This window comes from Oryctolagus cuniculus, chromosome 16, assembly GCF_051225735.1.
Source record: "Oryctolagus cuniculus isolate XC-2025 breed Fujian yellow rabbit chromosome 16, ASM5122573v1, whole genome shotgun sequence".
NCBI classification, from domain to species: domain Eukaryota; kingdom Metazoa; phylum Chordata; class Mammalia; order Lagomorpha; family Leporidae; genus Oryctolagus; species Oryctolagus cuniculus.
Window position 1 is genome coordinate 8646775 of NC_142882.1, and position 64357 is coordinate 8711131.

The window sequence follows — 64357 nt, forward strand, 5'->3', positions numbered from 1 at the left end:
GCCACAGCACTGGCCCCTTCTGTAAACTTTTAAAAAGTACCCCGGTGTGTGTGTGTGTGCGTGTACCCACACAGATAGTTCTATTCTTGAGTGCAGTTGTGTGGGTGTTATTGGGTATACTTGTAAGTGCCTGAGCATGTATTGGTGAGTATTTATTTAGTATTTGTCCTACTATGCCTGTTTCTTTAATCCACTTTATTTTGTACAGCAGCATTGTTCACAGCAAGCCGGAGCATCAGGGAGGGGCTGGCGTTGGGGCGCAGTGGGTTGAGCCGCCACTTGCATGGCCAACCTCCCGCATCAGAGCACAGGTTCAAGTCCTCATTTTTCCACTTCCGATCCAGCCCCTTGCTCATGTGCACCCTGGGAGGCAGCCGTGATGGCTCAAGAGCTGGGCCCCTGCCACCCACATAGGAGACCCGGATGGAGCTCCTGGCTCCTGGCTTTGGTCTGGAGCTGTTGTGGGCATTTGACGGGTGAATGAACAATTGGGTTCTCTCTCTCTTTGTGTCACTCTGCCTTCCAAATAAATAAATAAATTGCCAAGTTTCTCAGGGTGTTTTCATGACCTGGCGGCTCCTCTCTGGGTAGCCCTGGATTGCTGTTCCACCATCTGCCTGCAGCTCAGGTTATTAATCCCACACCCTACAGAAGGGCGCCTTGGTGGTCCCTGAGCCCCCAGTGCTTCCGCATCTGAGCAAGGACACGAGGCCCCGCCAGCCCTTTGGGGGTCCCAGACAGTGGTGGAGGCAGGAAGGGAGCCTGGGGCAGGCAGGGGATCGTGAGGTCTCCTCGCTGGCCCTCGGGGACTTGAAACCGCCCCTGCCCCAGGTAAAACTCAACCGTCTCTCCCAGCCTCATCTCACGCGCCCATCTCAGCACATGGCGCTCCCACCTGCCCCGTTGCGAAAGGCAGCGATCGTCCAGGCCTCCTCCCTGCCTCTCCTCCCCTGATGGCGCAGGCTTTGGCCAACGCCGTCAGTTCGATCTGAAAAACACATTCCGAATCCTCGAGCTCTCTGGGGCCCCAGGGCCACACCCTGGGATGGGCCGCCTTGGTGGTGGCTTCTCTGTGTTTTTTGGGGCCTGCAGGATTCCCCTGGAGACCCTGGATGGCTCAAGGCCACCCTAAAGCTCGTAGGTACCAGGAGACTTCAAGAAGTTCATGGAAAACTGAATTCAAAGGTAAGTTTATTTTGGTGCAAAAGTGGTTTTTTGTTGCTGTTGTTTGTTTGTTTGTGAGATCCAGGCATAGTTTTTTCATAGAACACGTTTCCCACGACCTTTCTGAAGATCCTCTCATGCATAGACTTCAAGGTTTGTTTTTGCACTAAATAAACATATTTTATTAAATTCATTTAAGAGGGAGAAAGACACACACACACACACACACAGAGATCATCCATCCTCTGCTTCACTCCTCAAATACCTACAGTGCCTGGGACTGGGCCAAGGCCAAAGCCAGGAGCCAGGACCTCCATCTGGGTCTCCCACCTGGGTGGCAGGGGCCCAGGCACTTGAGCCATCACCTGCTACCTCCCAGGGTGCACATCGGCAGGAAAGTGGGGTCAGGAGCCACAGCTGGGAATTGAACCCAGGGACTCTAATGTAGGATGCTGGCGTCTTAATGGCCAGGCTGAATAACTACCCCAAAGGAACTCTGTCACGTTTACAGAAGACTTGAGCAGATAGCACAGAGGCCAGCACACTCGCTTCCCCACAGCACACGTACAGGGAACAGGTGCAGCTGCCACTGCTGCTGTCACCTCACACTTGGAGGCTGTATCGGTTACAATGAATGAACCTGCAGGTGTGCATCCTCGTGAGCTATCCCCTGCTTCATTCAGATTGCTTTTTTCCATTTTCTCCGTTTGCTCCAGCCTGTCCCAGGTTCCTGTGTGACGTGTAGTATCACCTCTTAGAGTCCTCGCGACTTGGGACCACTTTTTCTTTTTTTTTTTTTTAAGATTTATTTATTTATTTGAAAGTCAGAGTTACGCACACACATACACACACTCAGAGAGAGAGAGAGAGAGAGAGAGAGAGAGAGAGAGAGAGAGAGGTCTTCCATTTGCTGGTTCGCTCCCCAATTGTCCATAACGGCTGGAACTACACTGATCCGAAGCCAGGAGCCAGGAGCTTCCTCCAGGTTTCCCATGCAGGTGCAGAGGCCCAAGGACTTGGGCCATCTTCTACTGCTTTCCCAGGCCACAACAGAGAGCTGGATCGGAAGTGGAGCAGCTGGGACTCAAACCAACGCCCATATGGGATACTGGCACTGCAGGCAGTGGCTTTACCTGCTACACATCAGCGCTGGCCCCTTCTTGGACTCCATTAATTTTCAGTGACTTCTGGAGTTTGGAGGACTGGTCAGGTCCTTGCATCCTGAGTGCAAATGTCCTGATGTCTGTCTCAGGAGTCCACTGGCAGCAAGAACACAGATGTTAAGTGGCATTTTCCATTTTAAAAATTTTTTTAAAATTTCTTTTCATTTTATTTGAATAGGAGAGAGAGAGATCTTCCATCTGTTGGTTCACTCCCCAAATGCCTGTAATGGCCGTGGGTCAAGCCAGAAGCCAGGAACACAATCCTGGTCTCCCACGTGGGTAGCAGGGACTCAACGACTTGGGTCCACATTAGCAGGGAGCTGGAGTCAGGAGCCAGAGCCGGGGCTCCAAGTAGGCACCCAGGCAGCCAGGTGGTGTCTTCACTGCTGAGCCAAGCTCCCCCCCAACCCCTGGCTTCCTCTCACCTCTCTTTCATGGATGCCTGCTAAAGGCAAGGGTCACAAGCACATGTGTGTGCACGAGGTTGTCCTTAGAAATCATGGTGAATGTGGGCGCCCATTCAAGACTCAGCTGCTCCACTTCCCTCCAGCTCTCTGCTGTGGCCCGGGAAAGCAGTAGAAGATGGCCCAAGTGCTTGGGCCCCTGCACCCACGTGGGAGACCTGGAAGAAACTCCTGGCTCCTGGCTTGGATCAGCTCAGCTCTGGCTGTTGCGGCCATCTGGAGAGTGAACCAGCGTATGGAAGACCCCCCCCCCCCCCCGCCGCCTCTCCTCTCTCTGTGTAACTCTGCCTTTCAAATAAAAAATAAATAAATCTTAAGAAAAAAAGACATCTTGGTGAACTATTTTGGGCACATCTGTCTGAGATCCTGACAAGAAACTCCTTCTGGGAAGGCCGACTCTGATACAGGGCCGGCCAGCTGGGACGCTGGGCAGGCGGGCGCCCTGCCTGCCTCCTACTGCTTTAGCTCACTGTGGACTGGAGGTGCAGAGAGGGGACCCCCAACCTTCCTGTGCTCTAAGAACCCCACAACCACAGGCCTCGCCCATGTCCCATCCCAGGGGCCTCGATGTTTATAGAAAGTGGAGCTGGCCGGCGGCGCAGCTCACTAGGCTAATCCTCCGCCTAGCGGCGCCGGCACACCGGGTTCTAGTCCCAGTCGGGGCGCCAGATTCTGTCCCGGTTGCCCCTCTTCCAGGCCAGCTCTCTGCTGTGGCCAGGGAGTGCAGTGGAGGATGGCCCAAGTGCTTGGGCCCTGCACCCCATGGGAGACCAGGAGAAGCACCCGGCTCCTGCCTTTGGATCAGCGCGGTGCTGCTGGCCGCAGCACGCTGGCTGCGGTGGCCATTGGAGGGTAAACCAACAGAAAAGGAAGACCTTTCTCTCTGTCTCTCTCTCACTGTCCACTCTGCCTGTCAAAAAAAAAAAAAAAAAAAAAAAAAAGTGGAGCTGACCTGAGAAAGGAAAAGGGAAGCGCCCGGGTTCCATCCTTGGTTTTTCCATCTGTGAAATGGGTCTCACACTCTTGGTGTTGTCAGGATCCCTGGAGAGGGTGCTGGGGCGTATTGCAGATCGTGACCTGTTAGGGTGATCCAGGAAGTGCACGGCCAGGCAGGTGATTTTATGGGGATTCAGCTGCCCCCCCAAACCCACCAAACCCTCTGCTTCATACCAGGGCCTGTCTCAGGACTGAAGGAAGGTAGCTCCAGGTAGGGAGGAGGCGGGATCCCGGCAGGCACCTGGAGCTGCTGGAGTGGGGCGCGGGTGAGGGGGCGCGGCACACAGGGGAGTCAGTGTGTCTGAGGCTGGCTGGGCCTCAGGATCCGCCCTGGGGGCCAGGAGGGACCTCGATCCAGCCGGCCTGGGCTGGGCGTGGGCGGGACGTCTAGCTCAGCCAGGCCTTCCAGTTGGCCCGGTGTGGGGGCTGGGCCCCAGGAGGCCTCTGGCGCCCTAGCGAGCGGGCGGGTCCCAGCTCCAGCTCCCCCGCCTCGCACCTGCGGACGCCCCCTCGCCCCTCCCCCCTCCCAGGCCAGGCCAGGTGAGGGACCTGCGCGCCGCTTCGGGGCTGTGCGTTCTCCACGCACCGCCGGAGCATTTGCTGTTGATGGCAGGTGCTGCCTACACCTGGGTTTGTCCTTGGGGTCTGCAGAGGTCACGGAGCTCTCCCAAAGAGAGCAAACACCACATTGGGAGCCAGCAGGACGCGCGCCACACCCTCCCCTGCTGAGGCCGTGGAGAGCCCCGGATCCCTGGCAGGGCCACTCATGGGAAGCCAGGACATTGTCTGGGTCCCTCCAAGGGGGATGAGAAGGGTGCCAGGCACGAGACTCGAACGTCATCCACCTCTGCACGAGGCTACATACGCACACACACACACCCTCTCCTGCACGGGCACATCCAGGCAGGAGGGCACGCCTGGCTCCCCTCCCTCCGGCACACCCACCCCCTCCCATTCACACGCTCTGGTCCAGGAGACCCACACCCAGAGGGTGTCCCCCGCACTCTGGCGTCTTAACACAGGGCCGGCAAGAGGCCACCATCTGGGACAGCCCTAGTGTTTTTCCATCTCGCAGCGTGTCTTAATATTTGTTTTCAGTTATTTGAAAAGCTGAGTTAGAGTGAGAGAGAGAAAGAGAGAGAGAGAGAGAGAGAAGAGAGAGAGAGAGAGAAGAGAGAGGCCAGGGTGAGCCAGACAGAAGCCAGGAGCCTGGAACTCCATCCGGGTCTCACACATGGGTGGCCTCTTGTACTTGGGCCATCTTCCACTGCTTCCCAGGCGCATTAGCAGGGAGCTGGACTGGAAAGTGGAGCAGGTGGGACTCAAACCAGCACCTATATGGGAGGCTGGCCCTGCAGTCGGCAGCTTAAGCCTCTTACAGAATTTTATATGGTAAAGATGTTGGCCAGCGCCGCGGCTCAACAGGCTAATCCTCTGCCTGTGGCGCTGGCACTCCAGGTTCTAGTCCCGGTCGGGGCGCCAGATTCTGTCCTGGTTGCCCCTCTTCCAGGCCAGCTCTCCGCTGTGGCCCGGGAGTGCAGTGGAGGATGGCCCAAGTGCTTGGGACCTGCACCCGCATGGGAGACCAGGAGAAGCACCTGGCTCCTGGCTTCGGATCGGTGCAGCGCGCCAGCCACAGTAGCCATTTGGGGGTGAACCAACAGAAGGAAGACTTGTCTCTCTCTCTCTCACTGTCCACTCTGCCTGTCAAAAAAAAAAAAAAAAAAGATGTAACTACACAAACACGCACTTACACAGCCTCTCACATGTGACACACACATGCATCTCCATGCACTTGCACACATATCTCCCACCTTCCGTGGACAAACACACACACCTTGGCATCTGGTGAGTCTGAGTAATTGCTCCTACAGACTCTGCATTTGTCCACAAAATTACACCGGTGTAGACGTGAGCTTCACAGACACACAGGCCTGGGAAGCCCTCGCTGTCACCCAGATGTCTGTGCATTCTTAACAATGCTGTGACACAGAACACACAAATGGCCACACGCCGGGGCTTCCACCTTGACAAGTGTACCCAGTCCCACCTGCACGATTGCACACATGTCCCTGCCTGGCTGTGCGTATCACATACTCACGTGCCTTGCTGCTGACACACCGACAGATTCACAGCACTCATGTACGTGCCATCGCTAGACGGCTGCGCACACACGCACTTCCATGAACGTGTTCGGACACGAGCATTCGCGCATGCGTGTGCCCTGTTTCTCAGGGTTGCACAACCTCAGCCTCAATATCACGTACCCGGACTCACAAATCCCTGGCACACTGTTCACGGGGGATGCGTGTGCTGGAAAGCCCATGCGTGGATTTCAAAACTTTGCGCACCCAAGTCAACTTCTCTTTGCAGTGCGTCTTCCCCCCTCGAGTGTTTCGAAGCCCCTCCCCCGTGCCTCTGTAGGCACAGGAACCAATCGGGAAGGGGGACTGGCTCCAGGACCTCAGAAGATGCCCTGACAGAGAACAGCGTGCTATTTGCATGGCCCCTGCCCACACACACCCTGTAGCCCTCGAATCACCTCTGGAAGATCGCGTGCAGTCATTCGTGCAATGCCAGTGCTATACAAACAGCTGAAAGAGGTGGGATTTGTTCAGGACAGACACCGTTCCTCCCCCCAACTCCCATCCCGAATATTCTCCATCCTGAGGGTGGCTGATTCCTGCAGGAGCAGAATTGATGGCCACAGAGAGTGGACCGTACTCGGACATGCACAGAGATGCACATACACACGCCCACACAAAGCCCCGTGCCTGCACACATCCACACACAGACACACCTATGCACAATCAGAGCCCTCCCTCAACAAATATGGCAGACACCGCACATACACACGCGGGCATTTGTAAACATAACCCAGGCACAGCCACAAACCACACCCCCCATAAATACACAGCTGGATGTCAGCCGCACCCCCTGGGGCGTCCAGGTACCTTCAGAGGCACAGATATGAGCATTCCTCTCACCCACGAAACTGAGAGGCCCTCACGTGCACCCTCGGGATAGAGACACCTACACCCACACACAACACGCACTGAACACGCACGCACACACCCTCAGATACATGTTGCCACATTCATACCCAGAGAGATGAGGATGCTTCCAAAAGTTGACACAAAAGGGAATTAAGAGATGTCCTTGGGGCAGGTGTTTGGTGCAATGCTTAAGATACCACCTGGGACACCGGCATCCCACATCACAGTGCCTGGGTTCGAGTCCCGGCTCTGCTCCCTAGTCCAGCTTCCTGTCATTGCACACCCTGGAAAGCAGCAGATGATGGCTCAAGTACTTGAGTCCCTGCCACTCCGGTGGGAGACCTGGATTGAATTCCCAGCTCCTGACTTTGGCCTTGCCGAGCCCTGGCTGTTTGAAGTCATTTGGGGAATGAGCCAGCAGATGCAAGATCTCTTGGTTTTCTGCCTTTCAAATACATGAAGATAATTTAAAAAAAAAAAAAAAAAAAACAAAAAAACCTATGTGCGTGCACACACACACACACACATTCATTTGAAGATACAGCAAGGCTTTCTGGAAGTTCGTGGACAACAGAATGACAAGATAAATTTATTTAGGTGGCCCCGAAATTTTGAAAGCCCACAGATACCCTCGTGTACTTGAGGGCGCCACCCAAATAATTCAGACACAGAGGCAGGGAGGCATGCGACCATGTGCCCTCACGAACACCCAGAAACAGGTGCACCACGTGCTTGCCGCGTGCAGGCCAGGCCAGCACGTGACAAACCTGGTGCAGGTGGGGTCCCGCACTCCTGGCCACAAACCCGAGGGTCCCCAAATCTCCCCTGGGCCCCCTGTGCGCGCGCACACACCCGCACACACTCGCGCGCGCGCGCGCTTCCGCAGCGCCCCCACCCCTCGCCAGCACCGCAGCCCTAGACCGCACTGCCCGGGGCACCCCCGTGGCTCCGGGGCCAGGCCAGGACGGGGCGCCTGCCCGAGGTCCGGGTCCGGGTCGTAGGGGCGGGGTGCACCTGGGCTCCGCCCCCGGGGCGGGGCCGACGCAGCGGCGCCGGCGCAAGCGGCCGCACCTGGCTCACCAGCCCCAGCGGCGGCGGTGGCGGCGGCATCGGCGGCGGGCCCGGCAGGGGCGCGAGCGCGGCGCGGCGCAGCCCAGCCCAGTCCGAGCGCGGAGCCGGCGCCCGCAGCCCCGGCGCCGCCATGGTGGAGGCGGCGCCCCCCGGGCCCGGGCCGCTGCGGAGGACCTTCCTGGTGCCCGAGATCAAGTCGCTGGACCAGTACGATTTCTCGCGGGCCAAGGCGGCGGCGAGCCTGGCGTGGGTGCTGCGGGCCGCGTTCGGGGGCGCAGGTACCGGGTCCGGGGGTGGGGGTGGGGGGCGCGGCGGGCCAGGCGCGGCAGGTGCGGGGGGCGGGGCGCCGGGCCTGGGAGGCCAGGGCCGTGGGAACAATGGCCCGGGCCGCCGGGGGTCTCCGGGCCCGGGCTCCTCCGCGCCGGGCCTCCGGGCTTCCTGCTCGGCCCCGGAGGTGGACTTTGCCCGCCCGGCTTCGGGAGCGCCGTTGGGGGTGGGGCCGGCGGCCCAGTTCCGTGCGGGGACTCGGGGGTCTGGATCCCCAGGTGAGCGGGGCGGGGTCTGCGGCCCGGGTGGGGTCTCCGGGCAAGGGCCTCGGTTGCTGCCTCCCACCCCCACCCCTAGTCACCCCCAGGGCCTTCCCCTGCACGCCCCCTCCCCCTTTGCACGCTCCCATCACGCGCCCGCGAGGACCCTTCCTCCTGGCCTCCGGTGCCTGGCCCCAGTCTCTTCCACGGCGCCGCACGCCCCCCGCCCCGACACACACACACACACACACACACACACGCACACGCGTCGTTCTGCCGCGCTGCGGGCGGCGGCCCGGGAGTCCCCATCTTTCGCCCCCGCGAGCCCGGCCGGCACTATGAGTATTTTGCTCCAATGGACCGAGGAGCAGGCGAGCCCAGGAGAAGGGACACGAATGCCCGGGGTGGGGGCCCCCATCCTCCGCCCTCTCCCCTAGCGCCGCAATTCTTGGGGGGGGGGGGGAAGGGATGCGTGGTGGGTCCCCAGCACGAGAGGCCGTGCCCTGCTGGGTCCCTGCTTCCACCGCCCCAGGCCAGAGCCTGGAAGCTGGGGCCTGGCCTTGGGGAAGACGGGTTAATTAAGGTCTGGGCCTTCCTGGGAGCCTGGGGGACGCCTTGCTCTCCCTCTGGTCCTGCCCCCTTGGCAGCAGCTGGGCACGGCCCATCCCCCTCTTGGTGGCCGCCCGATCAACCTGTTCTGGGTGTGGGTCTCGGAGACAGCTGTCCGTTTGGTGGTTCCGCCCTGGCCTGCCTTTTTCCTCTTGCTTTCTCCCGATGTCTCTGGTCCCTTCCACACTCTGCCATCGGCTTTGAGGAAGAAACTGGGTGGTGGTGGGGGTGCCCAGGACTGCCTGTGGCCCTGACATTGGATGTTAGGAGGCCACAGAAAGCTCCACTTTGGGTCAGAATTTCGAGTTCCAGTCCCAGGTTCCACGGGCACATGGCCGAACTATTACCCTCATTCTCTGAGCTTCTGTAATTGATCCATCTCACAAATATTTGTGGGTCTCCCCCCCACCAGGTCAGGAGACCCCAGCACCTTCCTTGCATGGTTGCTGGGAGGGGCTGCAGCAGGTACTGACCCCCAGTGTCTTCAAACTGCCAGCTGGCACAGGGTGCATGTTGGACAGACACTGGGGCAATTGATGGTGGCATCCGATTACTGTTCCATTCTACAGAAAGGAAAGTGAAGTCTCCCCAGGGGGTGTGGATGAGATCCTGATGCCCTGATTGACCAGTTCTGGTCTCACTGGCCCGGCATCCAACACTTACGACCCTGAGAGTTGAGTTCAGTCCGGCCCCCACCTGCCTGCCTTAAGCAGGGAGATGGCTCAAAGGAGCAGAACCCCTGCTAGATTGGCCAACTCCTGGACTCTCCATCTGTGACTATCAGGTGCCAGGTGCCGAGGATGTTGGGGGGCGGGGGCAGCTGCGGCCAGGGCTGGAGGGGGATGGGCATGAAACCGGATCATCCCTGCTTAGAGTGATAAGGTCTGTGATATGGAGGCGGCAGCAGCCGGGCCTGGGCCAGGAGGTCCCTGCATTTTGGGCAGGATGGAAGAGAAGGTTTGCGCTGTGGGGTAGGCGTTGGCAGGGGGAGGAGACCCTGTGTGCCGAGGCAAGGGGGCGTGGGCCCTCCGGGGAGCCTTCAGGAGGACATGCACGTGGAGGGAACAGGCTGGTGACGCTGGTGACATTCCAGGAGGCCGAGGGTGGGCGGGGATCTGAGGGCACTAGGCAGCCACAGATGATTCCTGGGGACTGACAAGATCAGACCTGTGCGGCCACCCAGCTGGGAGAAGGGGTGGATCCCGGGAGAAGGGGTGGATCCCGTGGCCCCCAGGCGCAGGTGTGAAGGGGCGGAGCAGGAATGCAGGCTGGTGGCTCAGAGATAAGGTGGGCTTATCAGAAGATAAGGTTTGTTTTTGAGAAAATGTGTTTCTTGGTATGCAAGTTTGGGAGAGACTTGCACATCAGTGTGAAGTGTGAGGGAACACCAGGTTTATTAGCTGTGGAATTGTGGGCAAGTGAGCTCTCTGGGTCTTGTTTTTCTCATCCGTGCAATGGGTATATGTGTTGCAAGGAGTCGATGAGCCAATGCATGGATCGTGGTATAAATAAGTGGGTACAGCTGTGCCGACCACGAGAGCAGCCCCTGGCCACGGGTGACCGCCGAGCACTTGAGACGTGGTGGGTCTTGATTGAGATGCACTGGGAACACAGAGTACGAGGGTACTTCAAAAAGTTCATGGAAAATGGCATTAAAAGATAAAAATTTGCTTTGGCGCAAAAACATTTCAAATCCGTGCATGGAAGGATCTTGCAAACTTTCATGGAAAGTTAAGACAAAACTCTGCACGATTTCAACTTTTTTATTTTGCACCCAAGTAAATTTATCTTTTTCAAGATTTATTTTTACTTATTTGAAAGGCTGGGTGACAGAGAGAGAACTTTTATCTGCTGGTTCACTCCCCAGATGGCTGCAATGGCAGGGGCTTAGCCGGGCCAAAGTCAGGAGCCAGGAGCTCCATCCGGGTCTCCCACAGGGGTGGCAAGGCCCCAGGCACTTGGGGCATCTTCCGCTGCTTTCTCAGGTGCATAGCAGGGAGCTGGATCGGAAACAGCAGCCAGGACTCGGGTGTGGCACAGTGTCACAAGCAGCCCCACAGCGACGGCCTGTGTCACGCCTCTCTGGGACAGCATTGCCACGTGGAAGGTGCTTGCGGCACATTCACGGTGCAGGCCCTGGCTTCCCAGCTGGCCACGATTTTGCTCCTTAGCAGAACATTGGCAGCGTCTGCAGACATTCTTGGCTGTCACTCCTGGAAGGAGTCTGCTACAGATCCCACGCCACACAGGACAAAGAACCATTCAGCCCACTGCCGGTGCCGCCATGGCGGGCAGCACAGGTGTAGAATGAGTGCTCCAGGGGCTGCCGCTGTGGCGCAGCGGGTGGGCCCGTGTCCCATATGGGCACTGTTACGAGTCCCAGTGCTTCACTTCCCATCTGGCTCCCTGCTGAGGCACCTGGGAAAGCATCAGAAAATGGCCCAAGTCCTTGGGCCCCTGCACCCAAGTGGGAAGCCTGGATGAAGCGCCTGGCTCCTGGTTTCATCCTGGCCCAGTCCTGGCCATTGTGGCCTTTTGGGGAGTGAACCAGCAGATGGAAGATAGTTCTCTCTCTCTCTCCTTCTTCGGAACTCTTTCAAATAAATAAATACAATTTTTTTAAAAAAATATTTTATTTGTTTACTTGAAAGTCAGAGTTACAGAGAGGCAGAGAGAGAGAGAGAGAGAGAGAGAGAGAGAGAGAGAGAGGGAGATCTTCCATCTGCTGGTTCTCTCCCCAGTTGGCCACAACAGCCGGAGCTGCACCTGATCCGGAGTCAGGAGCTTCTTCTAGGTCTCCCATGCAGGTGCAGGGGCCCAAGCACTTGGGCCACCTTCTACTGCTTTCCCAGGTCATAGCAGAGAGCTGGATCGGAAGTGGAACAGCAGAGACTTGTCCATATGGGATGCTGGCGCTGCAGTCAGTGGTTTTACCCGCTACACCACAGCGCCGGCCCCAATACAATCTTTAAAAAGAATTAGTGTTTGAGAAGCATCTGGGATCAATGGCTCCGGCTCAAGGCTCTGACAAGTCCTGTAGGGGAGACACTTGCTCGAGTTTGATGATGGGAGCAGGGAGTGCCCAGGATTGAGGAAAGATGGGGAAGGGGCTGGATTTGGGAGGCTGCAGCCTGAGACCACCTGATTGGCTGATTGGATTCAGGTTGAGGCCGTCAAGGAGGGATGGGATTAGGGTGGGGAACAGGTTTGGAGCAGCATGCTGAGGCTGGTGGGTGAGGAGGGCCTGGGCTGCAGCGAGAGGCCATCCTCAGATGGCCATGGGAGCCATGGTGGGGCGGGCATGTCTATTAATGCGGAGACCCCTGGGGGGAAAGGGTTCTGGAAGGAGGAGGTGCTGGACAGAGAGCCTGAGTGAGCTACCGGCCCACAGGTGAGCCTCATGGGGGCTGCCTGCCTTGGTGAGGCCTGGAACAATGAGGGCAGAGGCCAGGGCAGGCAGGAGGCCCGAGTAAGCTGGCTGGAAATCCCTTTGCCTGCTGGCTTTTTAAAAGATTTATTTGTATTTGAAAGGCAGCATTGGGGGTGGGGGGAGTGAGACAGAAACCGGAATCTGCTGGTTCACCCCCCCAAATGGCCTGGGAGGGGTGGCGCTGGGCCAGGCTGAGGCCCGGAGCTTCATCTCCCATGTGGGTGCCCAGACCCAAGAACTTGGGCCATCTTCAGCCACTTTCTCAGCCACATTAACAGGGAACTGGATCAGAAGTAGAGCAGCTGGCACATGAACTGTGCCCATCTGGGATGCCGGCGTTGCAAGCGGCAGCTCTACCCACTATGCCAGCCTCCTCCTTGCTTTTTTTTTTTTTTTTTTTTTTTTTAAGATTTACTTATTTGGGGGTTGGCACTGTGGCGTAGTAGGTTAAGCCTCTCCCTGAGGCACTGGAACCCCGAATAGGTGGCAGTTTGAGCCCCGGCTGCTCCACTTCTAATCCAGCTCCCTACTAATGCACCTGGGAAAGCAGTGGAGGATGATCCATGTGCTTGGGCCCCTGCACCCATCTGGGAGACCTGGAAGAAGCTCCTGGCTGTAGCTTTGGCCGAGCTCTGGCCATAGCAGCCATTTGGGGAGTGAACCAGCGGGTGGGAGACCTCTCTCTCTGTCTTTCCCTCTTTCTGTCTGTAACTGCCTCTCAAATAAAGAGCCCTAAAAAAATAAAAAGTCAAAAAATTATTTATTCATTTGAAAGGCACAGTGACAGAGAGAGAGAGACAGTCTCCCATCCTCTGGTTCTGTCCCCAAATGGCTGCAATGCGCAGGGCTGGGCCAGGCTGAAGCCAGGAGCCAGGAACTTCATCCCAGTCTCCCACATGGGTGCAGGGACCCAAGTACTCCAGCCATCTTCAGCTCCTTTCCAAGCTGCGTTAGCAGGGAGCTGGATCAGAAGCAGAGCAGCTGAGACTCGAACCCACACTCGCGTGGGATGCTGGCATCGCAGGCAGCTGCCTCACTGCTACACCACACCTATCCTTTCCAGGGGCTTCAGGGAGAGAGAAGGGCACCCAACACAGAGTGGGGCAGTAGGTGGGAAGGTCAAGTGTGGTTGTACGGGGTGGGGAAGGGGTCAGCACAGGAAGGAATGGAAAGCAAGGAGCTTGCATCCTCCCTGGCCAGGCGTCTCTGGAAAGCTGGCTTTGGGGAGGGATGACTGGGAGGGGTCTGGTCTGTGCCTCCCATTCTCATCACATCAGAAAGCTCGTGCACAAATGGAATTAAAGAACAAGTTTATTTGTGTACCCCAGATTTTAAATGCAGGCATAGTGTCTGTCTTTCTTTAAGATTTATTTATTTATTTGAAAGAGTTACACCAAGAAGGAGAGGCAGAGAGAGAGAGAGAGAGCACAAGCTGTCTTCCATCTGCTGGTTCACTCCCCAATTGGCCATAACAACCAGAGCTGTGCCAATCAGGAGCCAGGAGCTTCCTCCAGGTCTCCCACGTGGGTACAGGGGCCCAAGGCCTTGGGCCATCTTCTGCTGCTTTCCCAGGCCATAGCGGAGAGCTGAATCGGAAGTGGAGCAGCCGGGTCTTGAATGGGCGCCCACATGGGATGCCGGCACTGCAGGCAACAGCATTACCCACAAAGCCACAGTGCCAGCCCCATAGTGTTTTCCATATGCATTTTCTGTGAACTTTTTGAAGATCCCATACATGTGTATGGATTTCAACTTTTTTTTTTTTTAATTATTTACTTGAGAGAGACAGAGATCCTCCATCCACTGGTTCACACCCCAAATGGCCACAATGGCCAGGGCTTAGCCAGGCTGGAGCCAGGAGCTTCCTCCAGGTTTCTCAAAGGAGTGGCAGGGGCCCAAGCACGTGGGCCATCTTCCACTGCCTTCCCAGGCACGTTAGTGGGAAGCTGGATCGGAAGTGGAACAAGACTCAAACCAACGCTCCCGCATGGGATGCTGGTGCTGCAGGAGTCAGCTGAGCCGCAGTGCCGGTCCTGATGCTTTTTTGCACCCCAAATAAACTTACCTTCTCATTCCGTTTGTTCATGAGCTCTGTGAGGTGCATTCCTGTATGGTGAAGCCCAGGACCCGCTCCCCAGTCTTTCGCACACACAGAACTTGAATACATAGGGCCGGCGCTGCAACGCAGCTCAGTAGGCTAATCCTCCGCCTAGCGGCGCCGGCACACCGGGTTCTAGTCCCGGTCGGGGCGCCGGATTCTGTCCCGGTTGCCCCTCTTCCAGGCCAGCCCTCTGCTGTGGCCAGGGAGTACAGTGGAGGATGGCCCAAGTGCTTGGGCCCTGCACCCCATGGGAGACCAGGAAAAGCACCTGGCTCCTGTCATCGGATCAGCGCGGTGCAACGGCCGCAGCGCACCAGCCGCGGCGGCCATTGGAGGGTGAACCAATGGCAAAGGAAGACCTTTCTCTCTGTCTCTCTCTCTCACTGTACACTCTGCCTGTCAAAAAAAAAAAAAAAAAAAAAAGAACTTGAATACACAAAACTGGGCTGATCGGAATGAGAGGGAGAAGGGGGCACATCCTCCTTGGTGGCCTCCATCCCTTCCAGCTGTGGCTGTGCCCCACCCCTCCCCCACGGGGAACTGCAGGCCCTTTCCCACCCTCCTCCTCCTCCTCTTTTTTTTTTTTTTTTTTTTTTTTTAATTCTTATTTATTTGAAAGGCAGAGAGAGGGAGAATGAGAGACAGGGAGTCCCCCATCTGCTGGTTCATCCTACAAAATGACCGCAACAGCTGGAGCTGGGCCAGGCTGAAGCCAGGAGCCTGGAACTCCATCCCGGTCTCCCACGGGGGTGCGTGCAGGGACCTAAGCACTTGGGCCATCGCTGCTGCCTCCCAGGCTGTGCAGCGGCGGAGTCAGACTCAAACCCAAGCCCTCTGATGTGGGAGACCGGGCAGCATCCCGAATACCTGCTCTCCTGGTCTTATGGGAGTTCTCAGGGCTGCCTCTGGGACCGGCTTCCACCTCCCCACCTGCTGTCTCCCTGTGAGACCCTGCCAGGCCCCAAGCACCTCAGAACACACAGGGTCTGCATTCTGCTGGTCCCTCGCCCACCACCCCTGCGCTCCTCCGCCGCAGCCTCCAAGCAGAGCGAGAATTTGTTTAGGGTCTGGCTTTGCGTGCCAGGCCCAGCCTCCGAGAGCTGTGTGGTCTTGTGCTGGTCCCATTCCTTCTCTGTAAGAGGGCGTTGCCAGGGGTGTGCCCTGCCCGAAGTCTCCAAGCTCAGGAGGGCCCTGGTCACTGCTGCTCCCCGGGGCCTGCCAGGAGGCGCTGTGCTGCCCCCCAACTTCCGGTCCTGGTACCTGCAGGCTCCTCCCTGCCTGGCCACACCTCGCCTGCCCTGTGCTCCCTCCCGGCGCCTTCATGGGATGGGGTGTGTGTGTGTGTGTGTGTGGGTGGCGGCCCTGACCCCCGTGTCCCCCCACGCCCCTGCAGAGCACGTGCCCCCGGAGCTGTGGGAGCCCTTCTACACTGACCAGTACGCGCAGGAGCACGTGAAGCCCCCCGTGACGCGGCTGCTGCTCTCGGCCGAGCTCTACTGCCGGGCCTGGCGACAGGCGCTGCCGCAGCTCGAGACGCCCCCCAGCCCCTCGGCGCTGCTGGCCCTGCTGGCACGAAGGGGCACGGTGCCCGCGCTGCCGGAGCGCCCCGTGCGGGAGGCGGACCTGAGGCACCAGCCCATTCTCATGGTAGCTCCCACCCCTGCCCATCAGGCCCTGCCCAGCGGGCTTGGCCTCTGCCTGCAAGCCCCACCTACCAGACCTGGCCACTCCCCACCAAGCTCCTCCCAGCAGCAGCCTCTTCCCCTCAAGCCCACCCACCCGGCCTGGCTCCTCCCCACAGGTCCCTCCCACACCAGCCTTGGCCTTCCTCTCAAGCCCTGCCCAGCAGCCCTGACTCCTCCCTGCAAGCCCCACCCCCCAGCCCTCACTCCTCCCACCAATCCTGGCTCCTCCCTCAAGGTTCTCCTGCCTTGACTGGTCCTTTGTTCTGATGGGGGTCCTTTGGCCCTCATGACCCAGCACAACCTCTGGGCCATTACAGCCCATCTAAGACCCCCCTGTTCGGGTCCCTTACCCTACGACCCCACCCACTAACCCTGGCCCCACCCCCTCAGCCCCTCCCACCACGAGGGCTTTTACACCCCGCCCCTGGGTCTCACGCTATAGCCATTTTCCCACAGGGCGCCCACTTGGCCGTCATCGATGCCCTCATGGTGGCCTTTGCCTTTGAGTGGACAAAGACGCTGCCAGGGCCCTTGGCAGTGACCAGCTTGGAGCACAAGCTGCTTTTCTGGGTGGACACGGTAGGTAGGGCATGAGGCTGGGGTGCGGGGCCCGGAATGGCCCTGGGACCAGTGCGCTGACCTCTTCCCCTACCCGTCCCCCAAGACCGTGCGGCGGCTACAGGAGAAGACAGAGCAGGAGGCGGCACAGCGGGCATCGCCCGCACCCCCCGCGGACGGTGCGGCCCCGGCGCAGCCCTCGGTGAGGCCCGGGCGTGCGGAGGGACCACAGGGTGGGCGCGGGGCCTGCCGGGCGGTGGGAGCTGGCTGGGCCTTGCGGCGTTCCTGACGTGGTGGGGGGCTGGAGGTGACTCGCCCCTCTCTCTCTCTCTGTCTCTCTCTGGCTCTGCCCTCTGCCCCGCGCCGGCCCCTGCTCCTCTCCTCTCTGCCTGTCTGGCATCAGTGCCCCACGCGCTGGTACTGGAAGCTGGTTCCTGTAAGTGGGGCTCCCTGTCTGCCCCGTCTGCCTGTCCTGCTCGTGACTCTGTCTGTCCCTGTGTGTCTGTGTTCTGCCTGCCTGTCTGCTCCCTCTCCTGCCTCCCCCCAGCTGTGAGCAAAGGAGGTGGGACCCCCCCACCCCAGGAGACCCCCACTGTGAGGCCCAGAGGGTCCATGGAGTAGATAACCCTCCCCAACACACACTCTGTTAACTAAGATACTGGGGTTCCCCAAGCCTATCTCCTTCAGCCAAAGTGGGGAGCCCCCCAGCATGGCTGAAGGTGCCAGCTCCCGCCCATCTGTGAGACACAAAGATGGCACCCCCCCAGCGGGACACCCCAACAGCCAAGGGGATTCCCCCTTGGGAAGCTGTAACCTCATCCCCACAACGAGCTGTGTGGCCATGCATAGAGTCTAAACCTCTCTGTGCTCCCCGTCAACCGCAGAGGAAAGTGGGGGAGATAGGGGGCTGGATGAGACCCCACCTTTGCTCACCTCTTCCCATCCCCCCCACCCCACCCTGGGGCCTGGGTTGGGGGGCTCCTCTCCTGCCTACCTGCTTCCTCCAGCCAAGCTGGGGGGCCTGGGTCTTCTGTGGGCGGAGAACCCCCTGCATGGGAGGCTGCTCTGTTGGGTCCCTCACAGCCAGGAGGAGCTGGGGTGCCCCTAGCACCGGCCAGAGCATGGTCAGGGGGCTGCACGGCCAGGGCTCAGGACTCCCCGCTTCCCCAGCGCGGGCGTGGGTGCCCAGCAGGTCAGCGTGCCTCCCGCCCTGCTGACGGCCGCTCCTCTTCCCCCAGCACGCAATTGCCTTCTGTTTGAAGGAGTCGGGGAACAAACCCCCCATGGTAACGTATCCCCTGCCCCCGCTGCTGGCCTGGCTGCTCGCAGACACCTCTGCCTCTGCCTCTCGCTGCTGTCCCCTCCTTGCTCCAGGCTGGCCCCCCCCACTCTGGCTCTGGGACCCCTGGCTTCCCACCCCCTCATGGTGGAAACCCCAGGCCTCCCCGCCCCCGCCCCCAGCCTGCATGACTGCTGACCTGCACGGCCGGCCTGACTGCTCACTTGACCTGGCTCCTGCCCTGCAGATCCGGTACCGCAAGGACCGTGCCATGGCCCGCCGTGCCCCCTGCTTCCCCACCGTCACCAGCCTCCAGGACCTGGCCAGTGGGGCTGCGCTGGCTGCCACAATCCACTGCTACTGTCCCCAGCTGTTACGACTTGAGGGTGAGTGGGACATCGTCCTCCTGGGAAGCTGGGACTCCTCAGTGTCCGTCCCTAGGCACCTGTTCCCAGGTCCCCAGGTCAGCGTGACTCCTAGGATGCAAGTGGCTATGAGTGTAGCTACTGGAGTCAGCAGGATGTCCCCTGATGAGCTGTGTGACCTTGCATGAGGGTCTAAACCTCTCTGTGCTCCGTACTGAGGGCAGGCTGTGTGCCGGTCCCCGTTGTAGCTGGGAAGGATCCTGGGAAAAGCAAGAAATGGGGTTTTTTTTTTGAGGGGAGAGGGTGTTAGGCCTTCCAGAGGGTGATGGGGGATCAGGAGAAGCTTTTTGAGTTTGGGGGGTGGCGAGCTGGTGTTCCAGGGTTAAGGAACCATTGTAGGCTGCACCTCTTGGAAGGGCTCCGGGCACTGCCCGGCCCACAAGGGGCATCTCCCCTGGGTGGCGTCCCTCGGGGTCCCTGTAGCGTCAGGAGCCCCAGGCATCCTGTCCCCGCAGAGGTGTGCCTCAAGGACCCCATGTCGGTGGCCGACAGCCTGTACAACCTCCAGCTGGTGCAGGACTTCTGTGCCTCCCGCCTCCCTCGGGGCTGCCCCCTGGCCCTCGAGGACCTGCTGTACGTACCTCCGCCTCTCAAGGTAAGGCCGGCTCCGGCCTCGTGGGCCCCAGGGGCGCCCAGGGTGTGTCCTGCCGGCTGACGCCCCCACCCCCGCCCCCACCCAGGTCAACCTGGTGGTGCTGCTGGCTGAGATGTTCATGTGCTTTGAGGTGCTCAAGCCTGACTTCGTGCAGGCCAAGGACCTGCCCGATGGCCACGGTGAGCCCCGGGGTCTGGGGTGGGGGTGGGGGTGGGGGTGGGGAGCCACAGCCTGCCTGACTTGCTCCCCCCCACTATGCTGCAGCTGCCTCCCCCCGGGGCACCGAGGCCTCCCCCCCTCAGAACACCAGTGGTGGCAGGTACAGTCTCCCTGTGGGCACTGGGGTGGGGGCTTGGGGGCACCCTCGTCTCCATCCCCCTGCGGGGGGGCGAGGGAGGAAATAGGGGGGTCCCTTCCTCCCAAGGCTGAAGTAAGTTTCTGGCAGTTCTCCCGTCTTCAACTTCCGCCACCCGCTCCTGTCACCCGGTGGCCCCCAGTCTCCACTCCGAGGATCCACAGGTGAGGGGGGGTGGCGGCTTCCGTCCCTGGGGACCCCCGCCCAAAAGAATGCCCCAGCTGACTTCACATTGTCTCCTTGGGATGCCCAGGGTGACTCTCCCCAGTGACTTCTTGGGGACACTGTATAGCGTAGCACCCATTTCTGGCATCTTCCTGCCAATTGGGCCCCCATAATCAGCCCATCAGTGACTTGCCTAGTGACTTGGGAGAGGTCAGCCCTATGGTAACCACTCCCTCTCTCCCCCTGCCCCCACCGCAGGCTCCCTGAAGTCCTCCCCGTCCATGTCCCACATGGAGGCCCTCGGCAAAGCCTGGAACCGCCAGCTCAGGTGAGCCCATCCTAAGCCCCCACCCCTACCCCATCCCCAGACAGTGGAGCCAGCCGGGGCCGGGAGGGCTGAGGCCGCCCTAGGGGCTGACCCCCCTCCCTCCGGCTGCCCAGCCGTCCCCTCTCCCAGGCCGTGTCATTCAGCACCCCCTTTGGCCTGGACAGCGACGTGGATGTCGTCATGGGAGACCCCGTGCTACTGCGCTCCGTCAGCTCAGACAGTCTGGGGCCCCCTCGTCCTGCGCCGGCCCGGACCCCTGGCCAGTCGACCCCAGAGCCCGGCGACCTGCCCACCATCGAGGAAGCCCTGCAGATCATCCACAGTGCCGAGCCCCGGCTGCTCCCGGATGGGGCTGCTGACGGCAGCTTCTACCTGCACTCCCCCGAGGGTCCAGCCAAGCCCCCGCTGTCCTCCTCGTACCCGCCCGACGGGCCCACCAAACCTCCCATCTACGTGCCCCACCCCGAGACGCCCTCGAAACCATCCCCTTGCCTGGCAGGGGAGGTCTCGAAACCGCCAGCCCCATCTGAGGGGTCGCCGAAGGCAGCAGCCTCGTCCCCGGCGGCCACCAACTCCGAAGTGAAGATGACCAGCTTTGCCGAACGCAAGAAACAGCTGGTGAAGGCCGAGGCGGAGGCTGGAGCGGGGTCCCCCACGCCCGCTCCCGCCGCGCCCGAGGCCCTGAGCTCTGAGATGAGTGAGCTCGGAGCCCGGCTGGAGGAGAAGCGCCGGGCCATTGAGGCCCAGAAGCGCCGGATCGAGGCCATCTTCGCCAAGCACCGCCAGCGACTCGGAAAAAGCGCCTTCTTGCAGGTGCAGCCTCGGGAGGCTGCAGGGGAGGCGGAGGCGGAGGCGGAGGCGGAGGCAGAGGCAGAGCCGAGCTCAGCCCCTGGTGGCGAGCGGCCAGCAGGCGAGGGCCAGGGTGAGCCGTCCTCGCGGCCCAAGTCAGTGACCTTCTCGCCGGAGCTGGGCCCGGTGCCCCCCGAGGGGCTGGGGGACTACAACCGAGCGGTGAGCAAGCTGAGCGCCGCACTGAGCTCGCTGCAGCGGGACATGCAGAGGCTCACAGACCAGCAACAGCGGCTCCTGGCCCCGCCCGAGGCCCCCGTGCCTGCCCCGGCACCTGCTGCCTGGGTCATCCCTGGCCCCACCACGGGGCCCAAAGCTGCATCCCCCAGCCCTGCCCGGCGAGCCCCGGCTGCCCGGCGCAGCCCCGGGCCAGGCCCCAGCCCAGCGCCCCGCAGCCCGAAGCACACCCGGCCGGCTGAGCTGCGGCTCGCGCCCCTGACCAGGGTGCTCACACCGCCGCACGACGTCGACAGCCTCCCCCACCTGCGCAAGTTCTCGCCGAGCCAGGTGCCCGTGCAGACGCGCTCCTCCATCCTCCTGGCCGAGGGGTCGCCTCCCGAGGGGCCTGCGGCCCGGCCTGGCCTCATCGAGATCCCCCTGGGCAGCCTGGGAGAGCCCGCCGCCGAGGAGGAGGGAGACGGGAGTCCCCCTGGAGCTGAGGACTCCTTAGAAGAAGAGGCGTCCTCCGAGGGCGAGCCCCGGGCAGGGCTCGGATTTTTCTATAAGGTGAGCGTCACCTAAGCCAGAGTGGGAGGGGACAGGTGGGCAGATGGAAGGACAGGAGGCAGCTCAGTGGTGGATGGGTGAACAAACGGTGGATGGGTGGGTGGATGGGTAGCCAGCTGTGGGGACCGACAGTGGTAGGTGGCCAGATAGATGGGATGGATGGTGGACAGACAGAAACATAGTAGATAGGTAGACAGACAGGAGGTGGGGGCAGGCAAACACGGCATCTTCTCCCCCACTCTCCTTCCCCCAGCAAGGCCAGTTCCCCATCCTGACCCTGACCCACTGGGGTCTGGCTGTACTCCCTCCTCTTGGCACCCTCAGCTTGGGCCACCATCATCTCTCAGCCCCAGCTGGCGCCTGTTGCCTTCTCTCCACTCCCTGGCCACTGTGCACCATTCCCCCTAGCCCTGTCGCGGCCACCCCAGCTCAGGGCTGTGCAGAGAGCAGGTGCCCACTCGGTGCCTTCAGGGCAGTGAGGACGACGAAAGGACAGGTGGAAGTGCCGGCAGCCTGGGGCGGGCGGGAGGTCGGGGAGGGGTGGCCAGCTGCACTGGGTGTGTGCCCCAGGATGAAGACAAGCCCGAGGACGAGATGGCCCAGAAGCGGGCCAGCCTGCTGGAGCGGCAGCAGCGGCGGGCCGAGGAGGCCAAGCGGCGCAAGCAGTGGCAGGAGGCGGAGAAGGAGCAGCGGAGGGAGGAGGCTGCCAGGTGAGGTGGCCCCGAGGCCGGCCCTTGTCCCGCCACCCCACGCCTTCCTCTGACTGCCCCCTCCCCTCTGTCTGCAGGCTGGCCCAGGAGGAGGCTCCTAGCCCAGCCCCTGCTGCCCCTGCACCTGCTGCGGCCCCAGCAGTAGCAGCAACCCCGGCCCCCGCCGCCCGGGCTCCTGCCGAAGAGGAGGTGGGTCCCCGGCGGGGGGACTTCACACGGCTCGAGTACGAACGCCGGGCCCAGCTGAAGCTGATGGACGACCTGGACAAGGTGCTGCGGCCCCGGGCTGCGGGGAGCGGGGGCCCGGGCCGGGGCGGGCGGAGGGCCCCCCGGCCACGCTCCGGTTGCTGTGATGACTCGGCTCTGGCGAGAAGCCCGGCCCGCGGCCTGCTGGGTGAGGAGCCTGTGGGGGTGGGGCCTGCTGGGGAGGGGATGCCATAGGGATGTGGGGGCCTACCGTGAGTGGGGTAGAGGGGTCACACCCCTGTGGCCAGATGGCTGAGGCAGGCTTGGGGGTGTCAGGGGGTGAGATGCTGCCTGTGGGGGCTGGCCCAGTGCTGCTGGCTGAAGCCCCCTCCTCCAGGGCTGGGGGCAGAGCAATCGCTAGTTAGGGTGCCTGTATGCCACATCAGGGGGCTGGGCTTGGTTCCTGGCTCCAGCTCCCGACTCTGGCTTCCTGCTAGTGCACACAGGCCGTGGTGATGGCTCAAATACTGGGGTTCCCGCCACCCATGTGGGGGACCAGGGCTGAGTTCCCAGCCTGGCCCCAGCTGTTGTGGGCAGCTGGGAACACTCTCCCCCTTCCCCATAGCAGCTATGTAGGTCAGGCTCTCATGGGCTGTGGAGGAGGGAGGGGACCTGGGCAGGTTCCAGCTACAGCCTGCTTGCTAGGCCAGGGCCCCTCGGGGTACTTGTGGCAGTGAGAGGGCTTCAGGGGTCTGATTCCTCCTGTTCTCAGGTTCGCGGCTCAGCAAAGTCTACTCCCAGTCCACCCTGTCCCTGTCCACCGTGGCCAACGAGGCCTCCAACAACCTTGGTGTGAAGAGGCCATCTCGGTGAGTTCCAGGGCCTGTGAGGGGGTGTGCATCTGTAGGAACCTCGGGTAGGGTACAGCTCCTGTGAGCAGCCAGGCCACTGTGCAAGCTTGTGTTTAGCCTGGTGGTCAGGACCCCCAGCCCCACGTTGGGAGTGTCTGGCGCCTGACTCCAGCTTCCTGCTAATGCGCTGTGGGCACTTGAGGAATGAGCCAGCAAAAAGGGGCTCTGTCTCTCAAAAGAAAAGCTTATTTTGGTACAAAAAAAACCCATGTAGTTTCTTTCATAATACATTTTCCATGAATTTCTTGAAGTACTCATGCATGGGCCCCTGACAGGGAGGGGCGTGTGTGCACGAGTGGACCTGAGTGTCCAGGTTAGGGGATGAGAGGATGCGGCGACTCTGGGGAGCGCCTGTGCCGCAGTGAGCCGGGCGGGTCCCTCTGCCTGCTGGCGGCTTCCCCACGCCGACCCCAGCTCCATCCCACGCCTTCCACACGCAGGGCCCCGTCGCCGTCCGGCCTCATGTCCCCGAGCCGTCTGCCCGGCAGCCGGGATCGGGACTGGGAGAACGGCAGCAACGCATCCTCGCCCGCCTCGGTGCCCGAGTACACAGGTAAGCGGGGCCGGGGGACGCACGCACGCACGCACGCACAGCGCCCTCGCCTGGCGCCGCCCACCCTCGCTGACCGCCCCGACCCCTAGGTCCTCGGCTGTACAAGGAGCCTAGCGCCAAGTCCAACAAGTTTATCATCCACAACGCCCTGTCGCATTGCTGCCTGGCGGGGAAGGTGAACGAACCGCAGAAAAACCGCATTCTCGAGGTGAGCCCGCGGTGGTGGGGGTGGAGGGGGAGGGCAGGCCCCGCCCCCGCCCCGCTGACCCCGGCTCCGCATCGCCCAGGAAATTGAAAAGAGCAAAGCCAACCACTTCCTCATCCTCTTCCGCGACTCGAGCTGCCAGTTCCGAGCCCTGTACACGCTGTCGGGGGAGACGGAGGAGCTGTCGCGGCTGGCGGGCTACGGCCCCCGCACCGTCACGCCCGCCATGGTCGAGGGCATCTACAAGTACAACTCGGACCGCAAGCGCTTCACCCAGATCCCCGCCAAGACCATGTCCATGAGCGTGGATGCCTTCACCATCCAGGGCCACCTCTGGCAGAGCAAGAAGCCCACCACGCCCAAGAAGGGCGGTGGCACCCCCAAGTAGCCCCGCCCTCCCGGAGGACAGTCCGGCTGTTCCTGGGTCCTGTCTGTCCCCGGCCTTGTCCGGGTGGGGCTGGAGCCCCCACCCCCTAACTCTGAGTCTGGTCCTGCTGTGGGGGCTGAGCTGGGAGGTTCAGGGACTCAGGGCTCAGCTCGGTCCCCTTGTCTGTCCCCCCCTTCTTGAATAAAATAATTTAAAGAGAAGCAGAGTATCCACCCCTTCCTGGGGCTCCCATCTCCCTCACCCCAGCCCTGTCTCTTCTGCCCCCTCCAGGGCCCCAGCGTGGCCTCTGCCAAGGTCTGCGGCCCTCCTGCCGGCCACCCCCACCCCCAGTTTAATCTTCCTCCTACTGTGGCTGCTGTCGGAGGCCCTGCCTGCCATTTGGGCCCCGGCCAACTTCTAACTTGGCCCGTCTCCCCCGCCAGCCAGTCCTGATTTCCAGGTTCAATTACTGCCCCTGAGCCAGGGCTGTTTCTCTCCCGAGTCCTGCAGCTGAGAACCCACCAGGGCGTCTCGTGTGCGGGGCCCGCACGGCGACCCTGAGCCAGGCTGGCCAGGTCCTGCTGGCTCACCCTGACCGCCCACGCCCCCAGCTGCCTCTGCCCACACGGCAGGCAGCCTGTGGGACCTGCCTGAAGCACAAATCTGATTATGTCTCTTGATGCCTAAAACCCCTTAATCGCTCAGAGCCCGCTAATGGCTTCCCAAGGCTTAAGGGCAGGACCACGCCCTGGCCACAGCCGAGGTTTGGCTCCTGGGCCGCTGACAGGTCACAGGGCAGGTTGGGGCCTGTGGCTCCAAGGCCCTTGGGGGTTGCTGCCCTGGCCCTGGGGGACAGCCAGGAGTCAGATCCCCACCCCCGCAGGCTTTGGGCTCAAGGACTCTTCGGCAGGCCTGACTCAAGGCCTCAGGCAGAACTGGCTCTGCAGGGTAAGAAGGGGTGGCTCCCTGGCCCAGGGCCCACTGCCCCACCTACCGTACTAGCCAATCGGGGCCTGGGGCCAGGGCACTCCTGAGCCGGCTGGCAGTCCAGGGCACCTGGGCGGCAGGAAGGAGGCTGAGCCTTGGTTGTACAAATGAAGCTGTATTTGGGGGTGGGGGTAGGGGTGAGGGTAGGGAGGGGGAGGACAGTCAGTCCTCTTTCAGGCTCCCAAACACTGCAGCCGGCACACTCTGCTGCTCCAGCCGCACCTCTGTGGGAGAAGGGGAGGAGACAGGAGTGACTCGGAGATGCCACCCCGGCCTGGTCCCGCCCCTCCCCTGCGGGGCCAGCCCTGACCGTTGGGCTCCAGGTCCATCTCGTCCTCGTCTTCGTCCTCGCCCAGCTGGATCTCCTCTGGGTTGGCTTGCTGGGCCAGCTCGGCCAGCTCCTCGCGAGAGGCATTGCTCCTGGGGGTGGGGCCGCAGCACAGCCTCAGCGGGGCTCCCTCCCCAGAACAAGCTGGCTCGGGGCCCGCAGGGTCGTCCCCCTCCCGGCTCCTGGCCACTCTCACCTCACAAAAAGGATCTTGCTCTGTGCCCGCGGGGGCTGGTCCCGCTCCGCCTCGGCCGCCAGCTGCTCTGCCCGCTGCTCCAGCAGCTTCATGTCGTCCATGCCGCTCTGCCCCGGAGCCAGGTCGGACACTGCAGGCAGAACGGGCTAAGCCGCGGGCAGGCCCACTCCGGGCTCACCAGCACCCCCAGACCCCAGGGAGTCCCCAACACGAGGTCAGGAGGCCCAGCTGGGCGCCATACAAGCAGGCGTGGGCGGTGCAGGCCGGGCAGTGACCTAGGCCAGTGAGCCCGTGTGGGCCCGGGGGAGGCGGCTGCTCACCGGTGCCCGTGGCGCTGCCCGACACCTTGAGCATCTGGGAGGCCATGAAGTTGACCTGCGTGTTGTACGTGGCCTGCACGCTGCGGCGGATGCGCAGCATCTCCCGGATGGTGTCCTCATTGCCGTGCCGCACCTCGAAATCCTTCCAGGTCTGCCAGAAGGCGCCGGTCGTCTGCGGAGGGACCGCGGGAGCAAGGGCGTGAGCTGGCCGGCCAAGGCCGCCTCCGGGCCCCCAGCTGCCCGCCCCAGGGCCCCGCCCTACCCGCGGGTCGCAGATCTGGGAGCAGAAGCTGTAGATGGCGCGTGCACGGTCAATCTCCCCCAGCTTGCACTCCATGTCCGCGAACCGCAGGCACATCTCCCGCGCGTGCTCGTCCGACAGCACCTGCGGCAGGGAGGGCGCGCGTGAGGCGAGGGGCGTCCCCCGGGTGCTCCCCCCTGCCTGGCCCCCGCGCGGGCACCTCGATGGCCTTCTGGTAGATGCTGCGGGTGTGGGTGACGCCGTAGATCTCGGCCGCCCGCTTGATGTAGATGTTGAACATGTCGTACTGCTGCGCGGGCTCCACCGCGCGGGTGGCGCGCTCGTACACGGCCATGGCATGCCGGGCCAGGCCCCACTCCTCCTCCAGCTGCGCGTACAGCAGGTACAGGGCTGCGGCGGGGCGGGGAGAACGGCGCAGGTCAGAGGCCGGTGGCCCGGCCTGGGACGCCCCGCCCCCGTGCCCGCCCGCCCCGCCCGCCTCACTTTTGGCGTATTTGGGAGGGCAGCCGTCCAGCGCCTGCTCGAAGAGGTCCCGCGCCCGCTCCAGCTTGCGGCCGCCGTAGCGGGCGATGAACTTGGTCAGGTAGGTGCTCCAGATGTCTGACACGTTGGGCCACTTGAACAGCGAGATGCCGCGCTCGTACGCCTGTCCGGAGGGGCCGATGCGTGAGTCCCCCAGGGGACCACCCGACGCTCAGGAAGCCAGGGGACGGCCCTCCCAGCCCTGCGAGGCAGACCGGGGCGTGGGGGTCTGCCTGCTGTCACTTCCCCCCAAGCTGCAAGGACCCCACGGGCATGGCTCACTGAGCACTGGCTCTGGGCACAGGCAGGCACCGGGACCAGGCTCACAGCCCGGACAGGGGGCAGTGACCACCCCACACAGGCACAACCACCATGCCTGGACAGCAGAGCGGGGACACCGTCCTGCCACCCCTACACACACGACAGGGCGCAGGGCTCACCCAGGGCTGGAGCCGCCCAGAGCCTCCTAGGACATCTGGGTGTCATCTGGGTTCATCAGAATCACTGCGGTGGGTCTTACCCAACATACACACACCACACACCACACCCCACACATCACACACACTGTGCACACATACATCACACACACCACACACCACACATGCACACACATACCAGACACCACACATCACACACACATCACACATGCACACAAACACCAGACACCACACATCACACATGCACACAAACACCAGACACTACACATCACACACACACACTGCACACACACACCACACATGCACACACATACCAGACACCACACATCACATACACACTGTGCATACACACACCACACATGGCACACACATACCAACCACCACACATCACACACACACTGTGCACACATCACACACACACACCACACATGCACACACATAGCAGACACCACACATCACATACCAGACACCACACACATACCAGACACTACACATCACACACACACTGTGCACATACACACCACACATGCACACACATAGCAGACACCACACATCACATACCAGACACCACACACATACCAGACACTACACATCACACACACACTGTGCACACACACACACCACACAGGCACACACATACCAGACACCACACATCACACACACTCACCTCACACACACACACCACACACACATGGGAGCAGACGGCATCCACGTGCCAAGAGGCGCCCCAGGAGCCAACCCTGCTGATGCCGTGGCCGCGGGCTCTGCCAGGGCGGCCCAGCAGCGGCACACCGCGGCCCAGGGAGGGGAGCGCCCTTCTGGGACCCCCGATCGGCACGGCTCACCTTGAAGCTCTCCTCGAAGTACTTGTGCTCCTCCAGGAACATGGCGTAGTTGATGACGATCTGCGGCGTGGCGATGCGCAGGTCCAGGATGCGGTCATACACCGCCTTGGTGGACTGCGGGGACAGGCACGGGCACAGGTCGCAGCAGGGGCTACGGCGAGTCCCCGGCCCGGCCGCCCCCAGCCCCGAGCAGCTCACCTGGAAGGTGCCGAGGCTCTCCTCCAGGTCGGCAAGCATCGACCACACCTTCAGGGACTTGTACACGCGGTTCTGCACCGGCTCGGAGCCGTCGAAGTACTCGGCCCGGCGGGCGGGCAGCGCCGTCGCCTTCTGCGGGGGCAGGGGTGGTGTCAGGCTGGCGCTCGGCCGGGCCGGCCCCTGCCGCACAGCCCGCAGCCCGGCGCGCTCACCCGCAGCAGCCGCAGCGCCTCGTCGTAGTTCTCGTGCCGCAGCTCCAGCTCCCCGCACTGGCACCACACGCTCGCCAGGTCGTCCACCTGCTTGAAGTTCACCTTGGTGGCCTTCTCCAGGATGACGCGGGCCTGGGGGCGTGGACGGAGCCCGGCTGAGACCCTGCGCGCCGGGTGACCCCTCCACAGGGAAAACGCACATGCAAACGTGACCGAGTTTCTCTCTCTCTCTCTCTCACACACACACACACACACACACACACACACACGGAGCGTGTCACTCACATCATCCAGCTGCCCGTTGTCCTCATAAAACTTGGCAAATGCGACCCACAGGGTGTGGGGCTTGCCTGTGGCCTTGAAGGGGTCCACCGTCTGCACGGCCTCCGTGTACGTGTTGATGATCTAGGGGCAGGAAGGCCAGGGTCAGCGCCCTGCAGCAGTAGGGTGGTGGGCCCGGGGGGGTGGGGGTGGGTGCTCACCTCCCGGGGGCGGCCCTGGTGCAGGGCCACGCGTTTGTGCCACTCGTGCACGTGGTGCGGGTTCTGGCGCAGCAGGACGCTATTCAGCAACAGGGGCCGCCGGCTGATGAGCTGCTCGAAGCGGGCCAGGCGCAGCTCCAGGTCCACGTCATCTGGGAGCCGAGGCCGGGTCGTGAGGGCCAGGGGTCTGGGTGTGAAGGCCTCAGCCCCAGGCCACCCACCCAGCCAAGTGCTCCAGGCCTTGGAGACCCCGCTGGGCTGGGCAGACCAGCCCCAGCCCTTCTGGAAAGCCCTCCTACCCTGCCAGGCTCTGGCTCAAGCCTGAGAAGTGTCCCCTCTCCAGCCCCACTGCTGGCCTCCGGCCAAGCCTCCCAGGGCTCACCCCATCTGCGACAGGCCCCAAGCTCCCCCAGTCCTTCCCCGCCGGCCAGGGCAGCCCCGGGGCGCACCCTCCTCCTCGCGCCCCAGCTCAGAGGCCGTCTCCATCTTAGCAGCGATCATGCTCTCCTCGAACTGGGCGTAGCTGTCGAACACCTGCGTGAAGTCGCGCACGGTCATCACGGTCCGGATGGCTTCCTCGTACACGTCCCGAGCCTGCAGGGACAGACGCAGGGATGAGAGCAAAGTGCTGGCAGGTGAAGGCCCACCTGGTGCCCACTGGGGAGCACAGCAAACACCCGGAATTCCCACTGAGCCCACCCGGCCCTGCCCTGTGCTGCTGGAGCCGCCTTGGGAGTTCCCATGCCTCCCAGACCCAGGGCCCAGACCATGAGTACTTTGGCACCCAGAAGTGACCAGCAGCTTCCCGGACCCCACAGGTCCACCCTGTAGCAACCTTGACCTCAGCTGCCCACAGAGACCTCCGTCTGTGCTCAAAGGCCCCCTCATGCCTGCCTGCCTCCTCTGGCTCACCTTCTCCCAGCCACCCCCACCCCACCCCTCACCCACTGGATCTCAGCCCCATCTCCCCGCGTGCCCCTGTCTCTGCCAGCATTGGCGGTGCCTCTCTGGATGGGGCGTGGTAAAACGTGCACCTGCTCAGCCCCACTGTGGCTCCCGGAGCCAGGCAGCCCAGGAGCCTCTCCTCAGTCTGCAAGGGCCCCAACAGACCTCCCTGAGCGCTGCCCACCCCAGCCTCCCTCCTCGACCCCCCACCCCAGCCCCGCCCCACTCAGCTCCCACCTTTTCTCAGGCTGCAGGAACCCCAGCCAGCCCCTTGGGGACTCTCAAAGCCCCACCTGCTCAGTCCCTGTGATACCCCTTCACTGCCTGACAACGAAAGCAAGGTAACAGGGGCCGGTGCTGTGGCAGAGCGGTAACACCGCTACCTCCGATGCCAGCATCCCATACGGGTACTGGTTTGTGTTCTGGCTGCTCTGTTCTAGCTCCCTACTAATGGCCTGTGAAAGCAGCAGCAGATAGCCCCAGCACAGGCCCCTGCCAACCCATGGGGGAGACCCAGATGAAGCTCCAGGCCTGGCACTGGATGTTACAGCCATCTGGGGGAGTAAACCAGCAGATGAAAGACTTCTGTCCCTCTCTCGATAATTTTCAAGATAAATAAATCTTAAAAAAAAAAAAAAAAAAGGCGAGATAGCAAGGCCAGCCACGGGAGAGGGTCCCTGTATCAGGCTCTTGCTTGGTGCCCTGCCAGCGTCTAACAGATCCCCTAGTGGCAAGGGAGCTACCGTACCCTCATTTTCCAGTGGGGTGGCACACAACCAGAGCCTGCCCCAGCCACAGCCAACCCCATGGCGCCACATGGCCCTGCCTTCAGGACAGCTGTGGTCATGGACATGCGTCTGTCACAGATGGCATGTGTTTCCTGCCCATGCTTGCACCTCCCAAGTGTTGAAGGTGGCCTGCCCCACACCCACCTTCTCGAAGTGGCCGCTGCGGATGTAGTAGTCGGCCAGCGAGCACCAGAGCTTGCCCAGCTGGTCGGTGAAGCGGGTGAGGCCCCCGCGGATGATGGCGTCCACGTTGAGGGACTGCACCTTGTCTGGGTTCTGGGAGATGAGGTCACACAGCTCGTGCCACAGCTGCAAGGCAGGTGGAAGGGGCCTAAGCTTGGACTCCGGGCAGTGGCGTCCCCAGCGCCGGCCCCACCCAGCCCCCCACAGGCTCACCTGGTAGTTGGACTTGCCCGCCTTGGACACGAACCGCTCATCATTCACCACGGTGGCCAGGCGCTGGGCGGCCTCATCCAGCCGGTCGCTCGACTTGAGGTACTCAATGTATTCTTCTGCGCTCTCAGGACTCAGCTGGGGACCGCCCGACCCCACCGACGATCAGTGGGGCTGTGGGGCTACACGCGCCACCCCCCGCCCCGTACAGGCTCTGGGCCTGGAGCCACTGACCTGGCCAACAGTCAGCCCCCCTGCCTCCCAGCCCCGCGGGAGCCCTCCCTCACTCCTGACCACTCCAGCCCTCCATCCACCTCGGCCCCACTGGTCCGGCCTTGATGACAGCGGTCTAGCCTGGGCCCCGTGGGTCCTGCCCAGACCAGGCCTTGCTCTCATCACAATCCCCCCACCCCAGCAGTGCTGTGCTGGCTCGTGGCGTACAACTGCCCAAACTGCACCCCACCCTACCCGCACCTGCTCTCTCAACCCTGCCTGCCCCAGCCCCACCCAGCCACCTCCTGCCCTCACCATGGCTGGGGTCTTATCCTGGCTTAGCTGTCAGCTTGAATGCACCTGTCTACCCAGTTAGACTGGAAGCTCCGTGCAGGTGGGGACTGGTTTATTCACACTGATCCCAGCACCTGGTTCTAGGCTGATGTGGAGCAGGGGCCAGCAAACTACTTAGAAAATGAAGAAACAAGTCACAAGCAGAAGCTGTGTGTCTCCGGGAGCCCTCTCCTCCCATCCCACACAGGGCACTGGCCCACCTGATGCACTCACCTTGAGGAAGCGCCGGTAGCCTCGCACAGCGGTCTCCGGCAGGGGGTGTGAGCGCAGGAAGCGCAGGTACAAGGGCCAGATCCGAGAGTGCTGTGTGATGGGCAGGGCCCGGAGGGCGCGGTCGAAGGTGCGGCGGGTGTGTGTGACGCGGCCCTGGTCCATCAGGAACTGGCAGTAATCCAGCCACAGACGGGGCATCTGCACGCGTGGGCGGAGGCAGCCAGCTGTGAGCCGTGACAGACACCAGTGTCCCGTGGCCAAGCTGCCTCTGGGGCCTCGACACAAGTGCAGGACCTAGAGGCCCCAGCTCCAGGGCAGAGTCCAGCCCGACCACGGGGCACAGAGGCCACGGAGCTCCCACCCCCGCCCAGCCACGCCGAGCCCACCTTGTGCATGAACACAAAGGCCCGCTCGTGGCAGTTGTTGACGTCTTCGTAGGCGGGGTCGGTCACACAGCGATGCTTCACCTGCGCCCGCCGCGCCTTCAGGTAGCGGTACCAGAGCTTGTAGCTGGGGAACGAGGGGCCAGACGCTGATGGGTCGGCGTCAACAACCCCTCGCCCTGCCCCAGGGCACAAGGGAGGGGTGACCTGTCTCTGCAATACAGGGGGCACGGACTGAGGCATCAGGGTACGAGCAGAGCGGCTGCCTGGGAGCCACCTGCCAGTTCTGTCGTAACTGGACCGGGAGGGGCGGGAGCGGGGGCAGGGGAGGGGAAGGGGGCATGGGAGGGGGAGGAGGAGGGGGAGGGGGGCGGGGCCCCACCTGCAGGGCAGCAGCTTGAGCGCCCGCTCGTACAGCTGGTTCAGCCTGGGCTTCGGGGCGCCCTGTTTGAACTCGATGTAGCGCAGCCAGCATTTGACGGAGAACTGGTTCCGCATGATCTCCTCCTCGTAGGGGAGGTCCTCTTCCTCCTGTAGGGGCCGGGAGGAAGGGAGATCTGCCCTCAGAGCCGGGAAGCAGCGCCACCCCTTAGGCCCCCCCAGCCCACCGTCCGAGCCAGGTCATCACACACCCAGACTCCTCAGACCGCCAGGCTTCCAGACATAACGCTGTCACCAGGACTCGAGTCCTCCAAATCCCGCCACCCACCCTCTGTCCCAGGTCACCAAGACACCAGGGCCCTGGTCTACACGTCGGACTTGTGAGCAGCACAGGACAGTATCTCCTCACTGCATGCCTCTCCCCAAACGCCAGGTGCTTAGACTCTCGCACCTGACGCCATCTCCACCTCGGCCACAGGAACTGTCAGGTGCAGCTACTAAGTCATTGGCCCACAGCCAGTGTCTGGCTCAGCTCTGCCCCAGAACCTGGAAGCTAGGTCTTTATTTCAGAAGGTATGGGCCAGACACGGAGCCCCTAACCCCTGGACGCCAAGAATCTCGGGGTGATGCCAGGCCTCTACTCGGACATCAAGACTTCCGCCCGATAAGCTCCACACCGCAGGGTTCCCCTAGCTCGGGCAACAAACCGTTACCCCAGAAATCAGAGCCCTGGCCTGGTCACCAACTCTAATTTTCAAGGCCCACTTGGGCGAATCCTCCTCCCGTTTCCCGTGCGCCGCCATTTCAGCCTTCAACCCGAGACGCCAGGCCCTTAACCTCCACAGCAGTTCTTTATGCAGGCCACCGGGATCCGGGCTCGACCCCGGAGCTCTACTCCTGGCCAGTCCAAGACAGACATCACTAGCCGGCCTCTGGCCCGTTAGGGTCCCCTAGCCTTTGCGTTCCCAGTTTTGGCCTAAGTCCCCCGGAAGGCCATGCTCCCATACCTCAAGACATTCAGGTGCATATATCCCTACAGGGGCCACCCCTACCCCAACGCGGACTCACAAAGACAAGATCCGGCCGCTCGGGCCGTGAGATGCGCGCCATCACCACCATTTTCCTAGCTGTCCAGGTAGAAGCGAGAGTCGCGCACTTATGACGTCTCCTATGAAAAGTCCCGCCCCTCGAGCCAGACCCATTTTCTATTGGCTGAACGCTTCTTGACAGCGCGGCCCTCGGTGTTGACTTCCGTGTAGGCGCCGCCAGTGACCGGAAGTCGAGTAGAGGCGCCTGAAGATTACGACATCCTGGAGCTCATTGACCAATCACATCAGCAGTGTATTTCGCGAAACACCAGTGAACTGCTGTCTTGCTGGAGAGTCCGCTGTGGGCGGAAGTGGCTTTATAGACCTGGAGAAACGGAGATGGGGGTGAAGCTGGAAGTGTTTCGGGTCAGTGAGCACAGGTGTGGGTTGGGAGGCTGCATCGGGGGAACTACGGAGAGGAAGTGCCCTGGGAAGAAAGCTCTCGAGACTGGAAAGGGCCTTTACGTTTGGAAATCCAGAGGAGGGGGCGGCTAGGTTGAGGGGCTCGGAGTGGGGCGCCCGGGTTGGGGGCTTTGGGAGCCTTGATCTCGTAGGGATTGGTGAGCCCAGGACGGGGCTGTAAGAAGGAAAAGTTTCAGATCCTGAGGGGACTCCTGGGCTCATGGTGGGCGTGGTTGTGGCTCTGATTGGGTGACCCTAGTAGTCTTAGGGCAGGAAACGTGCGGAGAGGCCTCCGGGGGTTTCAGGTGCTCCAGGTATCTGAATGAGGGGGGTGGGTGATGAGGTTTCGAGGGGGTACCTTTGACTGTCATAGGAGCAGCTGCGGCGCTAGGAGCAGTTGCGTGTGTGCCTGTGCGTTGCACATGTGTGTCTTCGACTCGCAGCCTGGAGAGGGTGGTCAGGGATAAGGACTCTGGGGTGATGTGGGGTGAGCTTTTAAGGTGGGAGGCTTCTGCACCCTTGGTGGCGATTTTGGAGCACCTGGGCTGGGCAGGGGGGTGGGCCGTCCGTTCTCAGCCACGCTGCGTGTTACCGGGGGTGGTAGTAGCCATCCCAGCTTCTACTCACCCGCCCACCCCCAACTCTGCAGATGACGCTGTACCTCACGTTCCCTGTGGCAATGTTCTGGATTTCCAATCAGGCCAACTGGTTCGAGGACTATGTCGTGCAGCGCAAGGTGGGCACCCGGAGGAGTGCTCACGGGTCAGAATGCCCCGGGGTGGGGGGAGGGGATGGGACAGGAACCTACCGGGGGACCCATGTCTGCCTCTCTTGGTTCAGCACTGCCCTGGGCGCGGGGCTGGGGAAGCTCCTGGCCCGCGCCCTTGTCTGTGACTTTGTCCCCACAGAGAGAGCTGTGGCCACCGGAAAAGGAGGGCCAGGTAAGCAAGCTACTCCCCCTCCCCCCAGGTGCCCCTGGCTGTGATGGTGGGGGTGGGGCGGTCCCCACTGGACATGGAAGCCGTGGCCTGAGGAAGTAGGGGAGAAGATGGTGGGAGAGGGGCCCAGGTCCCGAGCCGCGTGCCCACCTGCTTCCCCTCCCCCAGCGCCAAGAGCTCGAAGAATTCAAAGAGAGGATCCGGAAGCAGCGGGAGGAGAAGCTGCTTCGCGCGGCCCGGCAGGGCTCCTGAGGCCGCCCCTCCACCCCACAGAATAACACAAACTCAGTTCCGCGTGCTGCTCGCACAAGTGTTTTATTGCCTTCTCTCGGGGGCCGGGGGTGCCAGGACAGCTCAGGGGGCTTGTGTCTGGGGCTGGGGGCTGCTGTTCCTGCGGAAGCTGAGAGCACTCGGGTCCTGAGGGGTGAGCAGGGGTTGGGGACTGAGGGTCCCAGCTCGTTTCTGCACGCCGTCCTGTGGATGAAGAGGGGGAAGGCGGTGTAGGGGGAGGTCAGAGCCAAGGGCAATGCAGCGGGCGCACAAACATGGGAGAAAGGGTGTGGGCAGGAACCCACCTCCCGGTGCGCGACCACCCTTCTGCCCCTGTGAGCGCTTTTCTATTGCCCGCCATTGAGGGTGGTATTTGGATGCTGGGGCTGTCTCCAGGATTCTGTTCAGAACCCAAGCTGTGCATGAGTGGGTACCTGCAACACTCAAGTGCGTCCCAAGTGCATCCCGTGTCCTCCTCCCCCCCCCAGCCTCTCCAAAAACCCTCAGACTCGGGCATGACCTGGGCCCCCGTCCTGACCCTGTCTGAACCTTAGCTGGGCAGGTGAGGGACACCACCAGGACATCACCCACCTTAGGGCCCACGGGCTGGAAGCCAGGCAGGGCACTGATCGTCACACGCTGGTCATCCATGCGGCGGCCCTGGGTGCTGGCCAGCATGTCCATGAGACTGTCCATCTCGGGTGTGGGGCTGCCCTCTGCGGGCAGCAGGGCTGCATGGGGGTGGACACACATGCCGACTCTAGAACACACAGCCCACCACCGCGCCCCCGTCTGCACCCCCACACTGCACCCCAGGCCCACACTCACGGCTCTCGGGGGCCTGGCTGGGCCCGGCCTGCAGCGAGCAGCGCTGCTCCTCCATGCGGTCGCCCTGCACGTGGCTCAGCAGGTTGAAGAAGCCCTCCTGGTCCGGGGAGCCCGCCTGGGGACACACACACACGCTCAGTCCAGTTGGCCCCTCAGCCCGGAGCCCATGCACAGGGCCCACTCCCCTCTCCCTCAGCGCTCACCATGGTCCCTGCCGGTCTGCTGCTCGGCGGAGCTGCTCCAAATGAGACAGGAGCCTCCTGCGCAGGCCCCGCCCCGGGGGCCCCAGCCGGCAGCCACTTCACGTGGTGCCAACAACCCCAAGGGACAGGCCGCCAGGGCTGGTGGCCCCCTGTCCTAGATTGGGGCCTGACTGGGGGACAGCCTGCAGGCTGATACGGGAATCTGGGGAACTGTACCCAGGGGCTGCCCCGAAGTGCCAGCACCCTCCCCCGCCCCACTCCTGGGGTCAGCAGAGGAGCCCTGCCCTCTGTCACGGGGCCATGGTCAGGCCCTTAGACCCTCATGTCCACCAGCACCTTCCCATGGCAGCAACTGGGTCAGAGGTCCCAGGAGGACTGTCTCTCTAATTAGATGTCCTACAAATTAATTAGTCCTGTCAATCATAGGCTCTGAGACCTTGAGGGGTGGGGGTGGGGCCCCCTTACCTTGGTGAGGGGGGCTGACCCTCCCTCCTCTGCCTTCTCGTCCTGCTCCATCACCGTACCTGTCCCCTCCCCTGGACTCTGTCCACCTTTTCCACTGGCCTCTGCCCGCGCCCCACACCAGACAGAGCCTTTTAAATGACCGTGGCATGAGGGTGGGCGGGCGCCCCCTCCAGCCCCAAATCCCCGGCTCATGTCCCATCTGCTCCCACCCAAGCTTAAGCCCCATAAAGATGATCCAGATAATTGTCCGCCCCGGACAATGCTGGATCTCGCGCGGGGGGTAGGAGGCAGGGCCACCTGGACTCCGCGGACTCCCAGGTGGGGTATCCCCACAGCTGGGGAACACAGGCCGCCCGTGGGAACCATGGGGATGTCCCCGCTCCAGCCAGCCAGCTCCCCCACCGCACCTGTCGCCTTGTTCCTGGCCAGGGGTGGGGAAAGACGAAGCCAAAGCCTCCCCACCCTCCTGACCCTCAGGAACCACCGGCCAGCCTGGCTCCCATGGTGCCGTCTCCCAGGCGGTGATTCCCATAGGTCTCCTGGCCACCCTCCCCTCTACTCACTGACCCTGGGGTCTGGGTGCCGACTCCAGCTTCCAGAACAACGACGTCTGGGATTTGCTGTCACCCAGCTACCCACATGGCAAGCTGAGCCGTCTCCTCTGATTCATCACTGGCTCCAGGAGTCGAGGGGCGCAAGTCTACCCCAGCTGCAGCTTCCCCTCAGAGCCCTAGGAGGGGTGCCCGTCCCCAAGATGCCTTTCTCCAAACCAGTGGCAGTTTCTTTCCAGGAAAAACAGGCGGTGTTATCACTGCACCTGCTCCCATCCAGCTCCCAAGTTCTTTTTTAAAAAAATGATTTTTATGTGAAAGGGTGTGAGAGAGATCTCCCAACTGCCTGTTCATTCCCCCAAGTGCCCACAACAGCTGGGACTGGGCCAGCCTGAAGCCAGGAGCTTGGAACTCCATCTGGGTCTCTCGTGCAGGTGGCAGGGACTCCAAATATTTGAGCCATCATCTGCTGCCTCCCGTTGTGCACATTAACAGGACGCTGGAATCAGGAGTGGAGCTGGGACTTGAACCCGGGCACTCTGATACAGGATGTGAGCATCCAAGTGGGGTCTTAACGTTGCACCCTAGGCCACACCAGGTGCCAAGATTTTTTTTTTATTTATTTACTTGAAAGGCAGAGAGTTATCTTCCATCTGTTGATTCATTCCCTGCAACAGCTAGGGCTGGGCCAGGCTAAAGACAGAGCCAGGGACTCCATCCAGGTCTCCCACATGGGCAGCAAGGACCAAGTACCTGAACCGTGATCTGCTGCCTCCCAAGTGCTCCTCAGTAGGAACCTGGGGGGCTGGTGCTGTGGTGTAGCAGGTTAGCTCCAGTTTGAGTCCTGGCTGCTCCACCTCCGATCCAGCTCCCTGCTATGAGCCAGGGAAAGCAGCAGAGGATGGCCCAAAAGCTTGGGCCCCTGTGCCTGCGAGGAAGACCCAGATGAAGCTCCTGGCTTTTTTTTTTTTTTTTTTTTTAAGATTTATTTGAAAGGCAGAGTTACACAGAGAGAGAGACAGAATCTCCCATCCGCTGGTTTGCTCCTCAAATGGCCAAAATGGCTGAGGCTGGGCCAGGTCCAAGCCAGAAGTCAGGTGCTTCATCTGGGTCTCCCACGTGGGTGCAGGGGCCCAAGCACTTGGGCCATCCTCTGTTGCTATCTGGGGTGCATTAGCAGGGAACTATATCAGAAGTAGAGCAGCTGGGTCTTGAACCAGCGTGCATATGGAATGCCGGCGCTGCAAGTGGGGACTTCTATGCTACAGCGCTAGCCCCGTAAATTAAAAAAAAAAAAAAAAAAAAAAAAAACCAGGGACCTGGATTGGAAAGCAAAGCAACCAGGTCTCTAGCTGACACTCTGGTACAGGATGCAAGTATCCCAAGTGGCAGCTTAACCCACTGCCCCACAATGCCTACCCCAGGTCCCAAGTTGTTGGTGCCAGTGTGATGTCCTGGCCTCGGTGGATGGACTCATCTGGGGCTGCCGGGACCAAGTGCACTCAGCTCTGCTTATCCACAGAGAGGGCATCTACGGATCCCCCCAGCTACGGGTGGAAAATAACCAAGATCGAAATGGCAACTGGACCAAGTGCATGCAGACTTTTCTTCTTGTCACTGTGCCCTACACGATGCCGCGTAGCAGCTCTGCACCTGGCATGGCACTGGGTTAGGTATCGCAAGTCACCTGGGGATGAATCGAAGTCCCCCGGATAATGTCTGCGGGCCCTGTGCAAATACGGCACTCTTCTCTAGAAGGGATCTAGGTCTGCAGATTTTGGCATCTGAAGGGATCCTGGGACCACAAACCGGGTGGCCCAAAGCCACACAGATTTCCTGTCTCGGCTCCAAAGGCCAGAAGTCTGAGGCCAAGGCACGCTCCCTTGGAAACCCGTGGACTGCAGGATGGCCTTCCCCAGCTCCCGTGGCAGCTGGCGCTCCTTGAAGTGCCTGCGGCACTTCCGCCTCCGCCAGCGTGGTCATCTGGCCTTCTCCCCGTGTGTCCTCGTCCTCATCCTACGTGGACAGCAGTCATATTGGATTAGGTGCTCGCCCTACTCTCGGATGACCTCATACTAAATAACTGCATCTGTGCCAGCCCTGTTTCCAAACAAGGCCACGTTCTGAGCCACTGGGGATTAGGGCTTGGATATAGTATTCTTCCCCTGCCCCCCATAACTATGGAAGGCCCTGGGCACCCCCAGTATAGTCGGTGTGTGGTGAAGGCGGTGGCAGGCCCTGTAGGCAGCCCCTGGGGGTCAGGTGGAGAAGCTGGGGTGGTCCCAGCTCCACACTTTGCCCCTGTGATCTGCCCTCACCAGGATCTGGAGGGGTTTCCTGTGGCCCCCTAGTGCTGTGGTTATGGGTGGACAACAGTAAATACACTCAGAGCCATCGGCTTGCACAGTTCTGGTGGGTGAATTAGATCTGAAGATTGCTGTTAAGGAGGGAAGCTAAGAGGGAGGAAGAGCCGAGACTCCTGCCTAGAGCGGCCAACCATCCTGGTTCTCCTGTGAGTGTCAGTTTTTAGCACTGCAAGTCCCGTGTCCTGAGAAATGCCTCCATCTCAGCTATACTGGGACAGGTTGGAGCAACCTTGTCCATACGGGCACTGGTCCATGTCCGGCCACTCCACTTCGGATCCAGCTTCCTACTAATGGCTGGGGAAAGCAGCGGGGGACGGTCCAAGTACTCGGGCCCCTGTGCCCATGTGGGAGACCCAGAGGAAGCTCCTGACTCCCGGCTTTGCCTGACTCAATCCTGGCTGTTGTGGCCATCTGGGGAGTGAACCTGGGGATGGAAGATTCTCTCACTGTCTCTTTCAGAATCTCTCTCTCTGTTACTCTTTCAAATAATAACAATTTTTTAAAAGTCTGGCTCTTGCTGCTCCCATGTTCCCTTTCTGCCCCATAACCCACCTTCCCCTCCCTGCACAGCCTCCTCACTGCCCCTCCAGGCTCACCCCCCCCACACACACACACCTACCTACCTGCATAGCCCAGGGGTGCTTCTTGATGCCATTCAGGGGTAAGACTAAAAACCACTCCAGCACGTGGTACTTTCTATCCCATGACCACTTATGAAGGTACTATAGAAAGTCTGTAGAAAAATGGGATTAAAGACAAGATTATTTTGGTGCAAAAATTTAAAAAAAAAATCCATGCATCGTTTTTCCGTAATATACATTTCCCATGAATCTTATGAAGATCCCTTGTGTGCATGGATTTCCAGCTTTTTTTGGCACTAAGAGAAATATATCTTTTAATGACATTTTCCATGTTGCTTTTTTAAGTATACTTGTGTTTGCGAATGACACACACACACACGAGAGAGAGGGACCAGAGTTGTGGTGTGTAGCGGGCAAAGCTGCCCCACCTGTGATGTCAGCATCCCATGTGGGCGTCGGTTCGTGTCCGTACTGCTCCACTTCCAAACCAGCTCTCTGCTAAGAGCCTGGGAAAAGCAGTGGACGATGGCCCAAGTGCTTTGGCTCCTGCCACCCACGTGGCAGACCCGGATTAAGGTCCTAGCTTTGGCCAGGCCAAAGTCAGGAGCCTCTCACGTGGGAGGCAGGAGCGCTGAGCCATCCTCCGGGCTGCGTTCCAGGAACCGTCTGCATTCGCAGGGAGCTGGAGCCAGGCGCTGCAGCCAGGACTAAAGCAGGCACTGTGATGTGTGGTCCCAGGCCTCAAGGGGGGCACAGAGAACCCTGCGACAGGGGAGGAGCATGCGGGGATTACTGTGTGTCCGCGGCGACTCGGCACGCGGCTGCGTGAATGCGCTAACCTCGCCACCCTCCGCGGGACTCCGCGTCCTCGCCCGCTGAGCGCACCGGAGCGGGGCGGGGCCAGGTGCTGCGGGGCGTGGCTGTAACCCGCGCGGGGCGGGGCCCACGTGGATGACGCAAGGGCCACGCCCCCACCTTGGGACAGACCCGGAAGCGGCCGCTGAGCTCCTGGGGGGAAGATGGCGCCCTCAGGGCTGAAGGCGGTGGTGGGGGAAAGTGAGTGCCTCCCCCGGCGGCGATCTGGGGGTCCCTTGGGGGAGGGGAGATCCGGAGGCTCACGGACCTGGGGACCCCGAGACCCCAGGACCCCGGCGGCGAGGGGCTGGGGGCTTGGACTGGGCAGCCGAGCACCTGACCCTCGAGTGGGCGGAGGGGGACTTGGTCCCGGCTGGACACCCCGGGTCTCTGGGGCCCGAGCAAAGTTAGCAAGGGGATACAGGTGTAGGGTGTGGTGTGGGTCGGGGCCGTTCTGGGGTGCCAGCCGGAGGAGCGTACAGCTGGACCCCTCCTAGATCTCCTTGGGCTCTGAGCCGGGCGAATTTGGAGGCTGGACTCTTGGGGGCGCCTGCGGACGACCCCAGGTGCTGTGAGCGCTTAGGGGGGCGTGTCCAGGTCCTCGGGGGTGAGGCTGGGGACCTCCTCCCCTACAGGACCCTTGCAGCCTGAGGACCCAGGCTCCCCGGGGTTGTTGGAAAGGGTGGAGGTCGCCTCCTCCCCCACCTCGGGTAGTTCCGGCCTCCGCGGTTCCTTCCGCCCAGCCTGCACTGATAACAGTGGGCATGACTCTGGCCAGGGCGGGGCCACCGTATTCCTTCTGCAAACTCCAGGCGGGGTGGACTGTGACTGGAACCCCCAGCACTGCAGTTTAATGGGGAGATGGGGAAAACCAGGGATTCCATTTTACAGAGGAGGAAACTAAGGCCGGAGCGGGGGGGGGGGGGCAGAGCTGGGAACAGGGAGGGGTCCTGATGAAGGTGCTGTGGGTGTGGCAGGACTGGGGAGGTAGCGGGGGGAGGGGGCACGCTTTGCACTTAGCCCTGCATCTCAGACGCATCCATGGAGCGGACACTTCCGCCTCTAAGCACCCTAGCAGCAGGCAGGCGCCCAGGGTGTGTGGGTGTTACCCGTCCTCACAGAACTTCAGTTTTCTTTATGAATGGGGGGTGGTGGTGCCAGGAGCCACCTCCCAGGGTTGAGGGGAGGGCTGACAGAGTTAAGCCAGTTCCGAAGCCAAGGACGTGGTGAGACCAAGAGACCAGGAGTTCTCCCCCTCTCTTCTCTGCAGAGATTCTGAGTGGTGTCATTCGGAGCGTGAAGAAGGATGGGGAGTGGAAGGTAGGGGTGAGGGGCCTGGGCACGCCCCCTGGGTACTCAGAGGCAGCCCCTTGTCTGGTCCCTTACGAAGGACCCTGAATGTGGGACCCCTGTGAATCCCCTGGGGAGGCCGTTGTTTGGAAAGGGCTGGGGGAGAGGAGGGGAATCGGGTGGGCGGGCCCTGGATTTGGGCCCAGCCAGCCCTTGAGACCGTTGGTTCTGCCCTCTGCCTCCCTCCTGCCTGTCTGTCCACCCGTCCACCTCCGGGCAGGTGCTCATCATGGACCACCCAAGCATGCGCATCTTGTCTTCCTGTTGCAAAATGTCAGACATCCTGGCTGAGGGCATCACCAGTGAGTGGACCCTGAATGTGGGAGCCCCCGGGGGTGCAGCCCTTGAGTGAGCCCAGGATCCACTCCAGTTGTCCAGAAAGCCCACGTACCACGTACGCGGCTCTGCCTGCACGGACAGCTGGAGCTTGTGAGCGAGTGTGGGGGCCCCTGGCTGTGCAGCCCCTGTGGGTGGACTCTGAATGAGACCCCCTGGAGTGCCACCCAGGATATGGCTGTGCAGACCCCTGCCCACGTAGCTCTCAGCTAGATGACCCCTAGGTTATACCTCCTATTCGGGAACCTCAGGGAGCACAGCCCCTCTAAGTATCAGATCCCCAAGCCTGAGACTCCCTACGCACCCCTGCCCCATGCCGCCCATGTGTCCCTTCCTGTCTCTCCTAGTTGTTGAGGACATCAGCAAGCGGAGAGAACCCATCCCCAGCCTGGAGGCCATTTATTTGTTGAGCCCCACGGAGAAGGTGCCCGTACCACACGAGGGAGCGTGTGCATGTAGGAGTGCACGTGTGTGTGCATGCATTGGCACGTAGGGCGCACGCACTGGTTTGCAGATTGCATGTGTTGGCATGCAGGTTGCCTGTGTTGGGTGCATGCACTGGCGTGCGTGTGCACACATCTGTGTGAGTGTGTGTGTGCCCCTGTGCATGAATGAGTAGTAGCTGGGAGGCCCTGGCAGAGAGACATGTCTCAGGGCCAGGCCTGAAGCGTGGTCTCCATTCTGCAGTCGGTTCAGGCCTTGATCGCAGACTTCCGGGGGACCCCAACCTTCACTTACAAAGCAGCACACATCTTCTTCACCGACAGTGAGTGGGGAGAGACGGGGGCGCGGGGGCCTGGGAAGAGAGGGTACAGCGGGCTGCTCTAGTCTGACGCCCCCTCCCTGCTTGCCCACCCCAGCCTGCCCCGAGCCCCTGTTCAGTGAGCTGGGCCGCTCTCGCCTGGCAAAGGTGGTGAAGACGTTGAAAGAGATCCACCTGGCCTTTCTCCCCTACGAGGCCCAGGTACAGCCCAAGCCGGTCCCCCGTAGGGGTGGGGTTGGTGACCGAGTGTCCCAGGCTCCCGAATCACGGATTTGAGCACAAGGAGATGGTCACCCATGCTGAGGCAGGAAGGGAAGGAGCCCACATCGGGGGGGGGGGGGGACCTAGTAGACAACTGGAGTTCTGTCCCCATTGGGTGGCTGGGGGGAGGGGGACGGGCAGGGGCAACATGGAAGGCACCTCAAGGTTGTCCCACCCACAGGGGAGCAGGCTGGGGATTTCTCCACCCACCCTTGCAGATATTGGCTGGGGGCTGCCCTGAGACCCTGCAGCAGACTCCAGAGCCCAGCGAAGCCCCCAGACTGCATGCAGGTGGTGGGAGCTGGGAGCTGGGCGGGTGTGCACCTGCAGCGGTGCCCATGGCGCTTGTGTCCCCCAGGTGTTCTCCCTGGACGCCCCCCACAGCACCTACAACCTCTACTGCCCCTTCCGGGCAGCGGAGCGGACACGGCAGCTGGAAGCACTGGCCCAGCAGATCGCCACGCTCTGCGCCACGCTGCAGGAGTACCCGGCCATCCGCTACCGCAAGTGGGGGCCCAGCCCAGCCCCCTCCCCGTGCTGCCCCCTGAAGCTGTCCACTGACCCCACCCTGGCCCCTGACACCCCTCGTGTCTCTGACCGCTCACCCTAGGGGCCCGGAGGACACCGCGCAGCTGGCCCATGCCGTGCTGGCTAAGCTGAACGCCTTCAAGGCAGACACTCCCAGCCTGGGCGAGGTGAGGGCAGTGCTGGGGCCAGAGGGTGAGGTTGGGCCGGGGGTGGGGCACAGTCAGCGTCCTCACTGCTGCCTGCTCCCAGGGCCCCGAGAAAACCCGCTCACAGCTGCTGATCATAGACCGGGCCGCAGACCCCGTGTCCCCGCTGCTGCATGAGCTCACCTTCCAGGCCATGGCCTACGACCTGCTGGACATCCAGCAAGACACGTACAGGTGGGTGCACCCAGAGCCCCGCCGCCCTCCCCTGCTGCCGGCCGGGGTCCCTGCTCCTCCGCGCAGACCCTGGGACCCCTCCCGCCTCCTCCCCAGGTACGAGACCACGGGGCTGAGCGAGGCCAGGGAGAAGGCGGTGCTACTGGACGAGGATGATGACCTGTGGGTGGAGCTCCGCCACATGCACATTGCCGATGTGTCCAAGTGCGTGCCCGCGCCGGCCGTTCAGTCCCCACCCCGGGAAGGTCCCTGTGCTAGCCACGCCCTCCAGCCTCGCCCCTCACCCCAGGGACCCACCACAACCCTGTGCAGGGGCACCAGCCCCCAGCCTCACGTTGCCCCCGCACCCTCCCTTGTACCCCCACGGCCAGGAAGGTCACGGAGCTCCTGAAGACGTTCTGTGAGAGCAAGAGGATGACCACCGACAAGGTAGGGGCGCCTGGGGTCCCCAGGGCTGGGCGCTGGAGGAAAGCCCCTCCCCAGCGAGGGGGTGGGCCTCAGCCCGGGCTCACACCCGCCTCCTGCTCGCTCCCGCCCCACCGCAGGCCAACATCAAAGACCTGTCCCACATCCTGAAAAAGATGCCGCAGTACCAGAAGGAGCTGAACAAGGTGGGCCCAGGTGGAGGGTAGGGCGGGGTGGGCGCGGGCACCTTGGCCCCACGCTCTGCCCGACTGTGTGCCTGGACTCGGCACCCCACCCTGCAGTATTCCACGCACCTGCACTTGGCCGACGACTGCCTGAAGCGCTTCAAGGGCTCCGTGGAGAAGCTGTGCAGTGTGGAGCAGGTGAGGGCGGGGCCTAGCACAGGTGCGGCCGCAGGGGCGGAGCCTGTGGGGGCGGGGCTCCCAGGGACAGGAGGGCCCTTGAAGAAAGGTGGGAAGATGGGTGGGGTGTCAGAGAAGGGAGGCCTGGTTGAGAGGCGTGGCGTTGGAGAGGGGGTGGGGCTTCTGAGCACTGTGGGGTGGAGGCGTGGCCTTGGAGAGGTGGGCGGGCCTGGTGGAGGGTGGCACCTATGGGGGGACTGTCCTGGCACTGTGGGAGGAACTTGCTCTGTTGGGATGCCTCCCCGTCCTCTGTCCCCACTCAGCTGACCCCCTGTGTCCCTGTGTCCCGCAGGACCTGGCCATGGGCTCTGACGCCGAGGGGGAGAAGATCAAGGACACCATGAAATTGATCGTGCCCGTGCTGCTGGACACCGCGGTGCCGGCCTACGACAAGATCCGGGTCCTGCTGCTCTACATCCTGCTGCGGAACGGTGGGGTCCTGGGGCTGACCCCCCATCTGTGCCTTCTCCTGGGGCTCCTCAGCTAGTGCCTGCCCCTTGGAGACCCCCACACAGAATTCCCCCAAGAGCAGGTCGCACTAGCCCCTGGGACATCCTGGAACAAGGACAGGCACCCAGCAGAGCCCTGGGACCCTTATTCTCTCCTGCAGGGGTGAGCGAAGAGAATCTGGCCAAGCTGATCCAGCACGCCAACGTGCAGGCCCACAGCAGCCTCATCCGCAACCTGGAGCAGCTGGGGGGCACCGTCACCAACCCCGGGGTACGCCACACAGTGGGCAGAGGGTGGGCCGGGCACCGCTGTGCGGTGTGGAGCCCGAGGCCTGGCTCCGGGGGCCACAGTCGACCTGGGAGCCCCCAGAGGCCTGGGCAAACTCCCCAGCCCCCACGAGCACCCCAAACAGCTTCCTGGGCTCAGCTTCAGGATTAGCCTCTGCTGTCTCTCTCTCTGGCCCTCTGCACCCTACCTCCCCGATCCTGCTCCTCCAGGGGTCCAAGGCCCTCTCGTGTGCTGTGTCCGGCGTCTGTCTGCCTCCTTTCTCTCTGCCCCACTTCATTCTCTCTTCCCTGCCATCCCTGTCCCTGCTTCCTCTCTCTGTGTTTCCCGTACTCATCTCTCTCCTCTCCTCTCCTCTCCTCTCCTCCCCTCCCCTCCCCTCTCCTCTCCTCTCCTCTCCTCTCCTCTCCACTCCTCTCCTCTCTCTCTGTTCCATTTCTGTCTCTGTCTCCACACCACTCCCCCCTCCCGCTGCCAGACAAGAGCCCCGCCCTCATGGCCCCGCCTCCTCCCACCACCCCACACCCTGCCACCCTTCCTGGCCCGCCCCGCCCCCTGCAGGGCTCAGGGCCTTCAGGCCGGCTGGAGCGCAGGGAGCGCCTGGAGCCCACCTATCAGCTGTCCCGCTGGACCCCGGTTGTCAAGGACGTGATGGAGGTACCTCGGTGGTGGGGGGGGGGTGCCCCCAATCCCGTCAGTGGCTCAGCCCCTGCTGCTCCTGGCGCTAAGCCCCCGGGGCTTAACGGAAAATCCCTCATTATGGGCATTCCCCTGGCACCGATCAGCTCTGTCGTGGGGGCACCCAAGCCTGCACCTGAAGAACAGGGTGGCACGGGGGCCCCTCGTGGAGATCCTCGCTTCCTCTTGACCCCCACCGCCTCCTCCATGTCCCCCTCCAAGCCCTCCTTATGTGGGGGGAAGAGGGGTCAAAGGCAGCAGCATCGGGGCTGGGCTGGCCCCTGTGGAGTCCCAGCACCTCCTCCCATGTGGGCTTGGTGACCTTGGCCGCCGCCGCCGCCTCCCGTGCACCGTGGGGGCCTGGGGGCTCAGCCACCACATTCCCAGGGGGCAGGAGGTGCGGATGATGGGTCCCGTCTCCTGGGATCTTGGCCCCTGCACACACCGGGGGGGGGGGAGGGGGCGGCAGGGAATCCAGCTTTGGGCCCCATCACCTGAGCTGCTCTCTTAAGCACCCCCTGCCCCGGCCGCCCAGGACGCCGTGGAGGACCGGCTGGACCGCAGGCTCTGGCCCTTCGTGTCCGACCCTGCGCCTACGCCCAGCTCCCAGGCCGCCGTCAGGTGAGGGCGCCGGGGATGCCCAGGGTCAGGTCTGTGTGGGCGGGGTCTCTTGTCTGGCCTGACCCCTGCCCCCTCCCCGCACAGCGCCCGCTTCGGCCACTGGCACAAGAACAAGGCGGGCGTGGAGGCTCGGGCCGGGCCCCGGCTGATCGTGTACATTGTGGGTGGCGTGGCCATGTCAGAGATGAGGGCCGCCTACGAGGTGACCCGGGCCACCGAGGGCAAGTGGGAGGTGCTCATCGGTGAGTGGCGGGGCCTGGGGCGCCTGGGGGGCTGGACCCCCATGTTCCCCAGTCTCTGGACTCCTGAGTCTTCAGCAGTCAGGGGCCTTGTTTGCCCAGGGCAGGGGTCAGCCCCCTCCCTGCCAGCAGGACTCCGGCCAGGGGGAGTCTCGGGGCAGAAGCGGCATCCCCACACCTGCAACCCCCGCGCTCCCGCCAGGCTCCTCCCACATCCTCACCCCTACCCGCTTCCTGGACGACCTCAAGATGCTGGACCAGAAGCTGGAGGACGTGCCCCTGCCATGACCATGACCTTGACCCTGACTCTCTCCCTGTCCAGAAAAATAAAATCTTCCCCGCTCTCTGCCAGACAGCGCCCACCTCACTTTTTTTTTTTTTTTTTTTTTTGACAGGCAGAGTGGACAGTGAGAGAGACAGAGAGAAAGGTCTTCCTTTTGCTGTTGGTTCACCCTCCAATGGCTGCCACGGCTGGCGCGCTGCAGCCAGCGCACCGCGCTGATCCAAAGGCAGGAGCCAGGTGCTTCTCCTGGTCTCCCATGGGGTGCAGGGCCCAAGCACTTGGGCCATCCTCCACTGCCTTCCCGGGCCACAGCAGAGAGCTGACCTGGAAGAGGGGCAACCGGGACAGAATCCGGTGCCCCGACCGGGACTAGAACCCGGTGTGCCGGCGCTGCTAGGTGGAGGATTAGCCTAGTGAGCCGCGGTGCCGGCCCCACCTCACTTTCTTCCCAGAAAGCCCCTGGGAGCTGTGCTGCCCCCCCCCTCCCCCCACACACCTGTGCCACAGGCCGCCCCATGCCCTATCGTTCTGCCAGAAGCTTTCCCTGGCCCCCAGGACCACCCTCAACCGTCGTGGAGGCCAGAACCTGGGCTCTGGTTTTAATCTTGCATTTGAGGTTTGCCAGTTGTGCAGCCCTGGCCGCCGCCCTGCTGGGTTCCCCCGCTGCCCGTCCTGGGGACAGAGAGCGACCAGGGTGGCTTGGGAAAGCTGAAGCGTGGAGGTTCCTGCATTGGCACTGGAATTGTTACTGGAGTGGGAAGCTGGCACAGCACGCTCGCCGCTGCTTGGCACACACACAGCCCCTATCCGAGCACCTAGGTTTGAGTCCTGCCTCCGCTTCCAGTTCCAGCCCCCTGCAAGTGCACCTGCCACCTCCTAGGAGACCCAAATTGAGTGTCCAGGTCCCAGCTTTGACCTGGAGCAGTCCTGGCTGTTGTGGGCATTCGGGGAGTGGACCAATGGACAGAAGATCGCTCTCTCCCCCTACCTTTCACACACACACATACATACATAAAATGATTACCAATAAGCCTTGCTCCTCCCCACTTCCCCACCTGTCTCCCCACGTGTCTCAACACAGAGTTGTGTCTAGTTCCCGGAATCAGCATCAGCTTCCGGGCGAGGGTGGGCACACAGCGGACCCCTCCCCAGCCCCCAGGGCATTCGCAGGGGCTCCCGGCTGCAGGATTCATCAGTGCCTTGATTTCACTTGGGCCATCCTCCACGGCTTTCCCAGGCCATCAGCAGGGAGCCGGATTGGAAATGGAGCAGCCGGGACTCGAACCGGCGCCCGCATGGGATGCAAGCGTCACAGGCAGTAGCTTTCACCTGCTATGCCACGGCGCCGCTGCCAGCCCTTCACCAGCACCTTTGACAGGTGTATCTGCTGGGGGCTGCGGTGACCTGGCTGGCATTGAGGGTCTTGTGTCTGGAGGCTGAAGCCCAAGATCAAGGTGCTGGCAGGGCTGGCTGCTTCTCAGGCGGCCTCTCTGCATGGCCCGCAGGTGCCTTGGGCTGTGTGTGTGTCCCAGGCCATCTTAGACCTAGAACTGACCTTGATGGCTTCTCTTTAAAGACCCTGTCTCCAAACGCAGCCACGTTCTGAGAAGATGGGCTGGGAATTTGGGGGGGAAGACTTAGCCCCCAGCTAAAATGAGATAGGAATCTCAGCCTGAGACAACTGAGGACGCTTCCCCCTGGGGCACCAAGGCACAAGCAGGCAGCTAATCTGAGGCCTGGTGGGGGTAGGGGGCAGGGGCATGGGATCCCAGAGAACACCCTGATCTGCCCTCCCTGGAGCAGTCTGGGAAGGCTTCCTGGAGGAGGTGACCTTGGAGTGTTGAATGAAAAAGGAAAAGGGTCAGGGAAGAGAGGTGGGGAGCAGAGTGGTGGCAAAGGCAAGAACTGGGAATGGAGGCCCCTGCAGAGCTGGGGAGGGGTGGACCAGGGCGAGGATTCAGGGAGTTCCCAGGACATCCAGGCAGGAAAACAGCACCGGTGGTGAGGCCGGTGGGGGCCTGAGCGCAGCCCTGTCTCTGACTCAGCCACTGTGGCTAGGACGCATCACATCCCCCCACCCCAGGACACAAAGACACAAGCAGGTGCAAAAGTGGGTCAGCGCGGACCCCCGGGGCGATGCGTCCTGGATACGGACGACCTTGGAGATGCAGTTTCAAAACTTATTTTCACTTTATTTGAGAGAGAGAGAGAGAAAGGGAGAGAGAGAGGGAGAAAGAAAGGGAGAGGGAGAAGGAGAAAGGGAGAGAGAGAGAGGGAGAGAGAGAGGGGGAGAAAGGGAGAGGGAGAAAGGGGGAGAGAGAGAGGGAGAGGTCTCCCATCCACTGGCTCACTCCCCCGATGGCCGCTGCAGTTGAAGTTGGGCCGTACGGAGGCCAAGAGGTCAAGAGCCGGGGGCGCCATCCACATCTCCCACCTGGGTGTAGGGGCCCAAGCACTTGGGCCATTTCCGCTGCCTTCCCAGGTGCATTAGCAGGGAGCTGGTTTCCCAGGTGGCAGCTTGTGTGTAGCCACTGCTACACAATGGCGCCCCCAAGAGGAGGACAGCAGGGTGACTGCTTGAAGATCATTAATTATTTCAAAACTCCAGCTTCCTGCTAAGGCGCGCCCTGGGAGGCAGCAGGTGATGGCTAAGGACTCAGATCCCTGCCTCCCCGATGGGAGACCCGGACAGAGCTTTGGCCTGGCCGAGCCCCGGCTGTTGTCAACATTTGTGGAGTGAACCAATGAATGACAGCTCTCTCTCTCTCTCTCTCTCTCTCTCTCTCTCTCTCTCATTCTCTCTGTTGTCTGCCTTTCAAATAAATTTTAAAAAAAAATTTTTAAGTTAAAAGTAACGTGCAGAAATTTCAAAATTCTTCTGCACCAAAATTAATTTACCTTTTAACAAAGATTGACTTATTTGAAAGGCAGAGTGGCCACTACAGCCTGGGCCAGACCAGGCTGAAGCCCAGAGCCAGGAGCTCCATCTGGGTCTCCCATGTGGGCGGCAGGGCCCAGGCACTTGGGCCATCACCACCGCCTCCCAGGTGCATTAGCAGGGAGCTGGGCGGGAAGCGGAGCTGCTGATGAAGCTAGCCGGTGCTCCCATCTGGGATGCTGGCATCCCAAGCAGTGGCTTAACCAGCTGAACCACAGTGCCTGCCCCTAAACTGACCATTTCCCCCCAAACTTTCTGAGGCGCCCTCCCAAGTCCTGAAGTATTTGAGGTGCAGGTTTGAGTTCTTGAACTTCCCTCAATTAAAAAAAAATACAAGAGGTGGGGCAGGCGTTGTGGCCTAATGCGTTAAGTCACTGGCTGAGATGCCTGCATCCTATGTGAATGCTGGTTCAAATCCCAGCCACTCCACTTCCAATCCAGCTTCCTGCTAACGCACTAGGAAGGCAGCAGAAGACGGCCCAAGTGCTTGGCCCCTGCACCCATGTGGGAGACCCAGAGGAAGCTCCTGGCTCCTTGCTCCAGCCTGGCCCAGTCCTGGCCATGTGGCCATTTGGGGAGTGAATCAGAGGATGGAAGACCTCTCTGGAGCTGCCGGCTGGGCCAGGGGAGGTGGCGATGGGATGGGTCAGCGGGGACCCAGGCAGCAAGGGCGGAGGCCTCCCAAGGGTGCAGAAAAGGAAGCCACGGATGTGACTCAGTCAGCCGGGGGGAACGCTGTCGAGAGAGCGAACCGTGAAGAAAGAAGACCAGAGGCCGGAGGAGGGGAGACCCAGCCGTGGAGCAAGCTGGGAGCGCGCCCCACCCCTTACTGCAAAGTTGCTCAAAACCCTCCCAAGCAAGTTAGCCAACTGCTGTCAGGAACATTGTGAAAAGGAGTCAGGTGAGGCAATGGCCCGGTGAGGGGGCGAAGGCTCTGCTCCTGGAACCCCAGAGGTGGGGTCCCCAGGGCTGGGTCAGGCAGGACAAGGAAGTCACAGCCAGGGGCCGCTCCCCCCTGGGTGCCTGCAGTTCCCTTCTGAGACCCCCTCAGGGTCTCCATCACCATGGCAGGCTCAGAAAGTTCTAGAAAGACAGCAAGGAAAGGTGCCATTGGTAAAGCCTTTATGGCGTGCAATCGAGGCCTCATCACGGCCCAGGGAGGTGGTCACTGGTAACGCTCCCATTTTACGGAGGGGGAAGCTGAGGCCAGAGGTGGTTGGCCACCTTGCTCAAGGCTGTGGCCGGGGGACTTGAGCCCAGGAAGGGGGCTCCAGCGTGGACCCTTGAATGCTGGACCTTGGGCACCCTGGGTAAGGCAGGAAGGGGACAGCGCATCCTGGGTGGAGGGAGGAGTGGGGGTCCCGCCACAATGTGAGTCGGGGAAAGCATTGGCTACAAGGAAGGGCTGTGAGTGGGCTTTTGCTTGGGCGCCTGCCTCCCACATCTGAGGGCCTGGGTTCTGCTCCAGGCTCCGCTCCTGACTCCAGCTCCCCACTGAGGCGCACTCTGGGAGACAGCACTGATGGCTCCAGTACTCGGGTCCCTACCACTCAAGTGGGAGACCAGGATGCAGTTCCTGGCTCCCGGCTTCGGCCCCTAGTCCACACCGTTGCTGGCGTTTAGGGAGTGGACCAGCACACTGAGAGATCTCTCTCTTTCTGTCTGTTTTTCTGGCTTTCAAATAAAGTTTTTAGGGGCTGGCACTGTGGCATAATGGGTAAAGCTGCCGCCTGCAGTGCTGACATCCCATATGAGTGCCAGTTCGAGTCCCAGCTGCTCCACTTCCGGTCCAGCGCCCTGCTGTGGCCTGGGAAAGCAGTGGAAGATGGCCCAAGTGTTTGGGCCCCTGCACCCATGTGGGAGACCCAGAAGAAGCTCCTGGTTTCTGGCTTCAGATCAGCACAGCTCTGGCCATTGTGGCCATGTCGGGAGTGAAGCAGTGGATGGAAGACCTCTCTCTCTCTCTCTCTCTCTCTCTCTCTCTCTCTCTCTCTGCCTCTGCCTCTCAGTAACTCTGCCTTTCAAATAATAAATGAATAAATCTTAAATAAATAAGCAAAATTTTTTAAAACAAAAAACAGGTGCCAGCGCCGTGGCTCAATAGGCTAATCCTCTGCCAGCACACCAGGTTCTAGTCCGGTCAGGGCGCCGGATTCTGTCCTGGTTGCCCCTCTTCCAGGCCAGCTCTCTGCTATGGCCCGGGAGTGCAGTGGAGGATGGCCCAAGTTCTTGGGCCCTGCACCCACATGGGAGACCAGGAGAAGCACCTGGCTCCTGGCTTCGGATCAGCGCGATGTGCCGGCCGCGGCGGCCATTGGAGGGTGAACCAACGGCAAAAGGAAGACCTTTCTCTCTCTCTCTCACTGTCCACTCTGCCTGTCAAAAAAAAAAAAAAAGGTAAAAGTAACACTGTAACACCAGAGAAATCCGACTGTAAAATCTACCTGGACAGGCGCCCTCTTGTGGCTGCACCGCACCTAGCACCGGTTTTCCCGTCGGTAAAGCTGCCTGGGGTGGTCCGGGTCACTCTGGGCTTGGTTGTCTGCTGGGGGCCGGAAGTGAGGTGGGGGGTATCTTATTTCGGATGACCCCACCCCCGCATCCATACTCCCTCACTTGGGGGAGGGGAGGATTGCCTCATGCCCACCCACCCCCCATCCCTGGGGGCGTGGGGAGTGCGAGGAAGGCTTATTTCATAAGCGGGACTGTTCTTTGATTCTTTTAAAAATCAGAATACTTTGTTTCTGTGGTTTCTTAAAGAAAAAGAGATTTACTTGTTTGTAATGCAGAGTGACAGAGAGGAAGAGACACCAAGAGGGAGAGAGGTCTTCAATCCACTGGTTCACTCCCCAAATGGCCACAACAGCTGGAGCTGGGCCGAACCCAAGCCAGGAGCCAGGAGCTTCTTCTGGGTCTCCCATGCAGGTGCAGGGCCCAAGCACCTGGACCATCCTTTACTGCTTTCCCAGGCCATAGCAGAGAGCTGGATCGGAAGAGGAGCAGCTGGGACTAGAACCAGTGCTCATATGGGATGCTGGCACTGCAGGCGGAGGCTTGGCCTACTATGTCACAGCACTGGCCTCCCATAAATAAAAAGTGAAGTGGGTGTACATATTGTAAGTGAACTTTATTGATGGAGAATGGCATCCAAATTTCATGTATTATAGAACACTGAATTTTTTTTTGTTGTTCCAGCAATTAAAAGAATGTAAAATCTGTTAGGCGGTTTCTCAACAGCTAAGCATAGAGCTTGCCACAGGACTAGGAGTGACACTTCTGGATATGTACCCAAGAAAACCAAAGTCTCAAAATAGACATTCGGGAGAAGGCATTTAGCCTAGTGGTTAAGGCGCTGCCTCAGGTGCCCGCATCCCACGTGGGAGCACCTGGTTCTACCCCAGCTCTCATGCTAGTGCAGACCCTGGCTGGGTCCCTGCCACCCGTGGGAGAGGCCTGGGTGGGTGGAATCCCCAGCTTCTGGCTCTGACTCCAGCCCAGCCTCGGTTGTGGCGGCTTTTGGGGAGCGAACCAGCAGATGGAGAGTTCTCTCTCAAATAAATAACTTAGAAGAGATACTGCAGGGGCTGGCACTGTGGCATAGTGGGTAAAGCTGCTACCTGCAGTGCTGGCATCCTATACGGGCACCAGTTCAAGACCCTGCTGTTCTACTTCTGATCCAGCTCTCTGCTATGGCCTGGGAAAGCAGAAGATGGCCCAAGTCTTTGGGCCCCAGCAACCATATGGGAGACCTGGAAGAAGCTCCTGGCTTTGGATTGGCACAGCTCCGGCCATTGCGGCCAATTGGGGCGTGAACCAGTGGATGGAATTCTCTCTCTCTCTCTCTCTCTCTCTCTCTCTCTCTCTCCTCTCTCTCTCTCTCTCTGCCTCTCTGTAACTCTTTCAAATAAACAAACCTTTAAAAAAAAATAGATACTGTACACCTATGTTCACAGCAGCACATTATCTACGACAACCAAAAGGTAGAAACAATCCAAATGTCTATCAGTGAACAGATAAAGAAAATGTGTATATCTATGAAAATGGAAAATTACTCAGCCTTCAAAAAGGAGAGGCATTCCAACACGCTACAGCACAGATAAACCTTGCCATCATGCTCAGCGAAATCAGCCAATCACAAAGGACAAGCGCTGTGTGCTGCCACTCAAAGGAGGTTCCCAGGGCCGTTGGAGCCACAGACAGGAAGTGAAAGAGGGATGGGAGAGCTGGGGTTTGGGGGTGGGCAATGGGGAGTGCTGAAAGGGGACAGAGTTCGCATCTGGGAAGATGGACGAGTTTCGGATACACTGGTGTTTGCACAACACTAAACCCACTTAATGTCACGGAGTTGGCTACAGCCGTAGATTTTCCATTACATGCATTTCACCATACTGAACTCCCTCGCAGAGGCAGATGCCGGGCTGCGCAGGCTAAGCGGCCACTGAGGCACCTGCGACCCGCATCCTGCATCCAAGCATGGGTTTGAGTCCCAGCTGCTCCACTTCTGATCCAGCTTCCTGCCAATGTGCCTGGGAAAGCAGTGGAGGACTGCTCAAGTGCTTGGGCCCCTGCCACCCACACGGGAGACCCAGGTGGAGCTCCTGGCTCCTGGCTTTGGCCAGCTGTTGTGGCCATTTGAGGGAGTGAACCCTCCATTTGGGAGGATCTCCCCCTCTCCTTTGAGAGCGAGATCGCGGCAGGTGGCAGAGCCTCCGCCCCGCTGCCCGGGGCCCCTGCAGCCTCCCCAGGGCTTCCCCTTGGTCCGGACATGGGAAGGGGGGTTCAGGAACCAAGAGACTTATTAGCTAAGACAGGAAGCCCCACACCCTGAGACCTCAAAGATAAATACAGGCCACAGGAATCCGTGTCTCCAGCGTGACCACTGAATGCAGCAGGAAGGTAAGTGACAGCTTGGGCCCTTGTCCCTGTGGTTCCCCACCCCCACCTGAGACCCAGCACTGCAGATCCTGCACCCCCAGCTGGAACGGGGCTGACTCCCAGGCACGTGACCTGGTTCCTTCTTGCAGGGCCTGCATGATGAAGGCTCTCTCCCTCCTCCTCCTCCTCCTCCCTGCACTGGGGCTGCTGGTGTCCAGTGAGTCACTGTGTCCGGTGGATGATGCCATCAACGAGAAGATCAAGGACGGCACCAGCTCCCTGTGTGAGGATCCCCACACTCAACTCCATCCTCTAGAGGCCTCTGTGACCCCTGACACTGACCAGACCCCACCTCACCCCCAAATCCCAACCTCACAGCCACTCTGATCACAGGTTCACTCCCAATCCTCATCCCCCCATTCAACCCAACCTTTAACCACAGTTCCAAACCCAACCCCATTAGTCACCCCCAAACCTCGCCTTAGTCCCAAACCCTCAAGCAAGCCATGGGGTCCTGGGAGGTGGTGGGCATGACGCCTCGGCCCGGATCGCCTGGTTGCCCCCTTCCTGTCCGCAAACCTCCCAGAGGAGGAAGAACATAGTCTCACACTGCACCCCGGCCCCCTCCCCTCAGTTCTTAGTGGAACGAGGAGCCTGAACCTGGAATGCCGCACTGTCACCTCCAGGGGGGCCCTGGCCACCTGTCCCGGAGGTGAGTGCACCTGTCATCTAGGAGGAATGCCCCCTCCTCCAACGTCCAACCTCTGTGGGGGCTCAGCCTCCACTTCCCTGGGATCCTGGCCCAGAGCCCCGGGCTGTGCCCCACACCCCCACGGGACCCCACTTCCTCAAGGCACTTAGCTGTCCAGCCTCTCGCTCCTGCTCCGTGCACAGGGAGGCTTCTCTGGCCTGCGCCTCGAGCTCCCAGACCCCCACTCCCAAGCCCCGCGGCCCCCCAGCTCCGACGGTCTCCGCAACCCCGCTGCCGCCCACAGGCTACTCCGTCACCAGCTGCACCTGTGGCTCCGCCTGCGGCTCGTGGGACGTGCGCGCGGAGACCACGTGCCACTGCCAGTGCGCGGGCATGGACTGGACCGGAGCGCGCTGCTGCCGCATCAGGACTAACGCCTGAGCCCATGCGTGCGCCCAGCGCGCCGGGGGAGGGGGCACGGGCTGGAAATAAACCGGGAATGATGGTGATGATGAAGACGTTGGCGGTTACTTCAGAAAGGCGTGGGACCCATGTCGGGTCTCCAAAGAGAGCAAGGCGCATGGATGCCGGAGGGAGGAGGGGCGCTTCTGGCTTCTGTGGTGTCTCCCACGCCTTCCTCCAGCGGCGGGACCTCCCCCTCCAGTGACAAAGCCCTCCCCCACTCATGCAAGTGGGGATGTCAGTGTCACCTCTGAGGCCACTTTGTGTCACCCTCAGGTCTCCAGCTTCCCAGATTCTGTTTCCCATCTACCCCGCCCCTCCATGAAAGTCTTCACCCAGCATCCGGGCAGTCTGGGTAGTGGACAGGACTGGCCCCCCACACCAGGGTCCCAGGCTCCCAGCAGCCCTAGGGTTACTGTGGGCCCCTGGACCATCTCTGAGCCCAGAGCCCTGAGCCCCCTCACCCCTCACTCTGCACCTGCAGGGAGGGACTTTGCGAGGCCCAGGGGACACCCAGTCACGGGTGGGCAGGAATCTGCGAGGTTGTGGATCACAAGGTCATGTTTTTGCTTGTGCAGCTGAGGTTTCAAGTTATTACTGCCAGCGGCACCCAGGGCACTTCTAGCCTGGTGAACGCTGCATCCCCAGCGTTTACAATAGAGCATGGCACACAGCAGGCGCTCAGCAAATGCTGAATAACCACATGTGCACACAGTAGGTGCTCAGTAAATGCCCAATAAATAACTGCCTGTGCACACAATAGGTGCCCAGCAAATGCTGAATAACCACATGTGCACACAATAGGTGCTCAGCAAATGCTGAATAACCACATGTGTACACAGTAGGTGCCCAGCACATGTTTGATAAGTAACCATGGGTGTGCTTAGACATGCTCCCCGGGTGCACACACCAGTGCACAGCCCAGGTACCACAGCCACCTGGGAATGAAACCACAGGGTGACAGCCACACAGGGACACAGGAGAGCATCACAGCACACACATGGAAAACCAGCGAGGTGCTCATGTGGGAAGAGCAGACACAAGTCCCAGGTGCAGACACGCCCCACACAGACCCTTGTGCTTCCAGCTTTGAGACCCCACGCCAGCCTGCACCAGTACCTGACACCCTGGGGGTTTAATGTCCCCTGCCCCAGGTCCCCGAGGGGACATATCTAGGTGACTCGGAGTCCTGTGTCCCAGGGAATCCCAACCCAGGAGCCAGGTACCCAGCCTTGAGAGATGCAGCTACAGGTTTCAGAATCTCCAGCATCCCACCTCAAATCCCTGCTTGATTGACCCAGATGAACAGGAGATAGGGTGGGGACCTGGTTTTCAGGATGTCTCCTACCCAACCCCAACCCATGATGACCCGGTGGCTGTGAACAGGAATCAGAAACCTGGCCATGGAGCCCACCCGGACTTCAACCCAGGAGTCCCCTCCCTCCTGATGCCACTGTGGCCACAGGGGTAGGCGGGACCACTGAGCCAGGAGTGTGGCCACGGGATGGGTGTCTTGGAGCAGTGGGTTAAACAGCCTCTTGCAATGCCCACATTCCATGTTGGAGTGCTGTTTTGAGTCCCGGCTGCTCTGCTTCCAATCCAGCTTCCTGCTAATGTGCCTGGGGAAAGCAGCAGTGGACGACTCAAGCGCTTGGACTCCTGCCACTCATGTGGGAGACCCAGATGGAATTTCTGCTCCTGGCTTTGGCCCCCGCTGTTGTGGCCATTTGAGAACTGAACCGGCAGATGGAAACATGCTCCCCCACCCCCTTCTTTAATAATCAAGCTGTTTTTACAAACCCAAGTGTGGCCAGGACCAGAGAGGGTGAGTCTTGTGCCTTGTGCGCCCCTTCCCCTCGCTGATGTGTGCGTTGGGGGAGACTCCCTTGTCCCCAGACCTCGGTGTGAAGGCCTCTTTGTCTCCAAGTGTCTTTCATCCATTTATGCTTCTATACCTGGGCCCCAAGAAGGGCTTCTTCAGTCCCAGGGGAGGCATTTGGCTCAGCAGTTAAGATGTCCCTTGTGGGGTGGAGGGGGAGAGGGAGGGTTGTGGCACACCAGGTTAAGCCACCACCTGCAACACTGGCATCCCACCAGTTTCAGTCCTGGCTGCCCCACTTCCGATCCAGCTCCCTGTTAATGCAATAGAACTTACCTCAAATACTTGGGTCCCTGCCACCCACATGGGAGACCCACATAAAGTCCTGGCTCCTGGCTTTGGCCTAGCCCAGCCTTGGTCATTGCAGCCATTTGGGAAGTGAACCAGGGAATGAAAGCTCTCTTTCTCCTTGCTTTCTCTCTGTAGCTCCACCTTTCAAATAAATAATTTTTTTTTAAAAAAGATGCCACTTGGGAACCTGCATCTCATATCAGACTGCCTGGGTTCAAGTCCCAGATTTGCTTCTGGTTCCAGCTTCCTGGAATCAGGTTATGGTTCAAGTAATTGGGTTCCTGGCATCCATGTGGGAGATCCAGATGGAATTCAAGGCTCCTGGCTTTGGCCCCTGGCTATGGTGGGCTTTTGGGGAGTGAACTAGTAGAGGGAAATCTCTCTCTCTCTCTGAAAGGAATAAACAAGAGAATCCTCAGTTCACACCCATCATCTTCCTGTCCCAGAGTGCCACTGTGGGTAGTTATCCGCCTGGGTAAACTCGGACAAGCCCCCTTCTGCAATTTTTATTTTCCCATTAGCCAACGTTTAGCCTTCTGTGGTAGGCAAGATCCTTCTGGTTGCAAGTGCTGCAATCTCCATTTCAAACCAGCTTGAGCAAAAATGAAAGGAAGTTTCTGGTTTGTGTAACTGGAAGGCCCAAGGCTAGAGCAACAGGTGCAGGCGTGGCTGGATCCAGGTGTCTCTAGGATCCAGACTCCATCTCTGCTTTCCTGCATGCTGGCTTCAGTCTCAGGTAGCTTCTTCCCTGTCGCAACTCCAGGCTCGCATCTGCTGAGTCTGGGAGCCCCAGTGGCGAGGGGTAAAGAGAGAATTCCTTTTTTCCTGGTTTATCCAACGAAAGTCTCAGATCAGAGCTTCATTGGCTGAGTCTGGTTCAGATACCCGCCACCGTGCCAAACCTTAGGCTCTGATTGGCTCATATGCTCACCCCAAGCCAATCACTGGTTTGTGGTTGGTGGGATTTAGGGTACATTTTCTTTCTTAAAACAGAGAGTTACCCCATGAATGGTGGGTGCTGGGCAGGCAACGCCATGGATGTTTCCCAGGTGACACGGTTGCCTGTGTGTTTCTAGGGTTGGAGCCTCATTCCAGCTCCATCCCTACAAGACATGTGGCTCCGCCCCCCACCTGTCCATCACAGCAGAGCCAGCTCCCAGTTGGTCCTTCTCCTGTTACATCAGCAATCAGAGGTCTAACTCAACAGCTGACTTCTTTCTAAGATCTGATGGAAGAGCTTGGCTTGAATCCCCACTCGATTGATCTTCCTTGGGGAGGCAGGATTTGGCGACTTTCCCAAGTTGTCTTGACTTTAGGCAAATGCTTACACTTCTCATTTCTTAAAATTTTTATTCATTTATTTTGAAAGTCAGCTACAGAGAGAGAGAGAGAGAGAGAGAGAGAGAGAGACCAAGATCAGTCTTCCATCTACTGATACACTCCCCAGATGGCCACAATGGCTAGGCAGAAGCCAGGAGCCAGGAGCTTCATCTGGGTCTCCCACATGGGTGGCAGGGGCCCAAGCACTTGGGCCATTTTCTGCTGCTTTTCCCAGGCCATTAGTAGGGAGCTGGATCAGAAATGGAGCAGCCGGGACTTGAACCAGTGTTCTAATGGGATGCTGGCATCACAGGCAGCAGCCTTACCTGCCACAACGCCAGCCCCTACTTCTCATTTTGAAAGAAAAGTGCAACACTCTAGACTTACACTGTCCAATAGCAGCCACGAGCACTTGTCTTGTGGCCAGTCCGAACTGAGATGTGTCTTAGGTAGAAATCCACAACTGATTTCCAAGACAGCACACACACACACACACAAAAGAATCAAAACTATTACGTTAGTAATTTTAAAATACTGTCTACATACTAAATAATTTTGTTACTTTTTTTTTTGGACAGGCAGAGTGGACAGTGAGAGAGAGAGACAGAGAGAAAGGTCTTCCTTTTGCCGTTGGTTCACTCTCCAATGGCGCCGCGGCTGGCGCATCGCGTTGATCCAAAGCCAGGTGCTTCTCCTGGTCTCCCATGTGGGTGCAGGGCCCAAGTACTTGGGCCATCCTCCTCTGCACTCCCGGGCCATAGCAGAGAGCTGGACTGGAAGAGGGGCAACCGGGACAGAATCCAGCACCCCGAATGGGACTGGAACCCGGTGTGCCAGCACCGCAAGGTGGAGGATTAGCCTAGTGAGCCACGGCGCCGGCTACATACTAAATAATTTTAAAATACTGTCTACATGCGAAATACGTTACTGGATGCATCAAATTATTTGGATTATTGGATGCATTAAATAAAAACAGGATCACAGTTAATTTGGTGTACCTCTTTTCCCTTTTTAATGTGAGGGCTATAAAGGCTTAAATAAGGGGTGAGCATGTGGCACAGCTACTAGGATGCTGCCTGGGATACCTGCAACTCATATCAGAGGGCCTGGTTTGAGTCCCGGCTGCTCCACTTCCAATCCAGCTTCCTGCTCATGGCCTGGGAAGGCAGCAGTGATGGCTCAAGTGCTTGGGCCCCTGTGACCCACATGGAAGACCCAAAGGAAGTTCCTGGCTCCTGGCTTCAGCCTGGCCCAACTGTGGCTTTTGCAAGCAATGGGGAGAATGAACCAGTGCATGGATGCTGTTTCTCTCCGATGGACACATGCAACATTTCAGAAAGGAAAGTTTACATTAAACACATGGCTCATATTGTAGGTTTAGCTGTAAAGACACTGCCAGTACCCTGAACCTCTTGTAGCTCCATTTTCAAGGTCAGGTGAACACAGAGCACATCGAGACACCGACAGAGGACAGGTGTGTGGATGCATGCCCGTGTATATACGCAGTATGCAAATGACCATGGGACATGTACAGGAATATGCAAATGATGGAGCATACTGATGGCCGAGGGTGCTGGGAGGGAATGTGTGCACGTGTGTGTGCTTGTGCGGCTGGCTGGGGGAGCAGGCGGGTGGACAGATCTGGGGTCTCCAGGTGGAAAGCGGCTGCCCCTCCAGGGCTCCGTCCAGGCAGGGGCCTGGGTGTGGGTCTGACCTTAGCCCCAGCAGTGGGCGGTTGTGGTGCGCTCGTGGTTAGCCCCTGTTGACTCACTTCCTTTCTTTCCCTCAGTGGGGCCTTGGAGAAGCAGAAGCCCTTGAGGGCGAGGCTGAGGGCTGGAACTGGGGCGTGCAAGGGATGGGACAGGGTTGGGGGTGACCCAGGGTCCCTGCCTCCAAGCCTGGATGCCCTTGCTCTAAAAGGTAGGACTCTGTGTTCTCGTAGGTTCTCTCGTGAGACCAAGAGAAAGGCGAGAGGATGGATTTCATGCAGGCAGACACCCACCCACCCACCCACCCACCCACACACACACACAGCTTCCTGAACGTTCTGGAAAGTTCTGAAACATTCTGTGTCAGGGCTAGCCATTTCTCTTTGAGACCTCTGGCCTTCCCTGTTAATCTGGGTGGGTAAGGATGTCCTAGGGTGGGAGGGTTGTGGATCCCTGCAAAGAGGCGCCTGGCCTCCCTCTCTCCTCCCCCCTAGCTATAGATCCTCTTCTGCCTAGGCGCCTTCCGCTGGGCGGGGATGTGTGTGGACACACGGGTAGCCCGGGCACCATGGAGGCCGAGAAAATCTACATGAACCAGAAGCTCAAAATGCAAGCGGCGCTCCCCAGAGCCAAGAAACAGGTGGCGCCAGCCAGTGATGAAGGTAAAGAGCCTTGCAGTGGGAGAGGAGAGGGGAGGGGCTGAGAGCGGGGGTTGAGGGGTTCCTTTCCCTCCGAGGTGTGTGTGCATCTGTCACTCAGACCCTCATACACCTGCTCGGCTTACCCGTGGAGCAGGTTGTGATCCCAGAAATTTGTCGTGTGCTGGGGTTGGGGTGTACAAAGAGCTCTGAGTAGGTCTGCACCATCCCTGCCACTGAATCACACACAGGTGACCATGACCCTGACTACGAGAACATCACCTTGACCCGCAGAAACCACGACCAGCCCAGGAGCGGGGATGCACCGTCAGCCACGAGTCAAGGTGAGCACACGCCCGCTTGCCTGTGCCCCGCAGCCTTGGAGGGAGCATGCAGGAGGGACGGTGGAGGCATTGGGAATGGTGATGGTGTCCGTGGTGGGTGATGGTTGATCGCCGGTGAGAATGAGTGCGAGAAAGTGGTGGATCAGGACAGAATAGGCGACGGAGCTGCTGATGCTGACCGTGTTGGCAACCATGGATGCTGGTGGATGTAGATGATGACGTCATCAAGGGGGCTTGTCCTGGGTGGTGGCGGCGGTGGGGGGGTTCCATGATGGTGACATGCTGGTAGCATTGATGGCGACGGCGAATGTCACCAGCGGTCACACATGCTGATGCCATTGGGAAGAGCCAGCTGTGGACGGTGTTACGGATAGTGTCACGGGTCCCCTGGCGGGGTTGAGCCCTGAAGGTCCCCGGGCCTGCCTTTGTCCAGGCGCAGCCCAGCCCAGGCCACCCTCGGACACCGCCCAGGTCCCCCAGTGGCTGTACAAAGCCATCATGAGCCTGTACATCCTCCTTGCGCTGGCCTTCCTCCTCTGCATCATCCTCTCAGCCTTGGTCCTGGTGAAGTGTGAGTGCTGCTTTGGTTTTGTTTTGTTGGGGGGATGGGAGCAGCTGGGGAGCCCAGGCTCTCTGCCCTGTCTCTCTCCAACCCAAGTCTGCTCCCAAGAGAGCATCAATCAAGGCTTCCCTGCCCCTGCCTGAACAGATTCTGAGATGTCCGAGGAGCTGAAGGATTTGAGAACGCAGCTTTGGAATGGTGAGCAGGGTGTGCAGGAGAGGGG

At 60.6% G+C, this 64357-nt stretch overlaps 7 protein-coding genes and 1 long non-coding RNA gene across 18 annotated transcripts in view; 5 read left to right on the top strand and 3 right to left on the bottom strand.

The window, feature by feature from the left end:
* Positions 1 to 1207: 1207 nt before the first annotated feature.
* Positions 1208 to 4161, bottom strand: LOC103345315 (uncharacterized). Its single transcript, XR_016222939.1, has 3 exons — positions 3962 to 4161; positions 3744 to 3868; positions 1208 to 2423 (listed from the first exon to the last, which is right to left on the bottom strand). It is a non-coding gene; the product is annotated as an uncharacterized LOC103345315 (long non-coding RNA).
* A 3654-nt stretch (positions 4162 to 7815) lies between these two features.
* Positions 7816 to 24636, top strand: CAMSAP3 (calmodulin regulated spectrin associated protein family member 3). 7 transcript variants are annotated; one of them, XM_070067515.2, is made up of 19 exons: positions 7816 to 8132; positions 15915 to 16168; positions 16663 to 16785; positions 16871 to 16966; positions 17168 to 17200; positions 18003 to 18050; positions 18291 to 18429; positions 18924 to 19063; positions 19149 to 19242; positions 19328 to 19382; positions 19509 to 19582; positions 19842 to 19911; positions 20076 to 21486; positions 22057 to 22196; positions 22274 to 22590; positions 23155 to 23251; positions 23734 to 23846; positions 23936 to 24054; positions 24134 to 24636. In XM_070067515.2, the coding sequence occupies exons 1-19, from the start codon at positions 7985 to 7987 to the stop codon at positions 24437 to 24439; spliced, it is 3777 nt and encodes a 1258-aa protein (XP_069923616.2). In that variant the 5' UTR covers positions 7816 to 7984; the 3' UTR covers positions 24440 to 24636. The 7 variants fall into 7 exon arrangements, with proteins under 7 accessions (XP_069923616.2, XP_089172376.1, XP_069923613.2 ...); XM_070067512.2 differs by having other exon boundaries at positions 7818 to 8132; positions 20025 to 21486; XM_089316250.1 differs by lacking the exon at positions 18003 to 18050 and having other exon boundaries at positions 7817 to 8132.
* An 868-nt stretch (positions 24637 to 25504) lies between these two features.
* On the bottom strand, positions 25505 to 34020 carry XAB2 (XPA binding protein 2). The gene is made up of 19 exons (XM_070067517.2): positions 33946 to 34020; positions 32879 to 33027; positions 32500 to 32623; positions 32114 to 32311; positions 31337 to 31471; positions 31085 to 31249; positions 29657 to 29801; positions 29208 to 29359; positions 29011 to 29130; positions 28726 to 28857; positions 28514 to 28645; positions 28316 to 28429; positions 26995 to 27157; positions 26711 to 26901; positions 26512 to 26634; positions 26250 to 26421; positions 25930 to 26059; positions 25716 to 25825; positions 25505 to 25629 (listed from the first exon to the last, which is right to left on the bottom strand). Exons 1-19 carry the CDS (start codon positions 33994 to 33996, stop codon positions 25568 to 25570), a joined length of 2568 nt encoding a protein of 855 aa, XP_069923618.1. The 5' UTR covers positions 33997 to 34020; the 3' UTR covers positions 25505 to 25567.
* Positions 34021 to 34123: 103 nt separating this feature from the next.
* Positions 34124 to 35612, top strand: PET100 (PET100 cytochrome c oxidase chaperone). Its single transcript, XM_008249165.5, has 4 exons — positions 34124 to 34331; positions 35017 to 35103; positions 35276 to 35308; positions 35474 to 35612. The coding sequence occupies exons 1-4, from the start codon at positions 34305 to 34307 to the stop codon at positions 35555 to 35557; spliced, it is 231 nt and encodes a 76-aa protein (XP_008247387.1). The 5' UTR covers positions 34124 to 34304; the 3' UTR covers positions 35558 to 35612.
* A 27-nt stretch (positions 35613 to 35639) lies between these two features.
* PCP2 (Purkinje cell protein 2) lies at positions 35640 to 41508 on the bottom strand. 2 transcript variants are annotated; one of them, XM_008249169.5, is made up of 5 exons: positions 41409 to 41508; positions 40612 to 40721; positions 36404 to 36518; positions 36167 to 36306; positions 35640 to 35779 (listed from the first exon to the last, which is right to left on the bottom strand). In XM_008249169.5, exons 2-5 carry the CDS (start codon positions 40615 to 40617, stop codon positions 35660 to 35662), a joined length of 381 nt encoding a protein of 126 aa, XP_008247391.1. In that variant the 5' UTR covers positions 40618 to 40721; positions 41409 to 41508; the 3' UTR covers positions 35640 to 35659. The 2 variants fall into 2 exon arrangements, with proteins under 2 accessions (XP_008247391.1, XP_017193470.1); XM_017337981.4 differs by lacking the exons at positions 40612 to 40721; positions 41409 to 41508 and adding an exon at positions 36607 to 36761.
* A 44-nt stretch (positions 41509 to 41552) lies between these two features.
* Positions 41553 to 48493, top strand: STXBP2 (syntaxin binding protein 2). The gene is made up of 19 exons (XM_051835531.3): positions 41553 to 41625; positions 42695 to 42744; positions 42995 to 43076; positions 43458 to 43534; positions 43798 to 43876; positions 43971 to 44074; positions 44493 to 44641; positions 44745 to 44829; positions 44912 to 45042; positions 45139 to 45246; positions 45414 to 45471; positions 45588 to 45653; positions 45750 to 45830; positions 46162 to 46300; positions 46480 to 46589; positions 47166 to 47261; positions 47818 to 47903; positions 47988 to 48145; positions 48345 to 48493. Exons 1-19 carry the CDS (start codon positions 41589 to 41591, stop codon positions 48428 to 48430), a joined length of 1782 nt encoding a protein of 593 aa, XP_051691491.3. The 5' UTR covers positions 41553 to 41588; the 3' UTR covers positions 48431 to 48493.
* A 7904-nt stretch (positions 48494 to 56397) lies between these two features.
* Positions 56398 to 57370, top strand: RETN (resistin). The gene is made up of 3 exons (NM_001199229.1): positions 56398 to 56521; positions 56873 to 56950; positions 57234 to 57370. The coding sequence occupies exons 1-3, from the start codon at positions 56398 to 56400 to the stop codon at positions 57368 to 57370; spliced, it is 339 nt and encodes a 112-aa protein (NP_001186158.1).
* A 5292-nt stretch (positions 57371 to 62662) lies between these two features.
* The window catches only part of MCEMP1 (mast cell expressed membrane protein 1), a 2659-nt gene continuing 964 nt past the window's right edge, over positions 62663 to 64357 (top strand). Inside the window, exons 1-5 of one of the 4 annotated variants that reach the window (XM_008249162.5) lie at positions 62663 to 62801; positions 63085 to 63252; positions 63480 to 63572; positions 64006 to 64143; positions 64282 to 64332. In XM_008249162.5, coding sequence (XP_008247384.3) covers positions 63159 to 63252; positions 63480 to 63572; positions 64006 to 64143; positions 64282 to 64332 — 376 coding nt within the window. In that variant the 5' untranslated portion in view covers positions 62663 to 62801; positions 63085 to 63158. Of the gene's footprint in view, positions 62802 to 62919; positions 63005 to 63084; positions 63253 to 63479; positions 63573 to 64005; positions 64144 to 64281; positions 64333 to 64357 lie in introns of those variants that run through there. The other 3 variants (XM_008249160.5, XM_008249161.5, XM_089316253.1) reach the window with 3 other exon arrangements.

Coding starts and splice junctions, on each gene's coding strand:
- CAMSAP3 (XM_070067512.2), top strand. CDS start 7,985: ATGGTGGAGGCGGCGCCCCCCGGGCCCGGGCCGCTGCGGAGGACCTTC. Junction 18,430..18,923: donor CCAGCTGTTACGACTTGAGG/GTGAGTGGGACA, acceptor CTGTCCCCGCAG/AGGTGTGCCTCAAGGACCCC. Junction 21,487..22,056: donor GGCTCGGATTTTTCTATAAG/GTGAGCGTCACC, acceptor TGTGTGCCCCAG/GATGAAGACAAGCCCGAGGA.
- XAB2 (XM_070067517.2), bottom strand. CDS start 33,996: ATGGTGGTGATGGCGCGCATCTCACGGCCCGAGCGGCCGGATCTTGTC. Junction 29,131..29,207: donor ACCAGGGCCGCCCCCGGGAG/GTGAGCACCCAC, acceptor TCCTGCCCCTAG/ATCATCAACACGTACACGGA. Junction 25,826..25,929: donor AGCAAGATCCTTTTTGTGAG/GTGAGAGTGGCC, acceptor CCCCACCCCCAG/GAGCAATGCCTCTCGCGAGG.
- PET100 (XM_008249165.5), top strand. CDS start 34,305: ATGGGGGTGAAGCTGGAAGTGTTTCGG. Junction 34,332..35,016: donor TGAAGCTGGAAGTGTTTCGG/GTCAGTGAGCAC, acceptor CCAACTCTGCAG/ATGACGCTGTACCTCACGTT. Junction 35,104..35,275: donor ACTATGTCGTGCAGCGCAAG/GTGGGCACCCGG, acceptor TTGTCCCCACAG/AGAGAGCTGTGGCCACCGGA.
- PCP2 (XM_008249169.5), bottom strand. Junction 36,307..36,403: donor CAGCCAGGCCCCCGAGAGCC/GTGAGTGTGGGC, acceptor ACCCCCATGCAG/CCCTGCTGCCCGCAGAGGGC. Junction 35,780..36,166: donor TCCAGCCCGTGGGCCCTAAG/GTGGGTGATGTC, acceptor CTTCATCCACAG/GACGGCGTGCAGAAACGAGC.
- STXBP2 (XM_051835531.3), top strand. CDS start 41,589: ATGGCGCCCTCAGGGCTGAAGGCGGTGGTGGGGGAAA. Junction 45,247..45,413: donor CACATTGCCGATGTGTCCAA/GTGCGTGCCCGC, acceptor CCCCACGGCCAG/GAAGGTCACGGAGCTCCTGA. Junction 47,262..47,817: donor TTGTCAAGGACGTGATGGAG/GTACCTCGGTGG, acceptor CCGGCCGCCCAG/GACGCCGTGGAGGACCGGCT.
- RETN (NM_001199229.1), top strand. CDS start 56,398: ATGAAGGCTCTCTCCCTCCTCCTCCTCCTCCTCCCTGCACTGGGGCTG. Junction 56,522..56,872: donor GGACGGCACCAGCTCCCTGT/GTGAGGATCCCC, acceptor CCCTCCCCTCAG/TTCTTAGTGGAACGAGGAGC. Junction 56,951..57,233: donor CCTGGCCACCTGTCCCGGAG/GTGAGTGCACCT, acceptor TGCCGCCCACAG/GCTACTCCGTCACCAGCTGC.